General features: G+C 38.0%; 2 protein-coding genes and 1 long non-coding RNA gene across 6 annotated transcripts; 1 reads left to right on the top strand and 2 right to left on the bottom strand.

Annotated features, from left to right (window-relative positions):
- Positions 1-19,195: 19,195 nt before the first annotated feature.
- GPR65 (G protein-coupled receptor 65) lies at positions 19,196-27,261 on the bottom strand. 3 transcript variants are annotated; one of them, XM_027673087.1, is made up of 3 exons: positions 27,157-27,239; positions 25,455-25,538; positions 19,196-22,975 (listed from the first exon to the last, which is right to left on the bottom strand). In XM_027673087.1, exon 3 carries the CDS (start codon positions 22,547-22,549, stop codon positions 21,476-21,478), a length of 1,074 nt encoding a protein of 357 aa, XP_027528888.1. In that variant the 5' UTR covers positions 22,550-22,975; positions 25,455-25,538; positions 27,157-27,239; the 3' UTR covers positions 19,196-21,475. The 3 variants fall into 3 exon arrangements, with proteins under 3 accessions (XP_027528888.1, XP_027528900.1, XP_027528892.1); XM_027673099.1 differs by having other exon boundaries at positions 25,455-25,533; positions 27,157-27,215; XM_027673091.1 differs by lacking the exon at positions 25,455-25,538 and having other exon boundaries at positions 27,157-27,261.
- A 1,694-nt stretch (positions 27,262-28,955) lies between these two features.
- LOC113962339 lies at positions 28,956-30,593 on the bottom strand. Its single transcript, XR_003532521.1, has 2 exons — positions 30,370-30,593; positions 28,956-30,174 (listed from the first exon to the last, which is right to left on the bottom strand). It is a non-coding gene; the product is annotated as an uncharacterized LOC113962339 (long non-coding RNA).
- Positions 30,594-30,646: 53 nt separating this feature from the next.
- On the top strand, positions 30,647-64,320 carry GALC (galactosylceramidase). Of its 2 annotated transcripts, none has more exons than XM_027673070.1 (17): positions 30,647-30,865; positions 31,766-31,834; positions 33,700-33,763; positions 35,365-35,478; positions 36,874-37,013; positions 39,202-39,240; positions 46,312-46,442; positions 48,645-48,800; positions 50,870-50,994; positions 52,183-52,310; positions 52,762-52,851; positions 54,035-54,124; positions 54,468-54,612; positions 55,146-55,326; positions 58,035-58,198; positions 59,806-59,882; positions 61,670-64,320. In XM_027673070.1, exons 1-17 carry the CDS (start codon positions 30,698-30,700, stop codon positions 61,811-61,813), a joined length of 2,025 nt encoding a protein of 674 aa, XP_027528871.1. In that variant the 5' UTR covers positions 30,647-30,697; the 3' UTR covers positions 61,814-64,320. The 2 variants fall into 2 exon arrangements, with proteins under 2 accessions (XP_027528871.1, XP_027528877.1); XM_027673076.1 differs by lacking the exon at positions 46,312-46,442 and adding an exon at positions 42,501-42,628.
- Positions 64,321-72,089: the final 7,769 nt, after the last annotated feature.

Below are 72,089 nucleotides of genomic sequence, written 5' to 3'. Positions count from 1 at the left end.
ACATCTGTGTTCCTGAATGAAGAGTCACTGTGACATGTTCATAGAGACTAAAGTGTCATCCAAGTGAATTAATTATAACAATCTGTTTTTCAATTCAACCTGGCAATTATTTCCTCTTCAGAATAGTCAGCTTTGATTTTGTTTACAGATTTTGTACAAACTTTGCAATGGACCCATAACCATATTACCAATTCATTGCTTCTTCGAGGATATAGGGAGACAGCTGTGCAACTGAAGAGGTTACAGCAGCATTGAGCCTGGGGAGGGGTGGGGTGGTCTCCATTCTCTGCCATTGCCTGAGAGCATCAAGGCAACTCCATCTATCTGAGGCATGGATAAAATTTCTGAATATGGGTGATGGAATGAGGGATCCTAAATTACTTTGCTTCTGTCTTTCCATTTCTGAAATCTTAATCTGTCTGCCCACAGTGCATAAGATTTAATGTGTGGTGTTTAATTGTTTTTCATAAAGCATTTTGATCCATTCATGTTGGAGTCTACAGGGCAAAAAAAGCTGAACTTGGCTCATGTCTGTCAATGTGGATGTATGGAAATAGTAATGATTTTTTATTAGACTGAAGTTCCTTTTTATACTTGTAACAATGTCTTGTAGTGTTTGTCGCTGTGAGAGTTGTCTTCAAATTGCAGCTGAATTTTGCACATGGGTGCCTTTATCCTCAGCTCCGTTAGAATTGTACACTACTGACCTCCACATCACAACTTTAAAACAACTCTCTCCTTTTAGACATTTTAAGGGTAATATCAACTATATTTTTTCCTTCTATAAACCTAAATTTAGTGAGATATAACAGTCATTAACACACTTGTCCATTAGTGGGATATCTCCAAATAAATCCTACGAAAAGCCAGTACTAAACCTTGACCTACTCAAGACAAATTTAGATCACTAAAAACAGGATCTGGATTTACATCTCATTACAACAAGTCTGAAACTGGCACTTATATTTTCTTAATGTCCAATATAGTTTAAGTAATGGTGATCTTAAATCAAATGTTGGATAGATGTGTGCACACAGGTATCTGTGTACGAAACTACATAATTTCTATCAAAAGATATTTAATTGCATTTTTCAAGAGGAATGGAGAAGTGCAGGTTGAGGGAGGAATTTTTTTAATTGAAATATTAGGTGTCTTACAGTTGATCAATAAATGAATTCATCATGATAGTGCTGCTTCCAGAGAAAGTTAGAAAGTTGTTACCTAGAAGCAAAACGAAGATCGATTATCTCCTGCACAAGTGCAATGCACCTAACGAATGGCAACTGCATGCGATGGAAATAGTGGCAAAGATAGTTTTTTCCCCTGTAGTATATCAGTCATAGTAATCAGCCACTTCATTATGTATCCTAAGAGAGGAATTAAGAGCAGAAAGTGCTTTGAATACAAGGAGAGATGTTGGTTTGCCACCATATGTCCCTTTTGTATATGATGTTGAAGTATCTTTACAAAAAGTAGATCTTTCTCTGTGCCATGTGCCACCAAGAGCAATCTCGAAGCAAAGCAGGCCTCTTACTGGCTAGTTCCTACCACAGGGTAGACTTTCTCTGATGGCTCAGATGAAAGCTGTGTCTTGGGTTTGCTTAATCAGCAAACACTGCTAATTGCCAGCAATAGCAAACCATGGGGAGATTCAGAGCCCTCCCTTCAGCACTGCAAGAGAAGAAATTATTTTTACAGGCGAAGGAACAGCATGAAATGCTGCAGAAGTAGCGCCTTCAATGATTTATGAATCTAATTATTATTGTTATTAATGATGATACCATGCTTAGAGTCATTAGTACAAATCTTAAATAAATGCAGGGCAAGGACTTTTTCTATAGCCTGGAATTACACAGTCTAAGGGATATTCATAACGAGAAAGCTGCATTATAATAATATGCATTATGATTGTTATATCAGCTAATTCTGCTGAATTTGTCTCATTTCAGGATTTGTTTATAAGTCTTAATTAGCCACTGTGGAATTGAAAGCAAATAAGAGATTACCAAAAACAAAATAAAAGGTTTAGATAAAATCTGTTAAATTATGAAAATGAATTCTGTCACTTAGCAAGAACAGTAATTTATTGTCTTTAGGTCTTACCACAGCCATAGTACAAAAGCACATTTTAGTTCTGATTTTCAATATTCAGAACAAGTTGGCTTTGTATTTATGTGGAAGCAAGGACCTAGGAATGCAGATTCTTATGGAGACACCATCAATTGATATAAGTCAAGAAAACTATACATTTGGCAATGTCCAATAGGATGTATCCTATGAAGTTAGATGAGCAAGTGCCTTCAAAAATAATTTGCTTATGTAAAATGAAGCCTGGTTTTGCCACTTTCAGCACAAAAGTGCCATATACACCATGAATAAAGTATACAGTAACTATTTTCTTTGAAAGTTTTGGGTGTTGATGAGAAAAATCCGATTACCAATGAAGAGATCAGCAAAGTAATGTTCATCCTCAACAGAACTGGAAACCATTTACTATATTCAGGTGACCTATCTGGATACCACCACACAGCCTACTCCTCATATCCAGTGGAAACAATGAGTCAGAGAAAACCTGAAAGCCCAATAGGAACCAGTCCCTGCTATTGTTGCTGGACAAATGGGAACTCAGAGAATAAGTGAGAGGCCTAGAGATCCCCCATGATCTTTGATTCTGAAATGCCTCAGCTGTCCTGTAGATTAGCCTATAATGTGTTACAAAAAGACCCTGTAGCCCTAAAATAAAGTTTCTTCTGCTATCTCCCATTACAAATACTCATAGTTAGAAATCACTCTGTGCACATACTGAGCCTTGTGTTCTTTTTTTTCCCCTGTCCTTGGCATTGAGTTACTGAATTTCAGTAGTAGTGGCTGTAGCTGTGATATTAAGGGAGCATCAGGAATGAAACTTCTCCAACATCTTCCCTTCATGTTGCATAGAGCAGATAAAACACACTCCCGTGCTAGCTGTGCAGAAGAGGCAGCTTTAGCTCCAACAGCCACCCTAGAAAATCTCTGCTTGCATTCAGGATAAGTGGCAAGAATTCACTGACTCATGGTCTAGTCTGCATCTTTGTATGCAGAATATTTACTGGAAAAAACGGATTATAGATTTTCTGAAACCATCTTGCCTCATTTTATAGACTCCAAGTGACAGTGCTGCTGCCTCGGGAACTTACTGATGTTTAAATGGCATTGTCACATGGAAACCTGAACTTTTCCGTATGTGACTGTCAAACTGCACCTTCTAAGGCACTCTGACCTGCATTGCCTTCCTGGGTAGCCAGCCAGTCACACACACCTCTTCACTGTCTAAACACATAAGAAAGTGATCAAATTGCTCCTCAGCTTTCTTCTTGGGTAATCAAACATCTTGAATCCTTGTGACATGCAATATCGTTTTGTAGCCTCTGGATAATTTTTTTGTGAAATTTAGACTGTGCAGCAGAAAGGAATTCACATCTTTTAAAACTGGACACACAGTTAAGATTTTATCATACAAAACAAGCAGCAGAGACATGCTTCTGAGTGGGCTCATCTGTGCTTCACTACTAATCAGTTTAAATTTCTTTATTCACTGATGTATTGCCAAAATGTCATAGCTGTTGAACATCTCATTTATATAGCCTTAGTGTTGTTCATGAGACTTGTTCTTTCTGGGAATTACTCTGCCATATATAGTGGTGCTAACAAAGATTTGGATTATTCCTCACGTATCGATTTCATTCCAAACAAAGAGGAAATACATTATTTCATAGGTATGCCTTCTCTGGCGTTACTAATGCAGACTCAGACTTTAGCCTTTTTTACCTGAAAGGTCAGTAATTTAGTAATGCCAGCTAGTTGGCTCTTTTCTTGTTAGCTCATTAATATAACAAAGGGTAGCTATATCCAGAATGGTTATTATGGAATATATGTTATACCATCTGTTACAGTAGGATATCGAGAGCCTAGAGAGGATGATTCATAATTCTGAGGCAATGTCCTATGGAAAATATAGAGCATGATAGCAGATGGAAAAAGATGGATCCAAGCAGATGGATCTGGGTGTGGTTCATGTCGCACATGCTGGCTTACACCGTGACAGAGCACTAAGGCTAATTTCTCGCCAGCAGGAACAGCCTGCAATGTGCACTTGTAGGCATCATCAGCAAATATCAAAATAATTCAGCTGAGAAGGCAGGCGTGCTCACAGTGCTACTTATCCCAGCGCGACCACTGGCAGTGCAGCTGCACAGGAATAGCCAAGCGGAATATTTTACTTTCTGAATGGTATGCCAGAGTGACAAGCCACATAACACATTCAGGTATGACTGTGGATAGTTTCTAGGTTTATTCTGGACTGACTGATAGAGCTTCCCAGATGCCCACAATTACTAGTCAGTGACAGTGAGGTGACAAGCACATTGACAGTAGAATGTGCTGGACCATATAATCTACTGAAACAGTGATTAGTACAGGAATGCCAGAGTTTGAATGGAGAAGGCAGTTCTTGGGAATGTTAGAGATTGTAGTTTGATTGCAATACAGTGTTTTTAAAGAATATATTAATACTTGTGATACTCCAAAAAACCTCAGCCTAACCAAAAGAAACATTCAGCAATGACACTGCTTTGAAAAAGCGAATCACATGGACTAAATACTATTTTCTATTTAAAATTTGAACTTTCCATTTCTAATACCACACGTGCTACTCATTTTATGAAATAGAATGTAGCCTAGATCTCACCAAACTCACTAGGACTCTTTCCTCATAGTCTGATAGGAGCTAGATTATGCCTTTTGTACACTGATATTGATTTTGGGAAGGAAGTTGCTCCATAAAAAAAAATTTACAAGCTAAAACAGAGAAACAAGCAATATACCTTATCACAGCTGTCATTAATCACTTTTCTAACTTGGTTTCTGTTCAATTCACAAATTCTGTTCAATTCACTAAGTATGTATTTGAGAAGGGAATATTCCCGATGTACCCTCTGCAGGTGGTTTCAGGCAAAATTCTGTTCTGGATAACAGTGTAAGTTTTCATTAAGCCCACTTAATTGAATCTTTCAAATGAGAACTACATGTTTTTGCTTTCCTTTGATCTGCAGTGGTAACTATTAGGATTCATCAAGTATATTTTAATCAATAGTGAGGTTTGGCAGTACAAGTATATGAATGGTCATTTTGACAGCCTCTGAAGCCCTGTGAGGTTATTTCTTCACCACAATATCTAACTGTAAAGAGACAGCTTCAGGGAAGAGAGAAACATATTTGAAATATGCCAAAAAGATACCTGTACCCAAAGGATGTCCGCAGAAGGCTGTGTTGGGACCCAAGGGTAAACTGTGATTTAAGAGGCATGTTTGGCATGGGGTTGTGCATGCTCGACATCTCTCTCAATAATGTGCACAGAAATAGCTCAAATTGCTCTCCTCAGTGCAGGTAGCAAGTGACAGCTTCTGCCAAGTCTCAAGTGTCTGTCGGGATCTCAGCAGCCTCTGTTCCCATTAGCACCATGTTGTCTCAGATGCTGCTCTTCAAAGCTTCTGGATAAGCTATAATTAATGACTTAACAAGATTTTGAGGAGCTCTGAGAATCTCAGCTACTGGACTTCAGTCGGAGTCTCAGATGCTCAGAACCACTCAGAATTTGCTTGTAATGAAAAACAGCATTGTAAAATAGGCTTTTTAATAACTTTGCACACTGACAAAAGTAGTATGAGATTAAAGAGACACTCTAAAAGCAGAAGGCAGATGCACATTGGTTGTATAGTCTCATTTTGTACCTTCTGCCCTCTCCTTCAGGAGGATTTTTATAGCTACATTTCCCATTCTGTACCTTCTTCCTTTATGCCTATATTATAATTCCCATTGCCCTGAGCTGAAGAAATCAGCTGTCTAACAGCCTTGTCTATTTTAGGAAATCTAATGATTTACCTGTAAACAGAAAGGCACATGTCTGCAAGGTTCATCATAGTAAGCCTTGTGCTGCTAATAAAATATTGATTTCCTCTCATCCAATAATTTATGACTTGATGAAGCACCCTGGTATTTTTTTCACAGGATAAAGGCATCACCAAGGGAGTTAGGGTCTTTTTAGAATAAGAATGTGCTGTGTTTTTTTTTTTTTTAAGATAGTATATTCATATGAAGCTTTGAACAATGTTATTACAGATAGATGAATCCCTGCAAGGCAAGCACTGTTGCCATACCCAAGGGAAACACAATTTTATTTTTACACTTAGCTGAATTAATTTATTGAATTGGTGCACGCTATAGTTAAAGGTCACTATGTACACATAATTTCTAATAACTGCAGCTTTTATGTGAATTCTCCAGTGCCATAGATAGAAAAATGAAAGGTATGTTGAAGACAATGGAGTTCTCCCATTCTGTACTGAGATGATGACTTCTTTAATATCCTCTTTATAAGAATCTTTGTGGTTTAGCACCTCATATGAAACTTAATACTTTTATACAAATGGCTGACAGCAAGGAAGAAATACAATTATCTCAGGACAAAGAAGTTATTTTTAGAGTTCTGTATTGTCTGCTTGGCATCAGTTTTCTAATACTTGATATGAGCATGACATATATAACACGTATATAAGTGGACTACTTGCTGCACTGTATTCAGTTGTGATCTTATTTATATCTTCGCTTTGGGAAGTTTATATCCAGATGTGGTGACTGACCAGCTCAGCCATAGCCTTTTTTCACTATCTGGTACTGGTACAGTCGCTGGTAATGCAAATGCTATTGTCAGCAGCAGTTTGCTAATAATGAATATAGAAGAAAAATGGGTATTTGGAAAATAATGGCCATTAAAATCTATACTTCTATATTCATTAGAAAATAGAGACTGTGCTGGTGCCCTGTGTTTAAGATAGCATAATGCTGGTTAGGTAGGGGTGACCATGTGACACAAGATCCATCTTGTCATGGTTTATCATAATTCAGGAAAGGGAATTTTCTTGGCTGCAATGATTCTCTGCAAAGCCATTTTCCAGCAGTCTTAGTGCATGGGCATAGTGACTCGGGCCCAGCAGACATAAACATACACTCTATACAGGATCAGGCCTCTCTGTTCCTTCAGTATCTGTTTCATATGATTATGTTTCCAAAGGACCAGAAATTTCAGATACCTCCTTTGTTGATAAAACTTCCCGGCATGTATTTTCTTGTTCTGTCTTGAATACCATAGAATGAAAATTATTGGGATGTGTTTTTCCTTTGGTAAATTACACAGCCCTTTATGCTTGAAAAAAGATGGTGTTAGTGGGAAATTATGATAATAAAAGTAATAATAATACTTGTGTTGGTGGGAGTTATTAAGAGCATTACTAAAATATATTCTGAGATTCAAAACTAAGCCAGGTTCCAACACTTCAAAGATTCTTGCAGTTACAGAGTCTGAAGCTGAAATCATGTTTTCTTGAAAAGGATTTATATTCTCAGCATCTGAATATACCACTGGTCCTCCTGACACATTATTGATTACTTCTATTTTTGCTGCTGATAAGCACTGTTGGCATTGTTGACAACTACAGACCAGAGTCAATACTGATTGAGGTGAGAGCATGCATCCTCCCTGCATTCAGCTCTGCACCCAATTACTATTCCTAGATTGCAAAAGGGAAGGATGAAAGACATTTTTCAAGGTTCTTGAAAGGGAAGTATAAATAGAAGTACTCAAAAAGCCTCCATTTCCTTGTTTTAATTCTTGATTTCTTTACTTTGTTTGACAACGGGAAAATGAGTTTAGTCTGTGGGTAGGAATGACAAAAAAATAAAACAAAACAGTGTGTGTATTTCCAAAGCAATGACACACTTCGCAGAAAGCACAAAACTCCACAAGGAACAGATGCATTAAAACAGTCTTTGGACACACAAATGTGTGAGGTTCTGAACTAGGGATTATTACTGGATTATTTTCTCCTCTTTCTCTTGTTTATTGTACAGGCTAAGGGAAATACTGAGTTCCAAGTTTTTTATCCTCAGAAAACTTTGGTAACTTTAATTAAAGAAAGCTTTAGATAAGACCAGTAACAGACTACATGCATACAAACCATTTCTGGAAAACTCTTTCCGTTTCTGATGATGCTTTGACAAAAACTGTAGGCTACACAGTCATTACTAGCAGTAGGATTTAGAGCTAGAGCCAACACTTCTTTCATCTTCACTACCTGCATTCTCTTCTGTCATCAAAGGACAACTTTGGCCATGGCTCGATATCTGAAATCACAGTGTGGAAGCGGAACAGGTTAGTGGTTGATGTCACTGATGCGTCAACAGATGAAGCACTTTCAGAAATGGCAGCTACTAACCCTTTCCAAAGCTTCCTCTGAATGTCCTCACTACTCACCCTGGGAAGGTTTTCAGCTGTGTGTCCAGTGCTGTCCACATGTCCATCCCACAGCAGCCTATCTGTCCTTGTACCTGTTCTTCCTTGGCAAGCTGTACTCAGAGGATAAGAAAGCAATGACATGCTGGCTCCTGAGGGAGCTGGAAAGGCTTTTTGTGTATTTGTCTTGTATCAAGCTATGGTCAATAGCTCAGAGAATTTTTAAATGTGTATAGCTCATATAATTATTTCAGCACCTCATTGCAATGCTTACATATCTATAAAAACATATCAAAGCAAATAAGTACATTTAATATTTTCTCATTGCTACTCACATCTGAGAACATGGAGAAAATTTCTCAACAATGAAAGCTGATTACAGATTATCCAACCTGATAGAAATTTCTTCACACAGGACTTTTGAAATAAGACTAATAAAAAGAGAGAAGGGAACAATTCTGCAGTAGAAGTGGAGTCATATGGATATGTGGATATTTACTTTTATTTTTAAGATTCTAGATGTAGATTTCATACTTATATGTTAGAAAAGCATTATTGATTCCTTAATTAGGTTTTTAATGAATTAATGATTTTTTTACCAGGGACTTTAGCTCATGCATAACTAACTTACACTGATATCCCCACAGCATGATTCATGGCTGAACTTCTAAAACATTTCATTTGGTACCCTATTTTTTATTAAGTGTCTTTTACCTTAACTCTCACTGCAATGAGGGCATTCCTAAAAATAGCTTGTGAACTATGTATCAGTCTTTGCTGAGTCAACAGGACTAGTGGAAGACTCTCAGGCCCCCCAAAAAACTCCAGTAGATGGTGTAGGACAAAGAAATTTATTGATTTTTATTTTAACTAACACAAACCCATCTCATTCTCTGGCAATTTCCGTGCCTTTCATTGCAAGAGGAAAAAGCATCCTGTTTTAAATAGGTAGTTGTTATTCCTGCCCAACACAGCACCCTACAGTTATTCTGTGTTTATTCACATATAATTATTAATATGATGTAAGAGCTCAGCAAGATTCTTCTCATTATCCTTCATAAATGAGAGCAAAATGAACTAGCAGTGAGCTACCAAGAGCTAAAGCAGTGTGTGGGAGAACAGTATGGTGCTAAAAAGTTAAGGATTTGTCCTGCTGGCCCTCTGAGGATGCATATGCCAATTTTCCAGTGAGTGTGCACCAAGCAGAGTGCTGAGTGACAACCTAGCATTTGCAAGTTGGAAGCTTTCCTGAAATAAAAGTCTGACGTGAGCTGATGGAAAGAGCCAGAGCTCCTCACAGCAGCAACAGGAGGCTTCACTGTCCAAAGGCTAGCTTCCTAACAGATGTAAAGCTGCCTCACTCCTGAAAATATCTTCTCCTTATGCCCAAGTTTCTTCATTTTAATTGAAATATAAAAGCAGATTGAGAGCTTTAGGTGAGTTTCCTGACAGACAACAAAAATGAATTGAATAATTTTTCTTCTAGTTAAACAGAGAAGCAAAAAATTGACTTTAATGTTTTGTCTCAAATAAGAATGCTTCATTTTGGTTTTGAGTTTGAAAATAGTAATCTCCAAAATATTGGGCAAATTATAAAGAGAACACTCTTCCAAATAATCTGTCATGATTGTTTTAGAAAAATGCCAAAAGAAAGCAGTACTGTTTTTACAAATATTGTCTTCAAAATTATTTGTCCTAAACTAACATGAATTCATAAATGTGTTCCAGTTAACTAATTTTTAAATAAATATTGTTTTTATTTTGCCTATCTCCAAAAAAGGAAACATGTAAGAAACACCAACAGTTATATCGCTCAAAAACAAAAAAAAGAAAGCCTCAAAAATAGGAATTTATGTATGTATAGACAACCCATCTCAAGGAACTTTAAACAGTTATAAATGTTTTTTTTTTGTCCATATGCGCATTTATGCTAGAAGATATTCTCCACAATACTTGTCTTTTATCTGAAGGTTGGGGGCTTCAAGCAACTGGTGAATTCAGACTGGCCCATCATTTGAAATATTTTATTATCCCAGAGACATCCAGGTATGAGGTTTAGGTACATGCAGGGAAATAGAGGAAAGACCTGTGTGCAAAGGACATGCCTCTGCAGCCCATCATGGCCTCATGGCCTCCACATCATAAAAATATGTAGTCCTCTGAATGTCCACCTGGAGCAAGAGTTGGTCGTGGATCTTGGCATTATGATTTTGATTTGAAGGCTGACAAAAGGGTATCTTTTCTTGGTATGCAGGTTCTGGGCACGCACAGTGTGGTGGGATGTCTACAGTGGCACTGCTGATAACGGCTAGTGTGCTTACAAAGGCAAGAACCAAGCTGCCTAGAAGTGCAAAATGCTCCTGCCACATTTTGGGGAAAGGCAGATGGACCAAAATCCTTGTAAGCAAACTGCTACTAACTGGAATTGCTGGAATACAGAGTTGAACCCACTGACTTTCTGAAGATAAGTAGAGGTGAATGTGGCTCCGGGACCTGGGAACATCTCAAACATGAAAGGATCACAGGTTTCTCAGAAACCACTCAATCAAATCAGTATTATGACTACACTTGTACTTTTCTGAGAAAAGCTAATTTATCTGGCTGTAGTAATTTCTTGAAATTCAATGTGAATTTAGACCATGGTCATACTATTCTAAGGTAAAAATAAAGATGTGATGTTTATTGCAATAAACAACTTTTAATTTTAAACCTATATATTCTAAGTTACTTCAGTTGCATATTAAGTTCTTCAGAGAAGTAACTAACAGGAAGAAAAATAAACCAACAGGAAAAACAAAAAAGGGGGAAAAGCACAGAAGGTTGCAGTAAAAAGGAATCTAGGTTATATGACATCAGTTTATTTTGTCATCACATGTATATGAGACTTCATGATGGTTGGCCCTGAAGTTTATTCAAGCTCTGAGAAAATTTTCCCAAATCCTGCTTTTGGCTGCCATTATAGTAAATGTGTCCTTTTGACCCAGCCAAAATACTGGTACCTAGTGAGCACTTTTTTTCCTCTTCCCCACACAACATGATACTTCCATGTACTCTGCTGTGGCTCAGCGTTCCTTATTTTGGCAATAAAGATGTGAGGAGATGAACAGAGACTTTTTAAAAAATATTCTTCAGGACATATAAGGGAGCAAGGTGAAACAATATAGCGGAATGAACTTTGGAAAAAGAAAAAAGAAGGGAATGAATGTCAAGGACTAGTGAAATGGAGGCAGAAGGAAAAGGAGGAAGAGAAGCCTGAGGCTTCCTGTTGGATGGACCTGTGCAATATAACACTGAATTTTTTTTCCTTTGCTAAAGTTAATATTTAAATACATATGATTGAACCAGCAAAATGAGACTTGATGGTGTACTACAGGACATTATTTCTACTTCAGTGTCAAAAAAAGAAGTATATATAGTTCAATGCAGGGTTTATTAGCTTTAATTCCTTGTTTTATTTGCAGACATTTGGAATTATCTCAGAGTATCACGTTATTGAACTGTCATTTTTTCGTATGGATAATGAAAGGAAAATTATTAAATGCTGAGAATTTAATTAATTTCATACTGCTTCCTGGAACACATAAATCACTTTGACATGGAGACCAAAATTGTCCAAAAAGCTAGCTAAGTAATGAATATTTTGACTTCTAGTGATGTTGAAGAACAAGACTACAGTGCAACAACTGAAATGTCTGATCATTGAGAAAACATGCAGATGAAAATGATTATAATTCACAGAAGTGAATATCTGCAATGAAATAAAAAAGTAAAGCACACATCTCTTTGGGGGAGTTATTCAGCAGTACAAAGCATATTCTGCTGTATTTGGGGACTAATAGTAAGAGATCTGTAGCCTTGCAAGCTCATTAGCTATAAATGTCAGAGGAGAGGAGCTGACTGATTGCAGGAGGAGTTTGAGTTCTTGATGAAATGTGCCATACCTCTGCAGGTGTAATATATCAAATGTAGTATTTTGGCAAGCACAGGGTAACATTACAGCAGCTCTGAGTGAGAACTGGTGATACCCTGGAATAGGTGCCCATCCCAAGAACAGAGTTCGGCTAATACGCGAGAAGAAAACTGTGAATGGGGTGAGTTTGGGGATGAGTAGCTCATCAGGCTTTTTTAGCAGTATAGATACCTGTTGCTTGTATATGAATATACATATTTATACTGGAATAAATACTGCGAAGAAAGGAGACACAATTAGACAAAAAAGTTGTTACAAAGAGAAGTAAGATAGACCAGCGGTTAATAAATCTAGGCTGGTAGAAACTTTCAAGGCTCAATGTTGGGCCTTTTGTTTTTTGCTCTTGGGTGTGATGATTCACAGCCTGACAGCTTGCTGGAGCTCAAGGAATAGGTTGAAAGGATCATGACGGCTCACCCTGGCCACATGAGAACCTGGGGCACAGTGGCCAGCTCCATTCCCAAACTCCCTTTTCTTCTGTATAAGAAACACATCTTTAAACTAGGGGTCTTTTTATGCTTTTCTATAAAGCCTGGCTAAACAGATCAAAATCGCCACCTAGTGAGGATAGTCTCTCAGCTCACTCATTTCACACAAGTCTGTAAATACAACTGAATACTCGTAATATTCCACTGAATTTGAGTGTAAATGCTATAAACATTTTGCAGGAAAAAAATCAAGCATTTAAGGAAAAATGTGACAGGAACACAGGCATTTTTCATAAAATAATATGTATCCAAATACAGGGATTCCTACCACCTCACTGCGATCATTAAGGTGCTTACTTTAATGTCTTCAGAGTGTATTTACAGGTATCTTGAGTGAAGAGCCCGATTTACTGTCTGCATTGGGTGTGTTATGCCTCCTGCATGGATAGTGTTTCAAAAGGTCTCCAAGTTCTTGATCCTGGTTTCTCTGAATTAACTGCTAAAAATAAACAAACTGCATAATTGGCTAAAACCCAAAGAAGTATCCAGAAGTGGTTTCACTCGAACTATGTCTGTAATGAATTGAAGTGAATGCACAACAAAGAAAAGATAAACCAACACGTACCATTTTAGCAAGTTTTTGAAAAGGCTTCCAGCTGAATCCATTTTGCAGGATCCTTTGGCTTGATCAGAGTGACTGAACAGGCATTTGGAATCTGCAGACTTCTTCATAGCTATCAAATCATTCTTCAAGTTTCCACTTTCTATTATTTCTACCCTAACACCATATGTAAATTGCTTTCTGTTACAGTGAAGAAACAAACTGACTATTAAGGTTTAAAAAATGCATAGTAAATCACTGTTAAGACTTTATTTTAAAAATAATTAAAGTTAAATATATTATATTTTAGATTCTTTTTTTTCCTGTCCTACATTTAGTCTTTTAAAATTTACATTGTAAAGACTCTGTGCAGTTATGAACCTAAACCATAAAAAAAAGTAAGGGAAAATACACAAGAACCTCCAGATACAAGAGCTGTGACTTTCAAATAACCACATAAAAGAATTCTGAAGAAATCGCGAGTAAAAATAATAGTGAGACAGGAAGTATCAGTTGTTTTTTTTCTCAAATAAAGTTATTTTCGTTGACTTGCCTTGGTAGACATAGAGTTGTGGGGCTTACTGCTGATGAATATTTCTAGATCTTTTTGAAACTGTGCATGCCAGGCTTATTTAAAATCAAATTTTGAATCCACTAGTGATATCATTGGGATCCAGAAAAACTTCAGGATTCATTTTTTTCCTTTCCAAACAAGGCTAATTTTAAACTGCTAAGTGCTCCTGCCTACATTTATTTCCTGCTTTCCACATAAATAAATCATCCCCTAAGTGTGAATACTAGATTTAATGATGAAATGTGCTATTCAGACAGAGCATGGGGGATTATCATGGCTGCAAATTTCAATGCAAGGTTGAATGTGGAGTCACTGGCAATGCATTCACAATACACTGTAATATCTTATCCCTTCTGCTATGAGGTCCCAAAGATATGTGAACAGGACTGAGACACTGCATTTTGAACAAACAGCCATCAGATGTGGAAGGAAGACTGCCACTGATCACATCAAAACAGGTGTCCAAGAAATTACGTCTTCTATTTCACACATTTCCGGCACTAGCTCTGTAACAAATATGAATGCAGCATTGTTTCCCTGTGCACCACCTCAGTATGAAGCTTTTTCTTAGGTTGGTGGTGCTCCACAGAACCTGTACTATGTTCATGTACGATCACTGAGCTGCCAGACAGTGACATGTGCTCGTTTTCTGTATGCCAGGAAGGAGAGCTCACTTCTGCCTGCATGGGGTTACCAAGAATACATCAGCAGTCATAGTCATAGTTCGACCTTTTCTGGATTTCTTTTTTTCTGCTGCAATGCATTCCAAGGACAAGCAGAAACTTTGTCTTACTGTGGCTTATCTATTGGGTTGCACTGCATGAGGATAAGCAAAGAAGACGGTGAAGCCATGTGTTTATTCTCTCATTCTGAGAATACAATGAATCTCAGGAATTGCTTCACAGATAGTTGGCACAGTTATAGTTCCTTTTGCCCTCTAAAAATTAGGGCTTTTTACCTTCCTTCCTGTTTAAGAGTCCTTGGGTCTCCTAAGGTTAAAAGCCCACTGTGGTAGACACAGGAGTTATCACACGTGAGAGCTGGTGCCTCAAATTAGGATACTATTAGGAACAGTGGGGAAAGGAGTTACAGGGAACAAGTTACAGGGAAGGAGAGGAAAACAGTGGGGATGAGCTATGTCCTGAAGCCACTGGCTGCCCACTCTCATACCCAGTAACCATCTGTTGTGAGTCTGGATGGACTGTGGAAAGCTGAAATGGGAAAGACTGTAGGAGCTATGGAACCAGGAGGGTGACCAGTTGTGAATGCTGTACCACTTTGGCTGAGTTTTCTATCTGGCATCTAGAAGCAGTTGTTCAAGGAAATACAAGGGGAGGATGTATTTTCATTGGAGCTGCCTTTTACAAGCTTTCCCTCTTTCTCTGCACCCACTGGAGTGGAGCCGCTAATCTCTGCAACTTCCCCAGAAAAGACAATGCCATCCATCATGCCTCCTCAGTCTCAGCAGTTCATTTTATTCAGGGATGTGAGCCTAAGGAATTCTGCCCACACTGCATTGACAGGATCAACTGCATTTTGCTCACAGTGTTTACTCACACATATAATTTAGTATGTGAAACAGAAGACAATGTATAGATCTCTCTTTTAGAATGTAGCGTTCTGGATTTAGAACCTGTTGTGACATCTGCTAAAATACCAGCTATGAGATGAAGGAAACTGAGGTAATGATTTTTCCAATGGCTGAATATATCCCTAAGATATGACTGGAATTGAGAAGCAAATAAACTCTGTGCTAAAATGCTAGAAAGTTGAAGCAAAGTTGTTCCTGGGTGTAGTTTTTCGTGTGGGGTTAGAAAAATAGCCATTATGTTGTCCCTCTGTTGTTAAAAGGGAAGAAGACTTTAAACCAGGAGAAATTAAAGGTAAGGCCAAGATTCTACAAGAAATCAAAATATATCAGCTGAGATGGAATATAGCACAAATTTGGGGATATTAGGACCAGCTCTCGGGAAAAGCTTGTGAAAGTTGTTGTTTATGTTAAACAAACTTTACTATGTCATCTGAAAGGCAATGAGCCACAACTAGATGATCTGAAGAATCATCATAGAATCACTGAATGGCTTGGGTTGGAAGGGCCCTTAGAGATCATGCATTTCCAACCTCCCTGCCACGGGCAGGGACACCTTCCATTAGGCTCAGAGCTCCATCCAAACTGGCCTTGAACACTTTCAGGGATGGGGCATCCACTGCTTCTTTGGGCAACCTGTTCCAGTGCCTCACCATCCTCACAATAAAGAATTTCTTCCCTATATCTAATCTAAACCTACTCTCTTTCCGTTTGAAGTCTTTGCCCCTTGTCCTGTCACCACATGCCCTTGTAGGAAGTCCCTCTCCATCTTTCCTGTAGGCTCCCTTCAGGTACTGGAGGCTGCAATTATGTCGCTCTGAAGCCTTCTCTTTTTCAGGCTGAACAAAACCAACTCTCTCAGCCTTTCCTCATAGGAGAGGTTCTCCATCCCTCTAATCAACTTGGTGTCCTTCCTCTGCACTGACTCCAACAGGTCCATGTCCTTCCTGTACTGGGGACCCCAGAGCTGGATGCAGTACTCCAGGTGGGGTCTCACCAGAGCAGAGGGGCAGAATTCCCGCCCTCGACCTGCTGGCCACACTGCTTTTGATGCAGCCCAGGACACAACTGGCTTTCTGGGCTGTGAGCACACATGACCAGCTCATGTCCAGCCTCTCATCCACCAGCACCTCATAAAGGTTACACATGATTGGACACTAGTACAGTATCTGGGTGTGCTTTCACCCAGTCTGTCAGCACCTCCATTGTTCATCGTGCAACAGATCTTCATTTTACCAGGAAAACAAAACAATGGCAAAGAAAAGAATCTTTTGTCCCTGTATTGAATTTTTAACCAAGCAGTTGCCATAGCAATATAATTTCTCAAAATACTAAATTTAAAGTAACAGCTCCTGAGAGCTACCTCTGCTCCTGTGAGACAATTTTTTGTTTCAATTTCTCTCACACTTCATTTAAAGAAACTGTAAGTCTCTACTCCCACCACCAAAATATTCAAAGTTAATTTGGAAAACAGGACAAAAAAGGGATTGACCTATTTTCCTACTGTTTTTGCACCTCCCACTGTTTTAGCATTCCCATTCTACATTAGTGATATGATGTGTACACTTTGATGTTCAGTGAGAGATGCTATGGGATACACATTCTACTGTACAGAAGCTGGATAGAGGCTGTAGGTGATACACTGCTGACAATGCTTCTGGGTTGGCACAGATGAGAATCTGACTGTCTTGTGCCGTGTCTTCTTAATTCACTTGGATCAGGCTTTTTACATATCATTTGATACAGTTTTTTCCTTAGTGTTTTCTGTTTGGTTTTTTTGTTTGGTTTGTTGTTTTTTTTCCCCAAAATCACAGTCCAGAGTGGAATTTATGTGAATTATTTTTGTTACTTTTAATTACAGCTGAACAGTCAAAACTTCCCTGAGTTAGCTTAGCAATTTGACAGTAACACAGCCAAAAAGAAAAACCTTTATGATAGGCACAATGTGTTTCACTCTCTTTCCCCTTATCAGAGGATCACTTATCAGACACTATCTTGGGTCAGCAGCACTGGGGACCCTGTAGGTACAAAGGAGTTGGTGGCCTTGGGCAGGGGCAAGCTGACATCTTGCAGGGCTTGGGGACCACCAGGAGCTGCTGTCTCATGCAGAAGGAAAACCCTGGCAACTGTCAGCACTGGTCTATGGGTGCACAGGCTGTCTCAGCTCCCACTGAGCTCAAAGCCCTTCTTTGCTTTCCTTCCCTGCAGCCTTGCTCTGTGCAAGCAGATTTTCTGCTGCTGAGGTTGTGCTGGTCCCAAGCCCCCTTATACTCCCACCCATGTTCTCCCTCTGAGCTGTGTGGAGGTGCGAGCAAATAAATAGTTTGGTCCCTTACCACCTTAGAGAACTCGACTGATAGTGACACTGATGAAATTGGTAATTAATATGGAAAGTGGCACATGGCTAAACTATGGCTCAAGAGTGACACTGCTGAAGACTGTCACTAGACTTATCAGAGTGCTTTCAGTAGCGTCATTCTCTGTGAATGGAAACAGGAAGTGGAATATATTAATCTTATAACCCAAATTCACACTTCCTTTCACTTTTTTCAGTTATTGTGAAGTTAGGTGTGTTAGAGGCTCAAAAAAAAACCAAAAAAGGAAAAGGGTAGGCAGGTGTCTGTTAGCCTACAACCGTGTGAGTCAGGACTGACTGCAATGACATTAACAAAGCGAAGCTGATGTTTAGCTGTGTCAGAAAAGAATAATGATCTGGGGTGATGCAAGTTGTGGCTGATGGTTGGACTAGATGATCTTAAAGGTCTTTTCCAACCTTAATGATTTTAAGATTCTAAAAAAACCAGATTAAATGAAGTCTGAAATTCCACCAGCTAGGTCACCACAGTTCACTGAAAATCCCCCAACTTACAAAGCTGAGCTATATATTTGCTGGACATTTGGCAGATAGATTCTACTTTAAGTGAATTATTGATAGAAAAATTCACCTCTGCTGTTATCAAGCAGAGGGCTGTGATTTGAACACACAAATTGAGCATTTTGGAGCAATCGAAGGAATTAGGTTACTTACATTTTATTATCAAAAAGGGACTTACATGAGTTTTTTGTGAAGCCAGTCTATGGGCCACTGTCATTATTTTCCTTTATCCTGAAGTGAATCTTCAGCAATGCAGGGAGGTACCATAGGAGATGATGCTATGAAAAATATCCACACATACCAATGTAGGCTGGTCCAAGCTATGGCTTTCATGAGCTTTGGTGGAATATTAAAAAAATATAAAATCTCAGGATCAAATTTTGTGGAAATTAAGTTTTTTGCATAGGGTCAGGACCCTAAGTTTACCAATAGAGTCTGTGGTCTCTTCTCCTACCACCTTGGGGATTGACTGCCTGTGCACAGGCCAGTGCTGACATGGTGCTGCCGTGCCCAGCCTTGTACCTTGCTGATCCCAACCTTGCCTTCCTGACTTGGCTTCCCAGCTTGACCTCAGATCTGCCTCATCACTACAGATTTGTCTGGTGATCAAGGCCAGTTGGCCAACACTGGTTACCGTCACGAGATCTGCTCCGTGTGCCTCGCTGGGGTGCCATGGGACTGCGTGGCTTGTCAGTGACGATGCTGCCCAGTCTGCCTGGTTGTACCCTCAGCTCCTGGCCCACTGCCCCACGCAGAGCAGCCAGCTCTCCCTACTCCCTGACACACAAGTTAAATTCCACTCAGTTTTGTTCCTTATCTTTAGTTTTCATTATTCTTTATTCTGTAAATTAATTCTTAAATTCTTTAAAGCACAAATAGGATTAACTTTCCAAATTTTCCAGCATGTGACAGATCTAAAAGTGAACCACTGAGTTCTTCTTTTCATGAAGTTACAGTGAGGTTTGGTTCTGCTTTTATTCCAGTGCTACAGTGAAATTTCACATTCTGTTGCAAAATGCATAGGTCAGCATAGGGACAAATCTTTGGTGAAGTAACTTGCACTGCTGCTTGCATAATTTTTCCTTCATAATATATAAGAAGGAACTACAAGAGAAGAAGAAAAAACACATCAAAACAAAATCCAGCAAATGGAAACAAAAAAGAGAAGGGAACATATTTTTCTAGAGAGGAAGGCAACAGCCAGAACATACACAGATACACAGGACAATTGTGGTTGGAAGAGACCTCAGGAATTCTTTAGTCCAACCTTCTGCTCAAGAGAAGGTCAGCTACAAGGCCAAACCAGGTTGCTCAAAGCTTTGTTCAGTTGGGTCCTAGAAACTTCTCAGGATGGAGCACACAGAACACCTTGGTGCAACCTGCTCCACTGTTTGTCAGCCCTCATAGTTCAAAAGTTCTTCCTTAACTCAACTCTTACCCTTCTTGCTTCAGGTTATGCACATGATTTCTTGTCCCTCCTTCTATGAGCTCTTGTAAAGAGCTTGGCTCCATCTTCTCAATACCCTCTTTGCAGGATTGCAAGGCTGCCATTAGATCTCCCAATGTCTTCTTTTCTCTTCTCCAGGCTGAACAAGCTCAGCTTTCACAGCCTCTAAGTTCCCATTTCAGAACGTGAAATTAATTGAAAGTATAAATAGACACAAACAGCAACTCACGAAAACTACGGAAGTGCTCTTTGTAATGGAGAAAATTTTAATTTACACACAGAGCGATGTTCTCATAAGAAATTTCTTACTGCTTGTGACCACTGTATGCACACCCTCCATAAATGTCAGATCTAGAAGTGTGCTGAAAAGTGATGATCAAAATCTTTCCACCACACAGATTTGCTAGAGGAGAATTTTTTTTTTTGATGGAAAGAAAAATTCTTTTCCTATGAAACGGAAAAACTACCACTACCAAATATTCTTCCTGGCAATTGAACAAAAGTAAAAGGTAGTGAGAGGAGAAAAAAAAAAGAAACTCCCCATTGTGTTTAACTCTTTGAGAAGCTCGAGTGCCTGCTGCTACCAGGGAACAAGGCAGCTGTTTCTGGGGCCTGTGCAGGAACAGGTCCCTGAATTTACAGCTGCTCTTTTGATTTGGACTAAAACAACTCTTTCAAAACGTGGGTTCTTTTGCTTCCATTCTTATTGTTTGTTGGTACATTCATGTTTTTTGCTGGTTTGTCAGTTTTACTGGTTGGTTTGTTCAATTTTTTTAAAATCAGCAAACTGAGAGTCCTGGAACCTCTAGCTGAGGCTTCCAGGTGCAGTTAAGTAAAAGGATATAAACCTTGCTCTATTGACTCTGAAAATGTAACCATAGTCCAGATTTCAGTCATAATAAGCAAGTCTAAAGGCTGGCCATTTCTGTTGTGCAAACGTGAAACCTCACTTTTCAACTTTTCCTCCCTTCATATATCAGGAAAAGTTTCATTTGAGTTAAAACACTAGTGGCTAGAATTGGTTCTTTATAAGGACTTGAAGTAATGAATCTTCAACTATCTGAAACCCAATATTGATATTGCAATGAAACTGCATAAAATATGGTTATACATTAGAACATATATATTTCAAAGGAAACAAAAGCTGAAAAGCTTAAAAGCAGGTAAGTACCCCTGCACATGAGGTAAAAATTTTAAGAAATGGCTGATCTCAGATGTATGCTGAAGAAAAATTTGAGTCTTCACTGAAACACAGGAACCATCACAGCAGCCTAAATTACACCATGAATTTAGAGAGAAATTTACAACACTCCCCGTCTGCTCCTTTGTCAGTCAGGACAACGAGGACTTCAGCCTTCCTCCAGCTGAGTACACAAATGCCCATCTTGTGGGCTAGCTAGCAAGCTGCAACAGGAGGCAGTTCTGTGGGGAATCCTCAGTAGTTCTGTCATGTCATGGTCATCCTTCCTGATAGTGCATGTGTTTGTTGTCCTCGATTTATGTACCATATCTGATTTAAAGATACATGTTCATGCTCCATTGATTTCATTGACCCTATAGTAAGTTCTTATTGGCTCCAGGTACTGTTTATTTTCAGATTGGCATCTCTGACTTTTGGGATATTTCCTAGGTACAGACTGGAGAAGAATTTTTCTTTCTTTTCCCTTTAGGTCATCCAATTTTGCTTTGAATGTGCTTGCTCAGGCATTTTTGACATCTCCATTTCACAGGAAGTTCTGTAGGTGATCAGGGCACTGCTTTTTGTAGCAGAACTGCACAGAGCATGGTCTTTCACTTGGTCTTCCTCACGCTTTCGTAGGCACAAGCAACACCTCAGCACATTCAGAATGTGAGTTTGTGCAGTTTCACTCATAAAGCAGTAAAGAATGGGGTCCGCAATACAATTCAAACTTGTTAAGGCCTGTGTGATTCTGTAAACCTTATACATCAGCAGCAAAAGGTGTGGGTCAGTGGTGGAAGGTTCTCTGATGCTGCGAATAAGCAATATAATGTGATATGGAGTGAAGCAAACAATGAAACTAATTGTGATATTCAGAATAAGTTTCCTCACTTTTTTCTTTTCTTCATCTAGTGTGGCTTGGTTACACTTCACTACTTGGTAGATTTTATGGTAGCAAAACACAATGATTATCAAAGGGACCAAGTACCCTGAGCATATCCGAAATAAATTTATCCGTGCCTGCCACCCTTCCAGGGGGTAGGTATCATAACATAATGTATGATTAGTGAAATTGCAAGGATCATTGAATACTTCTTTGTACACCAATATGACTGAATTCAAGATGCTTTCCAGAAGCCAAACAGTTACGCTGACAATCAGTGAAAATCTTCTTGTGCGCAAGTGCTGGAGCTTCAACGGGTGAACTAATGCCAGGTACCTGTCAACAGAGATGCAAGCAAGGAACGCAGTGCTGGTGTAGAAATTCATATACATAAGGAAGGCAGAAACCTGACAAAGTGAGGCAGAGAGTCTCCAGTCATCTCCATTCCAGGCATAATTAATCCACAGAGGTAGAATCAAAGAGTACAAAAGATCAGCCAGGGATAGGCTAAAGATGTAGACTGCTGACTCATTCTTTTTCCTCACCTGAATGCAAGATGAATAGAGGGATATGCAGTTGATGGGGACACTGATCATCATCACAATGCCGTACACAAATGGAAACAAATATTTATCCAGAGTGTGATCATCATGGCACTCAGCAGTGCTGTTGTTCATTGTAAGACCCGAGTAGTATCTTTGGGCTAATTCCAGCCTGGATGTAATAAAGACCCCTCTGTAGTCTGACGGATGATCATCTGTTACTTCTTCAGGACCTTGTTGACAAGATTCCCACCTTCTGTTACTAAAGAAGAAAAATGTCAGCTATAACGTTTTTGTTTGTTTATTATGGGCTTCTTGGTGTGTGTCTTTTTTTTTTTTAGAAGAAAGAAACTGTGTTTGTAGGAGATCAAAGGTTTTAAACACTCCTGGAGTTAGGACTGCGTAGGATGAGGAACCCAAAATCTAAGGTGTTGAGGTCAGTTAGATGCAAACTTCTGCAGCAGAAGCAGGATGAATAGTTAAGACACTTCTGGGGGTGGGGCGGTGTCCCGCAATCCCAGGTCTGTCTTGTGGGACAGTTGAAGGAGATCAGAAAGTGGCCTAGAAATAATAGAAAGGCACTTTCTGTTATTCTGGTAAGCATGATTTTGGGAACATAAATAACCAAATAACCTCCTCCCCTCTAAGTCAATGGAGGGACAAGGATAGAAAAACAGGGATTCAGTTACTGTTGGGATCTGCTCAGAAGAGGAAAATGCGTGACTGGTATGTCTTCCTATTGCGAATCACTCTCTCATTGCACCTTCACATATCCCTGTTTTCTCTCTCCTCCTTTTTATGCAATCCTGCAAGAACTTGCCATCAACTGTGCTATTCCAACAAAATTTACTGCATGTCCCAGAAACCCTCATGGGAAACCTGGCAGGCTGTTGGGTTCTTGCATGCACAGGAGAATCTGCTGTGTGTCCCTTTGACTTATGTCAGGTGGAGACTGAGTACAATTGTTCATTTACATGTCTTTCCTCTAAAAATTGCAGTTGCCATGCATGAGCTACAAAACCACTAGCAATTAAGCTTATCTTAGGCATTACCAGAGCTGTGGGTATCAACAGCGTCAACATGAATATACCAGTAAAATGGCAGCCCTGACTAAAGCAGTGGGATAGGAGGAGCTGTGCATGTGAGATGTAGAAGCCAGTTGAAGAGCTGACCTTTAAGTAAGAAATGGTGTACAACCATAGCTGTGAGACAGCTGGTACTCACTGGTTGTATCACAGCTCTGACACTCAGTAGTTCTCTTCTAAAGACCTAATTGTTATGTTCAGGAAATATGAGAATGGAGAATATTTGTTGTGGTCCAGTTCTACTGCCAAATATACAAACTGCTTCAGAGACTGCCTGTGATAACTCATCTGTGCTTTGAGCCTGGACTACCAGCAGGGGAGGTGAATAGGCTGAAGAAGGAGTAGTGTGATGAAACCTTCCCATGTGGTAAGAAAAATTCAGCCTTGTATGGGTTTGATGTGTGTGTTTGGGGAACTTTGTGGGTTTATCAGAGAAACCCAAGCAGGTTTATTGCCTCTGCTGAGAGGTTATTATATGGATCTCTTGTCTATAAAAAAACCCCTTTCACGCCAAAAAAAAAAAAGGACCAATGACAAAACTAGTCAGAAAGCAAGTATTTAATTTTACCAGCCACTGCTTTATTTGATCAAGTTGGCTAACCTTTTACAGTTAGAGCTAAATTAATTCCCAAGCTTGAAAGACAAAGAAAATTCTTAAGAATGACTTGCCAATTTGGTCCATTGAAGAACTTTACCTACATGGGAACTAACTAAAAAAAAATGCAGTGTCTGTATTTAAGACAAACATAGCATGTCTACATTTTAGTGTGGTTTAATAAAACCACATGGTAAATAGGGCATTGTAAGCTTACCACTATAGACAAGTATCACAAATTAAAAATCTAGCTCTAAAAATTGGATCGCAGGCTTTTGCTGACCCACTTCATACCAAAAACAAACAGAGCAGATGAGTAAAAGATAAAATAACTACCTCTTCTTCTAATCACATTTAAGCATCTCTTTTCCTATGACAGGTCTCTTCATGTCTAACAGGGAAACATGCCCTTTCAAAAGCATGTGTGTAATGTAGTGTATGAGGCAGTGTTTACTAGTCTCATGACTGAGAAACTGGAATTCCTTCTCCCTCCCCCATAAACTCTTTCTCTTTTGTTAGTTGTTGTATTACAGGCTCATCATCCTTACAAGCTCCTAACTTGTCTCTATGTTGCTCAAAACAGCTTCTCTCTTTCATATCTACTCACAGACCAACATACCAATTTCCTCATATCACCCACTTTTTTTGCTTCAGCTTTCTCATTTTAGCTCATTGTTTCTCAGAGTTTTGCTCTGTTGATCTCACTGATCATAGGGTAAAACACTTGTCCTTATATTGCACTTGTCTGAATAAACCACATGTTATTTGGGGCAAGACTTTGCTTTGCTCTTCTGCCATCTGCCTTAAGGAGCTAATATCTGAAGGTATAATTGATCAATGGCAGGCTGGGCCACTGAAGATGAAATGCAAAAAAAATGAGTTGAGACCACATGAAATTTGCCATCTTGGAAAGTTTTTTCTGTCCTCCACATTCACATGTCACTGTACCCCATCTTTTTCTTTTATTTTAAAACAGTATGTTCATTAGCTTCTGTGAATGCAGCCCTGGAGACTGTTTAACATTCAGGTAATCCATGTCCCAACTGTGATGACACATTGATGGTACTTATATGAAGACATGCTTTCAATCAGGATAATATGAGAAGTGTGTCATTCTGGCATGTATTGATGACCTATACTTAAGTGTGTCAAAGAGCCAGCAAATGAAGCATACCACAATGCACGCTGCAGTTTCTTGCACAGAAATATAAAGCAGAAAGCACTGTTTTTCCCTGATTACATGAAATTTCAGTCAAATTGCTTGGGGTCTTATTTCAGTGGATGTAGTCCATATCATACTCTGTTGCTCAGTTGTTTTTCTGATAATTAGGACTTTGTAATGCAAGATGATTTTGCTTACCTGAACGCATTCCCAGGTTTTCTGTCAGCTACTGAGCGTACCTGCTGGTTTTGCCAAGGAGGATGGCATTGGCTTACAGCTATTCTAAAAAACCAATATTTGATAATTTACCCCACTGATTTTTATTTAAAGCAAACAAAACAAACTACAGAGGAATTTCTGTTCAATGATGTAGGTTAATGGTTTGACTTTCATGGTCCAAACCCATTGTGACTAATTCTGACTTATTTTATAGACTTGTTTTGGTATGAATTGCATTTCAAATGAAAAAAAAAATATTCTTAACAGTAATTTTTTCTTTTAGACACATTATTCAATTGTTATCATAATTCCTGCCTCTGTCATTTTGCTACAAAAAACCTGCTGTACAAGAATTCTGAAGAGTCAATAAGAACTAAAATATAGAGAAATGGACAGGCAAATGTTATGCTTCAAGTAACGTATGCAAACAAGCCTGTAAAGGAACCTTGTGAAAGTTTCTAGAGAAAGGTAGTAATTATATATTGTATTTGTATCAATGCTTTCCTACAGTATCTTCTTCAGGCTCAAAGAGCTTTATGTAGTCTGTCCATTGATGACATTTTGAAAGTAATAAAGTAAAAGTTAAATTTTGATAAGCATAGATACATAAATACTCTAATCTGTAAACAACTTTCTAAGGGAAGAAAGGAACAGTGCTGTGTGAGCTAGTGCGGTAGATGCCGTACTGGTGATACCATACATCAACCATAAGATGGAAAGACAGACAACTTTCTGGATTTCTTTTTTCTCTTAAAGCAATTTCAGCAAAGTAGATTGCTTTGTGTTCTCAAAAATAACTATTGCCAAGTAGATTTCCTTGAGAAACTTCACAGTTCAGGAGAACTGAGATACACCTTTCAGTAACATGGACTTTTTTTGCTTAAAATGAACAGCATTTTTCCTCAAGCAACACTAAATTTCACCCATGGGTCTGCATAAGGTTCTGTAGAGACTCCAACAGGTCTTAAAGAGCTCAGCCTTTTTAAATTGGAAATACACTTTATGGACTGCTTTATTGAGCAGAAACATTCTGTTAATGTGAGCAAATAGAAAGAAATAGCCATGTCTTTCAGGATATAGGCCATGGAGGCAAGTATTATTTTGCTATATCATTATGTGCATCATGTTTTCCTCTATGCATGAAGAAAGATTTACAAAATATTTTCATGTACATGATACTCAGTATTCTAAGAAGCTACTTTTACCAGAGCTTATTTTTCTGCTAATTTTAAGCTTTGTTTATATATATATATATATATATCTCACTGAGTATTTTGTTAGTGCCATAAAATACCATAAAATACTAAAGAACAATAACAGAAGAGCTACTGGAATCCCCTGAGGCCTGAGGCACTTTTGCAGTGATAGGACAGCTCAGAATATTGAAAACTCCCTCTCATAAGCAGCAGGTATTTTGATCATGGCAATATCATTACAACAAACAAAAATCAAGCTGGCATGTCTTCCTTAAATCAATCTTTAGTTGTCATTTGCCCCTTAATCTCATGTTTCAGTTGTGCTGAGATTCAAATAATCCTTCCCCCAGAGAAATCTTTTCCAGCCCCTTTTGTGTCCCTTCTTTTTACTGTATGATGCCAACCTCACATTAAGGGAGAGGTAGCTTGAAGCCTGTTCCAGAATATAGGTTGTGTGTCTGACTTCTTGGATTTTGAACACTTACCTTGGCAGCCATGTGTCCCTGTGTAGCAGTGTCCCTGTTGTACCATTGGTAGTGTAACCCGTGTCTCCTTCTGAGAAAAAGTGTTAAAGTGTCTGCTTCTGCTTTATCAGATACAAGACAGGAAGCTGCTCTTAGAAAATGAGTCACACATTTCACACATTTCTTAATTTTTTGGCCTTCTTTTTTTTTTCCCCAATTCCTTGTTAATCTAAGCTTATCCATGGGGAAAAAAAGATTACATAATTAAAAATAAATATGCAAAAAGGATAGTACCAACCTTGCTACATCTATGAATACTTTTAGAGAGTTTAAAAAAGTTTAATTGAAAATATTGCCTAATTACATGAGCAGAATATATTTTACATCTGTTAGCTAGGAGACATTACGTTCTGCAGAGAAACCAATCCACAGAAATAAAATACCATGTTTTATTTGTGTTTACTTGTATATGTTTAAAATATAGCATCTTTTTTTGACTGAAGGACCTCACTTTCCTTTCCCTACAAATTTATCACAGAATCAAGTAAGAATGCACTTAAGAAGAGCTAAAAATACATCACAATGACTTCATGACTTTGTGGAAAAAGAATTAAGTATTTTCAGAATTTATGGGAAGTTTGAGAATAGTTCTAGTTAACAAAGGATAACAGAATTTTATACACTGTGACAGGTTGCATATTTATGTATTTTTATATAAACTGAATCTGAGGTTGGATACAGCTTTCACAGGAGTGATTCTTTTAGCAGGTAATTCTATTCAAATAGGTGGAAAGTTGTTACATAAGCACAGTTCTCTTTCCCCTCTGTGATCAGAATAATTTACTGTGTGTATTTTTTCTTAAATTCTGTTTGGAATGATACAATTCTTTAAGAAACTGGATACAATTTCACTTTAAATGTGGGGCAACACAAAAAACTGTCCTGTGATGATTCAGATGCTAAGGAGAAATGAAACAGATGAATAAATTTAAAACCTCTAAAATAGAGACATACAGACTTCCTTGAGAACAATACCAGACAGCTCCATAACATTTAACCACTGGATGGAGAGATTTGTTTCCTTCTTTTTCATCCACAATTTTTTTACTGATGTGCTTGTTACCTGAAGCCTAAATTACTAAATCATACCTTCATTTTCATTGAGAGAAAAGTCATTAGACAAAGTTTATCACTTTCCACCTGCCTTTTGGTAACATGGTACCTACTAAGAATGGTGTCCAGTGCGCTGGTTCTGCTGTTTTGTTGAGGATTCCTACACTTTGATAAAGAAATATCAGTTCTTATCATTATTAGAAATAGAGAAACATAGTTGAAACATTTCTACAGTTCTTTGCTGTAACAACTGATAGTGGAATTGAAAGGTCAAAGGAAGATAGATAAAAAGAGGATACAATGCCTTTTATGTGTTCTGGAAGTAAAGCTATATGTAAAAACCAACTCTTGACTGTGTCCATATGCAACAATTTAATGTCTGATTTAAGCAGCACAGTTTTCCAGGGTTTTTTTGAGATCTGGACACACATGGTATATCAGATATCTGGCTATCTTGGAACCACAGGTGTTCTTAGTGTTGGTTGAGATTAATGTAGTATCAACTAAAAAAAACTGAAATAGAAAAGCATTAAAAGTGGAAAACTACCTTATCTAGAAAAGAAGCAATGAATAAGTCCTCAATAATTTTCCTGGATATATTTGGACTTACAAAGGGTCTAGATCATATGTCCTTGGGCCATGAACAAATATGTAAAGAAGGTTCATAGCAAGGTCAAGATTCTTAATGCAGAATAAAGTTCACAGAGTCACACCAAAACATCCTTTTATTTCCATCAAAACAGATTCTGAGAATGTTTTTCTGTATCACCTGAAAAGGGGAGGCACTCACCACATCATAGGATGCAAACATGAGTTTTGAAAACTGACACTTTTAAGCTCCTATGAGTGATTAAGAGACTGAATTTCATAGCTGAAGCTTTCTGTGTGGAATAAATTGATGCATTTATTTAAGAAACTATCAAAATTAACCAACTAATAATTTATGATGCTTTTGCAAACCTTCCAGGTGTGCAAAGCTGTACAGTCTGCTGGAATGAATGTTAAGTAGGACCATGAGCACAATTCTACCTCTGCCACTGACTCACTGTAGCCCTGAGGAGTCACTGTCCTTCTACATGTAATAATGATATCGTATAGCTCATTTGGGTGTGAGCAGGTTCATTAGTTAATGCTTGATATTGCTGCAAAGCACAAAATGTTTTGTGAGTGCTTGGTATTGTTATTTAAAAAGAAATAAACAGGAAACGTCAGCCAGGTAATGTCATCACTGAGACATTAGATCCCCAAATGACAAGAGCCGCAGAGGCTCGAGTAACAGCATTCTTTATGGCTAGAAACATGCAAAACCTGGGCTTTTCCACAGCTCTTACACGATGTCCACAGGACATCAGCAACGGCATCTTGTGGTGCTTCCTTCCTCCTTTGGACACATGAAGCATCTCCTCTCAGCACACTGAGAGCTCCCCATTATGAATTTTATAGGACAATCAAGCTGATTGTCGACCTCCTGAATACTTTTCTTCTGAGCCGAATGCTTGTACGCTGGAGTCTGAAGGACCACTCTGCCTATCCCCACGGAAACTTTGGGCGTGTGGCACCACCTCAGCTGCTCACGCTTTGTTGCGGATGCCCCACAGCGCACCCCTGAAGGCGTAGAACAGAAAGGCTCCTTCAGCCCCTTATATGTTAAACTCCACGTTCAGAATCCCTCTCTGGGGTCGTGTTGACGCAGCTGAGGCCAACCGGGATTCCCTGGGAAGGGCAGGGGGGCCGCGCCCCTGCGGGACTGGCGCGGGCCCAGGGCCGCTCCCTGCCGCTTCCCCCGCGGCGATCAAAGGTCCTTCTCACAGCGCGCTGGAATGTGCTCCTTCAAAGCGCCGACTTGTGCCGACTCTTCAAAGGATTTGGTGGCAGCCTGAGAGCGGGGCAAAACCAGGAAACTGGCTCCGAGGCGCTGGCGAGGGCCTGGGAATGAGAATGGCACTGGAAAAGGCCATTCCTCACCCAGGACAAGTACCTAGCCTTGTCAGAAGCCCCGAAAACGAGGGTCAGAGGCTCCATAAAACAGGGTCAGCTGGGCTCTGCCCCCACCCACGCCTGGTCACTCTGGACTGAACGCAATTCCCGGTGTGCTCCCACATAAACCCCTCCTCGCTTCACAGCCATGGGCTTTCCCACGCCCAAGATGGCTCCACGATAGCTTCACTCGCCGCTCAAGGCCAGTTCCAGCATGGCGGTGCGCGCCTCACCAGCCTTGCCCTTTGTCAAAATGGCGACTGTTGACTTCAGCTGGGGAGGAGTTGCTCGTAAAGGTTGAAGCGTGTTCCCCTCCCTCCGCTTTTCCCTGGAGCAAGATGGCGGCGCGGGAGCTGACGCCCCGCCCCCCGGTGGTGCCAGGCGGTGTGGTCACGTGACGCGCGTTGCCGGGCAGTGCCGAGGCGCTGCAGGAACGGGGCGGGAGCGGAGCTGGGTCGGGATTGGGACTGGGATGGGGTGCGTGGTTCTGCTGTGGGGTGCGATCCTGCTCGGCTGTAGCTGCGGCCCGGGACCCCCCAGGGTCGGTGCCGCTCCGCTGCTGACGGCCATCTACGTGCTGGACGATGCGGACGGGCTGGGCAGGCAATTCGACGGGATCGGGGCTGTGAGCGGCGGCGGGGTGAGCGGCGCCCCCGGGGCTGCGGTGCTGGCAGCGCTACTGCCCTCCTCGGGGCGACAGGGGACGGGGGCTGGACATTCCGTCCCATGGGAATGTGTGGTGGCTTCGGCGGGGCCTGGGCAGGGGAGGAGGGGGTTCCGGAGGGGAGCCGTGAGGGCTGGGGGATGTGAGGACGCACGCACGACATGATGGGGCTCGGAGGAGGAGGTTTGGGGGGCTGAGGGGAGCGGTGCGGGCAGTGGTCCTGTCTGCAAGGACAGCTGGAGTCGGGCTCCGCTTCGCCCCAGCCCTCCAGTTTTTTTAGGGTTGGCAGGGTCTTTTTGGGGTGCCGAGGGACAGCCATGTCCCGGCTGCCAGTAGAGGAGAGCTAAGCCAGGATGGGCTTTTCTGTAGAGGGTCTTCGTAGCTCCTCGTCTCTGCGTCTTAAAATGCTGGAAGAGCCAACGGCCGGTCGTCGTCTCTCCTGTGGTCCAGTCAGCAGAGCCGTGAAGTCCCTGGAGTTTTTACTCACTCATGGACCTGCCGGGATGCTTTCCTTGCCCTCCTGCCTCTGTGCCTCCTGTTGCCTTTGGTATACGGTGAACCGAAGCAGGGAGAGTTGAGTGGGAGAAATGATACCGGGAGAGACGTGCGTTTTCGTGCCATAAGCCTGCGTAGTCTCTGTTTCTCTGTTCTCTGGACTCTCTTTGCAGTGAATTGCAGGCAATTGCAATCTGCAAAACCAGAAATGCACAGTTGAAGGGTTAGAAACGCGTTTGTATAGGGGCTTAGATGAGTTTCTGGTGCTATAATTATTTTTGTAGGTTTGTTAGCCGTGTGAAAGTCCTAGACTGAAAAACTGGGACATACCTAAGCATTTGAGTTGGGTTTTCATATTTTCATGTTTTCTTTCCGTTTTAGGCCACATCTAGACTCCTGGTGAACTACCAAGAACCTTACCGCTCCCAGATTTTAGATTACCTGTTCAAGGTAAAGTTGGTTTCACTGCTACAGTAATATTTAATTTTATGCAGAATTTGTGATTGTGTAATGTTGGAACTCCAACTACAGTATATTTAATGCTACCTGAAATTAGACAATATCCTATCTTATAAAGAATCTACTGTTGTTTTTGACAACCAGGATTTTGTTCAAGAGTCTTTTTGTTCAAATGACTGTGAAAATTCCTTTCATGTTTTCAAAATATGTTTTAAAAATACATTTTCAAAAATGTATTAAACATACATTGATCATTCATGGGAAATCATCCATGAGAAATCATTTTTATGGCTAAAATGAGGAATTTAGGTGTTCGTAGTGATGACAGTAAGTGGGTCTTTGAGGCAGTTTTTATTTTTTGGAGTACAGATAGATTAATCTAACATGAAAATGACTGTACAGGCTGCATGATTTTAGTAGCTTATCTAGTCTCAAGTATAACTGCAGTTTCTCTAGAAGGTGTATAAATGTCATTGGTTTGTAAGCTGCCTTAGTTAGCAAATGTAACCTGTGCAATTGCCCAACTTATTATGAGGCAAGATTATTGCACTGGACATTAATAGGTTGTTTTGCTTTTGGCTCTGTAAGTTACTCTGCTGAAGAGGATGTCATGTCACTTTCAAGTAATGCAATCCAGATGGCTGGAGGGGAATAATTTACTGTGTAGTTTAAAGAATTAAAGTGTAGAGTAAGGCATAATGTGTGACTGAGCAATCAAACCCTATGTTTTTTGGAGACTGAAGCTGTGTGTTACTAATACAATTTTTCTGAAGGAATCAATAGGCACGTGGTAAAAGAAAATCTAGTTCAGAGATTATGATTTTCAAAGAATTTTTGACATGTTCTTTCTCCAAAGCCTCTTAAGGTGTTGTACTGTGGAGGGGGTATACCTTTCCTTTCCTTATTCCCCTTGCCTTTTAATGTCAGTCAACTTTTGTGATGGGAATGGGAGAACAAAAGTATTAGAAGTTTAAAATCAGAAATGTGGGGAAGAGAAATGGTAAATTGGAAAAACGTACTTTTTATTTCAAAGCAAATAAAAAAATCCAAAACTTGTAAGCCAAACAAACTACTGTCTATGCAACTTATTTTTTTAATCAAAATGCGTTGTTATGTCTTACAACATTCTTTTAGATATCAGAATTATATTTGGGTAATTCCATAGAGGAGGCCAGTAGTTATTAAAATAATGATTAATTGTAACTTCTGGCTTGAGCAACTCTTAAGCCACTGATGGCTGGAGGAGCATACTAGGAGTAGGGTCACCTATATGTGCTTGAATTTTATATTTGTCTCTACCAGTCAGATGCCAGGGGAGGGGGATAGTGGATTAGGTGGGTTTTCCATTGTGGTAGGTTTTTTCCCTCACTTACCTTTCTGCATCTGGTTAGCAGGTTATTTCTGACCTGTGTGTATGTTCTGTCACGTAAGCAGGATAACCCTTTACACCAAAGAATAAATTATTTACAGAGACATTGACTTCAATAATTTGATTTTAAAAGGAAACAATTTGACTTCTAATAACATTGAAATACTATTGTGTTCCTCATGTAGCCCATGTCCTACTTTAAGAGTGGTTCAGTATTTGCTTGAGCATAACCAATTTAAAATCTGCACAGTTGTGGAGGTGCGTTGTTAACAGTGCAAGAGTCAACGAAACCTGTTAAAGACCAATGTACTATTTACACTGCTTGATTTTCTTTTGAAGCAGAACTCTGTGTATCTCTCATTGCATTTATAATGGGTGTTTTAAAAAAAAAGTGTTACATTTTCAGCGTACTCAAAATTGTATCCTTACTTAACACATTCTTCTTAACAGCAGGATTCTGTTTGGTTTTGTCTCTCTTTTTTTCTAGCCTAATTTTGGTGCTTCTTTACATATTCTCAAAGTAGAGATTGGAGGTGATGGGCAGTCAACAGGTATGGATTTTGCGTGAGCAACGTTTAACTTCTTGTTTCAGTGTTGCTGTAAGTAACATGTTCTGCGCACATCACTTTAGCTGAGGCATGGAAATGCAGTCTGTAGTTGTACTGAAGTTGCAAAAAACCAATGTATCTGCTAACTAGTAAAGAGAGATTTATACTAACCTTATGGAGACAGTTCTCACTATCATATGGTTAATAGGTTGCCTTCTAGAGCAAATGAGTTCTTTCCCCCCCCCAGTAGCTTTCTGCATTGCTGCGCATTTCTCAAACACCAGTTTTGCAATACTTAGAAGCATGAAAATGCAAAGACAGCTGGTCAGAAGCAATGACATTTCTTTGGTTTAATGAGCTGCTACATTTCACTGGAGTGGCAATGGCTGACAGCCACTACTATTTTTTCTTTTTTTTTTCCTGAACAGAATTGCAAATGAAAATGTCTTGGTGTAATTTGCCTAGCCGACTACATTCACAAATAGGAGAAACTGTTTAGTAACTGCTTGTAATCAGAAGCTGAGACGCAGTGATGACAGTTCTTATCTTTCTTTTCTTTTCCTTTTTTTTATCTTTCCCCGATGTAAGTCTGGCCACATCAAAAACAGACTTAAACCAGATGCAGTTGATAAACAGAAAGTACAGCATCTTGTTTTGTGGCATTATATATATATTTATTTGTAATGCCTGTGTTTGTATAATTAGATACTGTTTTTTGTTCTTTGCTTTACTTTCTTTTGCAAAAATTAACATGATGAAAAGTACTATACTGGATTTAAAAGCTCAATATTTGTTAATGAGTTGCTGGTGAGAGGAGAAAGGAGTCGTCTTCTGGCAGAAGTCGAAATTTGGAATCTAATTATTCTGTGTTAGTAAGGTAAAAATATCAGTCCTATTTTCTGTAATGAAATGTCCTGTTTAAGCAGGCTTCATTAAAAAAAAGTCTCATTAAAAGAGGTCTCTGCATATATTTTAGCATAAATAATTGTTGCAGTTGTGTACACAAGTTATAACTTGACTTTTGTGTGTAATGGCTTCCCTTGCAACACTGATTCTTTTGCACCTTTCTAGTTGGTTTACCTTTGCCTGAGGAAAATCAGTATATAGTGTTCAATTCCAAAAACTCTTCCTGCAGTCACTGAACACCATGGAAATTATAAACTGCATCTTTTACTGTAAAAATAAAAACCCCTTATTTCCTGTGATTGAAACATCTCATTGTAGTTCTTCTTTTTTCTCCCTGGACTTACTTGCACAGAATAAACAAACTATAACCTTCTTTTGTTTGGTTTTTTTTGGTTTAGAAATAAGCTGCTTGTTTAATTTTTTTTAATCACATCTGATGTTAAAGCAGGCAGAGCTCCTTAAAAATCAAAAATATTAAATTTATGCTAAGTTAATATGCTAAGAACAGAGAGTGGCAAGTCTTGCATGTTCCCTCCCACTCTTCATTTTGCTCTGAAATACATACCAAAGAACTTGTGAACCATATCAGAGAAATGTACTTGCATACTATGGCAGTGAGCAATACAGCAAACTTTGCCATGTGTTACAGCTTATGACACAGAGGATAATTGTGAGCTACCTGTCTCTTTCCTTCCTAGATGGTACTGAACCCTCCCATATGCACTATGAAAATGATGAGAACTACTTCCGGGGCTATGAATGGTGGCTGATGAAAGAAGCTAAAAAGAGGAACCCCAACATTAAGCTGATTGGTAAATTGCTTCAAGCTTTAAGATTTAAATGCTTTTTTATTGCCTTGACTAAATTACCTATCTCTCACACTTAATTAACATATTAATTTTAATGGTCAGATATTTTGTTGTTGCAGCAGACAAAGTAGAATCTGTAATATATTAAGCTTGCCTTGATGCTTCACTTACCATGTTTTACTGTGTTACAGTAGAACAATATCCTTATGTTGCACTACTGTAACAAAAAGCATAGGGTAAAAAATGTCTAATAATTTGCTTGTATCAAGTAACATTAATGCTTAGAGTGTATCACAGCAATGAACATGAATGATTTATCATGAGAGATGAATTTCTGAATAATAGAGTAGAAAAATTGGGAGGGATAAAATAAAGCTACTGGAAGTATAAATCTGTAAATCTTATACACACTTCATTCAATTATTTCTTATTACAAACTGATCACCCCCTCCGCACTCTAGTGGTTCTGGTCTGCTGCTTTGTGTTATGTATGTAGTTGAGTTGTAAGAGGAGTTTCCTGTCTTCCTGTTTTGATCGTGAGTTGTGTATGTGCTGTGACAACACAGATGTGGAACCCTAGACTGTATTTTTGAAATACAAAATGTATTTCACACAAAACAAGGTAAGAAATGTGTCAGTTAAAAGGTGTCTAATCCCCCCAGTCTTCCAGGGGTCAGGCTTTACCATATCCAGCCACAGAGCATGACTTGGTGCAGGATTTGTCAGTCAGGTTCTGTTAAGCTTTCAATTAGTGTATGACTAATTGTGACTATTGATAACAACCCTCTTCCCTCAGATCAAGCTCTCAACAAAGGAAGGAGGGTTTACCTTTAAATTAGCCTGTGGTATCTTGTACAAGTCAGCTGAAAACTTAGCAGCGTCTGGTTAGGTTAATTTGTTGTTCTTCCTTACTACAAGATCTAGTAAACAGCTGAGACTTAGAAATTCTTTTTCATGATCCTAATCTTCCTTCCTCTATTATGATCTGATCATCACTTCTGAAATTCATTTTTAGGAGATTAACAACTTTTTATGTTCAGTATTGATTCTTTGTCTTTAACTTTGTAAATTTTTATCCTAAAATCTTTGGATTTTTAAACCTATTAGAGGTAATACCATACAATTGAAGGATTTTATGTAGTCAGTCTAGTTGTTCTTTAGTAATGAAGGCTTTCTAGCTCAAAAAACCCCAAACAGCTATTAAAGCATACTGTCCACTTAAATAAGTTATGTTTCATTCATTAAATAAGTTATGTTCCAATTCTTCACTGGAACTGAGTGAATTTGAAGTGCATGTCTGCTTCTTCATTTTAGGTAAATTACACCTTGCTATTGAAACTTACTGAGTAATGTAGACCAACCACTTACCTTATTCATTTGTTTTTCTTCTCTTTCTAGGATTACCTTGGACATTTCCAAGATGGATAGGGAAGGGTGAAAACTGGCCCTATGACTATCCAGATGTCACTGCTTACTATATTGTTTCTTGGATATTAGGAGCAAAACAGTATCACGATTTGGACATTGATTATATTGGGGTCAGTAATGCAAAATCTGTATATTTTATCTATCTTCATTCCTAAGATCTTGGTCTTGTCTCTCTATTTGTTGATTATTGGAGGAGGAGGATGGAAAGAGAATTTTTTTTTTTTTTTAGTTGCAGTTTTAGCTTGTTCTGTTGCCAGGGAAAGGCAGAAGTTACGTTAGTTTACAGTCTTTCTGCAGTGATGGCTGTTAAAGCAGGACCAGTGTCAAATGGCTCCTGCCTTCCCAATTCTAGAACAAAGTTACCAGAGAATCTGAGTGTTCTGAAATCTTTTCCTTTTGTCCCTTGCTTTTTCTGCTTGGGTTTCAGCAGTTACCAGCTAATGAAAAGCATTAGTTAAGACAGTTTGTGAAAGTCAGCTAACATGACTTCTTAGCATAAAATATGGTTGTTATTTTGCAGAAGAGCAATCCTCTACAGCTTCTTCCATTTTTACCTGCATTATTTATAGTAGTTAAAGATGCATATGTTACAGTACATTGTAACTGCTATATTGTGCTACGGTGCAATATATGGAAGTAGTAAATGAATGTGTGAGGAAAAAATGTCATAATTTGGAAATGAGAAGGAGAAGCAGACAATCTGGAAAAACATTTTTCAAGTTCATTATTTGACCAAGAAAGTGTGTGGCTAAGATTCCTCTAAAATCAGTCCTGTACTTATTGAACACTTATTTTGGAATTTGAAGTGTTTTTATGTGAGATAGTTGAACCGCAGAAAAGCTGAAAATCACTTCAGCAGTCCAGAACAAAGCTTCTAAAACCTTTCTACTATAGTGTGGGAAGGTGTACCTCATGTATTATGTCCTCTGGAGTGCATCCCCCTTGATGTTCCTCACTTATTTCAGCTGGGTCAGTCTTGCACTTTGGGTAACACAGTGATGCTTCAGCAATTTAGTTGGAGACAGGGAGAACAAACTACTGTTACTTTTTTCTCTGCCCTATGCTCTTGGACTAGAAGGTAAGTTCTGTGCTTCATATATTTGAGTAATGCTCGACTTCTGTTTTGTTACTTCATGGTTACTTCAGAATTCTTTCCTTCTAAGAAAATGGAGTTTCTACTCTATAGGAAGTGGGATGACATTGCATATTGTTCAATTTCTTTGTGGGTATAATCTGAAGTACATGAAGTCAGTGGGGTCTGTGAAGGCTTAGAAACTGTCAGAACAATTTTAATGCTGTTATGATTCGTCATTGTTAGCCTTTACCATTCTCTTTGTTTATAGCACTTGTTCTGTATTGCTGTTTTTACTTTATGATGAGATGAGCCTTTCAGTAAGTAACTTTTTTACTGGCTCATTTCAAAAGTCACATGTTAGCATTTATTGAAAGATCTGGAAATACCAAAATCAGTGGGGCTTATCCCACCTGCAGGAAGCTGTCTGGTTGTACCTGGTTGTGTAATCTAATCCTGTGGGGGGATACTTTCACCTTTACTGGTGAATGTGAGTCAGTGTTCATGTTATAGTTAAAAAAAAACAACAAAAGAAACAAGGTTTCTGCTTATACATTTTGTAGGCCCGGAGATTTGCTAGAAAGGATTCCTTTCCTTTCCAAAATTCAAAGGCAGGAACGTATTCCTGCTTTTGAATTTTGAGCTGTGTTTAGCTTAAACACTCTTTCCATAAAAGTTGGAAAATTTAGAAATTAGCTCATTTTGTGTCTGTTTACTTAAACTATGCTAGATATCTTTTGTGTTTGAGTTTGGATGTAGTCCTGTGCAAATTAGAAAGAGCTCTAATCTTCATTGAATTGTTCAATATATGACTTATTCTCACTCTCCTATGTCATTGTATTGCAACAGGACCCATTAATTAGGTCACACTTTGAAGCCACAATTTGTTTCTCGATGATTCCTGACAAACTGTAGACCAGTTGGTAACAGTGTCATGTGTAACACTGCTGCCATTGTAGAGCTCAAGCAGCTCTAGCACTCTTTTCAGCAAGAAGGCAATCAGGAGACCTTACAGAAAGATAAAACCCCAGCTATTATAAACTTCCATACAGAATTTTCCCCTGAAAAGCTGATAACAAAACCAACTAGAGCACTTTCCTCTAACACACTGATAACATGGAGTTGATTAATGGATTGTATAATCTCACATATATATAAATAAAATCTTCCATTATGCATTAACATATCCTGATTTTTCTAAATGGATTTTTACTTTTCCTTTATAGATATGGAATGAAAGGGCATTTAGTAGCAAATACATTAAGGTATGTATTTTTTTCTTATTTTTGTAAAGTGAAATGCTTGTCTTATCATATGCAAACAATTAGCTTTTCTGAAATTGCCTAGTAAAGAGACCCTAATTCTGCAACTGCTTCACTTACTGAACTCTGTTTCTTGTAGTTGCACGCATGGAATGCTAAAATGATCAGATCTCTGGGTTGTTTATTTTGTATGTCTGAAACTGTTATTTTGAACGTAAAGCATGTAAAGCATGTATGCTAAATGTTTAGGACTTTTACATTTCAATGGACACTTCAGTTAATGCATCTGAAATCATACAAATTTGTATCATCTTCATGCCGGCTTGGATATAGCTAGAAGTCCAAGGTCTAGAATTACTTAAAATTCTGTAGCAAAGTTCTGAGGTTATAGTACCTTAAATATTGCTATAAACCTCCAGATTCTTATTTTATGGAAAACATAGTAAATGGTCTGTGTTTTTAGCTGTGCAAAATTCAGTACCTTTTGTTCTAAAACGTTGGAGGAACACAATATTTCACATAACCAGCCTTGAGTCTCTATTTCTCACTGCTGAATGCCCCTGCTACCCCCTGTCATGCTTTGAAAACTCTCTTCTGTTAGTTACATTATCTTGCAGTGAAATCTTAAGTACAAGCTTCTGGTGTCTTCCTTTCCTTGGTGTTGCTTCGAGGCTAAGAAGCAATAGAGTTAGCTTTTCTTAAAAGCAAGTAAGACTTGTAGAATGGCTTGACTTGAAAAGGACCTTGAAGATCATCTGGTTCCAACGCCCCTGCCATGGGGAGGGACACCTTCCACTAGATCATGTTGCTCAAAACCCCATCCAACCTGGCCTTGAACACTTCCAGGGATGGGGCATCCACCACTTCTCTGGGAAACCTGTTCCGGTGCCTCACCCCACTTACAGTAAAGAATTTCTTCTTTATACCTAATCTAAACCTACCCTCTTTCAGTTTGAAGCCATCCCCCCTTGTTCTATCACTACATGCTCTTGTAGAAAAGTCCCTCTCCGCCTTTCCTGTAGGCTGCCTTCAAGTACTGGAGGCTGCAGTTAGGTTGCCCTGAAGTCTTCTCTTTTCCAGGCTGAACAATCCCAACTCTGTGTCATGTCACCTGGAGGCTTTTTCCTCTGTCTTGGCTTCCTAGTGTGGGGAGAAGGAATGTGGAGAACAAGCTGTGCAGCATTCTGTTAGCTTTTGGAATGCTGTTGAATTGAGCTTTTGACTTCTTGAGCTTAATATTTAGTTTAACATTTATTCTTAAAATCACTCAAATATTTACTGAAAAATTTTGGCCTTTTCTTCACTGTATGTTAACTGATAAAAGTTGGGTTTTTTTTAACACCTGTTTTACCATTCATTCTGTTACAGTGTCACATGGCACCTATTCTCTAATCAGCATGATAATTCTATTTACAATTTGCCATTTTGAAAAAGGTCAATTTACTGAAGTGTGCTGCTGCTGCACATCAAACATTTTCTGTAATGTCTGTTAACTAAGAGTTTATCTGTATTTATCTTAATTGTAAGGAGTTATTGTAGTTAGTTCATCCACTAAGGCATTAGTTATGTTTCTCATTAAGTAGAAAAAAAAAAAGAAAAAAGAAATGAGGATTCTAATGCTTATAAATTCTTGTTCAAGAAGATCCTGTTCCTCCACTTATATTTTCAGATACTGCCATTTTAATGCTAAAATTTAAGGAGTATCTGTAGGTAAACATGAGTACTTGGTGTGGGAAAACCGTTCTGCATATGTCATTGTGGAATGTGTTTTGAGTGTCTGCAGTTCTATGTCCTTGGTACTTATCTTTCAGCTTGGAAGTTCTGCAACTGTTCCAGTAATTTTGTTCTTCTGAATTATCTCTGTGGTTCGGCAATATTTCCCGGTGTCTAGCTATCTAGAAAGCTTTAAATTGTGAGGCCCTTCTAGCATTATGAATTTTTCTTCTGGTAAACTTTGTGTTTCAAAGGCTTCAAACAGCTGAACAGAACTTCATTGCTACTTCTCTTCTTCTTAATAAGTTTTATGTCCTTTAGATCTAGGCTTTTATTGTAATCAACACTTGGACTTTGATTTCTGTCCTTATTTGACTATATGAAAAATGGAGATACTCCTTATTCTTCACATTGCTAGAGGGCTATTATGAGAAATTATTTAAGGATTCATGCTTACCGATCTTTGAATGGTTGCAAAAATCTTTCTTATGCATGCACACAGCACACAGTGCATAATTTCTTTATATCTAAGACTGTAAAAAGCATTTTATACTGTGGAATAATGTGGTTTTTTTCAGATGCAACTGTATGTGCAAGTTGCTGAAAATACTTTTTGTAATTTTTTTTCCTTCTTAATTGAGTCTTCAGATAAAACATGGTATATTTTGCATGAATGTGTTTTATCTAAGGAGTTCTACAGACAAATGTGAGAGGTTTATCATCTTTAATAATGAAATAGTAAGGAGAAGCTGTGAAGACAGAATAGGAATTCTTTTCTGCTCACATGTTTGAATTCCAAGTTGGTTGCCCATCAGTTTTGTTGTAAATATGCAATTCCAGTTTTATTCATTATGTTCCCAAAAGTTAGTGAGACAAGAGCCAAGTAGTGCGTAAACTGAAATATTGAACACTTACCATATCAAGGATTTTTTCCTTTAATAAAATGGGCTGTGAGAAGAGTGTTTAGGTGCTCTTCACTTGAACAGGACAGGTATTAGGCAAAGATTTCTGTTCCTATAGAGAACTCCATGGTTACAAGGTCTTTTCTATTTTAAAACTTCAGTCCCCATTTTCTCAATATACTTTTTTGGGGATCAGGTTAACTTTCACTTCTTTCACTTGTGGAGGTATGTCCACTGCCACATCCAGCCAGTCGTTATTTTTAGATCAACTTAATATGACTGACTTTATGATAAATGCATTACTTACTGTAATGAATTGCATGCATGCATGGAGTCAGTATGTTGAGAGTGTCCAAGTGGAGTATATGTATGCACATGGGGTGTCAAAAGTAATCCAAGTGATGAGAAGCCCCTTTTTGTGTAATGACTGTCTGAATATCATAGATAACCCTTCAGCTTTAAAAATACTTACCATTAACTTCGTCTTAGTTGCCATTTCAGAAGTGAGAACTTTTCTTATCCATCTTGGTCTGAAGATAAATGCTTCCACTGATGACTCCTACAGTTCTTAAATTGTTTTCAGTCTTAAATTTTCATGTTGCCTTACTGATGAAGGCTGTACTTTAAGTGGTGTTGTCTGTTACTAAGGTGCTTCGACATTCTTTGGACAGACTGGGTCTAAGGAACATTGGCATCATCGCTGCGGATGGAAATTGGAACGTTTCAAAGGAGATGATAGTTGATCCCTATCTTAATGATGCTATTGAGGTAGTCGGGTAAGTGTGGGAGAAGGGAGGCATTTTAAACATTGCTTATTGCTTCCTCTCTTTAAGTAAGTTTTCATCTCCATTTTCAAGAGTCATATATTCTTACTTCATACTTCCTAGCCATTCCCATTTTTTTCATCATCATGTACAGTGGTGATGGATTATTCTTTCTTGTCTTCTTCTCTTTCAGTTTAGTGCATGTGTAAGCTGACCTTCCCACTCTTCCATTATTTCTTTCGAGTATCCATTTAGGATCTATGTTTTAGGCTTCTTAGCACTAGTGGATGACAGGAAACTTCTAACTAATCCGCATGTGCATCTTCAAAGCCAGAAAAACTTCAGGGCTGAATTCTTGGTCTGCAATTGGTTTTAATTTCAGGTGAACTTGAACTTTCACAGTGGAACTTATCACCCTGGGACTTGCTGTGCTTGTGGTATTCCCTGGTACACACTTGTGATTTTTCTGGTCATATCTTAAATCTAGAATTTTCTGTTTTGTTGCTTATATCTGATAACAGATAATATTAAAAGTGCACACAGAGACAGTAAAATAGAAGTAAAAACAAACATCCAAACTTTGTAAACTAATACAACCTATCTCAATTTTTGCAGCTAGGAATGCCCACTGTTGCAGTTTCAGCAAATACCAACTTGATTGTTTGCCTTCACTCTTGTTCCATAATACAGTTTCTTACTACCTTGCTTCTGTCAACTGGCCTGATACTTTTTTGCTGCTCCCGCTTTCTTTGTAATCTCTGGTTTCTCAAAACTATAAATAATTTTTTAAAAATTACAACACGTTCCAAGTGGAAATGAGCTATATGTGTGTAAATTGCTCACTTGTGTTACATTTGTTGGCTTATCTCTGTTGTTAACCTTACTGTGATAAAAACATTTTTGTGGTCACTAGTGTACCAGTTATCCTCTGTATGTAAGGAAGTGTGATATGCTCATCTTTGTTTAAATTAATGCATGGTACAAGGCTTATAGTCAGTTAAGCAGGGATTTTATAAAGAAACTGCTTTCATATGTGTTGAGCTTGTAATCACAGATCACCTGGCTGCCGGAGAAATACAAATCATAGTGTCAGCACTGAGTAACTCCTTTGTTTTAAAAATTTAGAACTTTCCCAGGTTAGGTAAGACTTGAACCTCAGCAAGTTATAGTGCATTAGGAAATGTTTTAGTAATGATTTCCATGCCAATACAACTTGCAGAATGAATGCACCGAGTGTGTATGGTTCTTATTTCTTTAAGAGCTTGACAGAATCAAGGCTAGGAGTACCTGTTTTTGCTTGTGCCTTTAGAACCACAGATGTGTTTTAGTTGTTCTTTAAGATGAAAGTTCTTTTTGTAAGAGGTTTTTCTTGAATGTCATAGAGATTTTTCCCCAACTCCCCCTGCCACTGCTGATCACAGAAAAGGAACAGTTAGGTTTTCCTGTGCAGAGGTGTTATCTGTCAAGAAATTAAGGGTAGTACAAAACGAGAACACCATGTTTCTCAGCTAGTGCTGACTTTAAAATACCAGCTATCAGAGTTCTTGCTGACCTAGTGAAAGATAATAGTATTTAGGCATCTGTCCTTCAAATGCTAAGGTTCATGAAGTTGCTAGAAGTCAACTGTGTCTGTATGTCTCTTAGATAACCATGTCTAGTTGTTTGCAAAATCTGCTATTCAGTCTGTTTTCCTAAATAGCCTTAAATTCTTTCCTCAGAAATCCTTTTCTGTATATTCTTCTGTAATCTCTTTCCAGGTATAACCTCTCGGTGACTTTTTCTTATTTCTTTTTAGTGTGGAATGGAGACCTGGGTTTGAATTTATATTGTCTTATTTAGAAATTATAAACCTAATTGAAGTGATTGCTTTGCCATCCATCCACAAAAAGTAACTACCCTTTCCCTCTCTTTGTGTTTCATTTAATTTTCAGTTTTCCTTTTCATTTTTTTTTTTACATCAGGTAATTTTTACCTTGATACCATTGTTCCCCGTGGAGCTTTATCCCTGCCTAAAATACCATTTGTAGTCTGAAGGATGTCTAAGGTAGATTTTAAGGTAAATGGGATGTGGGGAGAATCAGAAGGGTGGAAGTGAGAATTCAGGAGTGAGGGTAGACAGCTTAACAGAAAAAGCAAAAGCTGTGTCTGCAAGCAAAGCAAAATGTAAGCTTCCAGAGTTTTATTAAAGACATCAAATGGGATTGTTCCTAATATAAGCCAGTAATCTGCTCCCTGACTGCACTTTTCTATCTACCCTGGTTGGAAGGTTTTGCTGAAGTCAAGGTATGTGACATCTACTGATTTCACTTTGCCCACATAGGTGATCATCTTGTTGTAGGAAGCAAACATCTTTGTCAGACATGATTTGCCCTTGGTAAATCCATGCTGCTGTTCCCAGTTGTCCTCCTACCCTTTAGTGCTTTGACATGGGTTCCAGGAAGACTTGCTCTGTGACCTTCCTGGAGACTGTGGCTAGATTGATGGCACTGTAGTTTTTTCAGATCCTTCTTCTTGAAGATGGACATTAAAACTGTTTGTCTCTAGTCATCAGGAACCTTTCCTAATTGCTTAATAGGTTAGCCTTTTTTATGTATAAGTCTGAAAACCAAATACTGCCTTATTCTAAAGCAAGATGTAATGAAAAGTACAACAGATAAGTATACTGTTAGTAATGTTATTAATAGTAACACTGTGTTCAGCTGAAGTTATTAAAACTTTGGGGGAGGAAATCTTGATATTTCAGGCTGCTGTCAGACTGCACATAACCTAGTTCGTATTCTGATCTGTGGAAGAAAAATCTTGCAGCACTGCTTTCTGCAAATAGTGTGCCCTGTAAGAGAAGATTGTATCTGGTAGAAATATACAGAATTATTTGAAGATAGTTGGGCATTTGATGTTACATGAATTTACAAGTACAGCAAACGCTGTTTAGGGGACCTCTGCATCATTAGTACATCATTAGACTTGGTGTTACATGACATTTTAGATTTGTTTCATTGACTTTCAAGGTCTTAAAATGTCTCTAGGGAAGTGTGAAGTAGTTGCAATTTTAAAGCTTGACATACAACACAGTTGAGTAATAAGGTGTGTATGTGTCTGGAGTTTTTCTTGTTTCTTTTGTTGTTTGTGTTTAGGAAGAGCTCAGCTCACTGTTAAACTGAAATAACTGATTAGCAGGAAAAATAGGGGGAATCAACTCCTGTTCTTAACTGAATGCTTACTGTGTTTTTGCAAGGTTTATACATTATAATTCAGTTGTCCTTGCCCTGTATGTGGTCCTTGTAGCTTAACAATCAACATTGTAACATCTAAGTGCCTGGTCTGCCAATAGAGTATATTGCATAAAATGTGATATAATTTGTATTTGTCTGTAGTTTTGTGTCTGTAAGAAAAGAACAACCAAATGTTTTTAATTTTTCCCGTTTTCATGTACTTTGGAGTTTGGTAGGATAGAGGAAGAAGGTGTCCTTCTTTGAAGGCACTTTGTGCTTGACAGTCTAGTACATTTTGTTTCTTGTAACAGTTGTTGTCCAGGTTGCAAAAACAAGAATTGAACCATAATATTTTTTTTTTAGCTGTGTTCAAATAGTGCTGAAGAAGATGCTGCCTTTCCCAATATAAGGTGTTAACAATTTGAAAAACATTTTTTTTATTTGTCCCTTCTCTCTGTTCTTTGCTTTCCTTTTTTTTCCAAGCTGTTGAGGTACACATTGGATAAGCGTGGTCTGGAGCAGGTGAGGATCATAGCCAGCGATAGACTGTGGGAGCCCATTTCCTTTGTCTTGCTGATTGACTCTGAGCTACATGGAGTGGTCGATGTGATTGGGTAGGGGGTTCTCTCTTTTTCTTTCTTGGTGGTTTGTTTATAGTCTGTCTTCATCTTGTTTATAACAAACACAGTCAAACCTTTACTTCTCTGTACTCTTACCTGCAAGGAAAGGATTGATTGTATAATCTTTCTTACTAACCCACATCAAATCGCACGGCTGTTGTCCTGGCAACAGCCTCAACTCTTTTGTTGAATCGGGAGTCCTCTATTATATTGAAGATTCCTGTTGGCTGTGAATGTACTTTTGATGAACTGAAGGTTTTTTGGACAACCCTGTTTATTCTGGGGGGTTTTTTGGTGACTGTAGTTGGTATGCAAAAAGTGCTTTAGCTTTACAGCTTTGTATACAGCCATGTATTACTGACTTCACTGGTTTGTTACTCAAATGGTTGTGACCCAGAAATGGATTTGGGCTGTGATTCTTCTTTGAGTTACAATAATGTCTTGATTCTTAGTTTCCATTTTGTTTTGATGAGAAAGTTGTTTTTGGAAAGCATGCAACCAGCTGACTTGTTTTACTAGTTCTGGATTTTGTCATATGATGCTAATATCGTGCTAGTAGACTAAATTTGAGACTGATTACTGACTTGATGGCTGAATGGAAATGTGTGTAAGACTTACTCATTAACTTTTCAATTTACAGTAGCTATACATTTTAATTACTAGGTGCCATAAACTTGCCTGACCCAATCAAGTGCTTCAAATGTGGCAGTTCCTTGCTTCAGCTTGGGTCTTTTTCATCCTTCTTTATATATCTGACCCATAGGAGGTGTAGAAATGAAGGCTTTTTCTCCAAATACAGATAGGCAGTCAGTGTCATTTACCTCTGCAATCAGTCCTTCCCCCCATTCTGAACATGTACAGTATCCTGGCAGTTTTTTGCAGGTGGAATCTTGGATCACATGTGGATTACTTACTGTTTAAGTAAGCTGTAGTTGCTTGACTCTTTACAAGTGTAAGTTTTACATCTCTACTCTGATTCAGTCTTAACAGGGAGATTAAATAATCTCTTACGTATTTCAGCTTTTATTTGGCAGGGCTGTTAACACATAATATTAAACACCTTTTCAGTATATGGAGTGCAAAAACTCTGCCTTGTTTTTGCAAGCTATGCACTTTATGCCACTACAAAAACCTTTGCTTGGTACTGAGGTAATACTTATGTTTCCAAGCCAAAGGGGAAATATACAGTAATCTGTAGAGCAGAGAAGAATGGAGCTAAAATCTCTCCTATCGGTTACATTCCCATTAGTGAAGCTATGTATGAAGGACTACACTGGCCCATTGTCCAGTAGAGGGAAAAGAGTGGGAAAAAAGACCTAACAATCAGCCTAAAAAAAGTGGTGTTTCTTGTGTCCCTGCCATGAATGTATCAATTTGTCAAGTTTCAGGCTAATAGAACAGGAAGTATTTATGCTTTCCTTTCCAGTGCTGATAATTTCATTTTAGTGTATGTACTTAGTGTCTCCAATGAATATGCTAAGTGTTTTTTGCAAGTGATTTAAAAAGGTTTTACTTCAGTCAGACAAATCTTGCACAGTGAATAAGTGTTGTGATTGAATATAATCAATAGTCTCCATTAGGAGAAAGCATCTCTCCTCATATTAAGGAAGATCTTGAAAAGAAAATTAGCTTTCATTATATGTTTCAACTACTTTCAATTTACACCTCTGTAACTTCTATAGTCCAACTAGCATGCTTTTTTGAAACCTGAGTTTATTAAAAAAGGTAGCTAAGTTCATGTTTAGGTCCGAAGACATTCATACAGTTAAGTTCTTAGAATAATGCCTAGTACTGTATCTTATTGTTGATTTTACAATTATTTATGGTTTTGTTTAAGATCCTATGAGTTATCATGTCTTTTCTCTGTTTAGCGGACTAGTTAGGAAAATCTTCAAGCTCAGTTTCAGGATAGAGCTTTGCTTTAACAAGCTGTGGAAATTGTGCAGCATCTTTAAATCTAAGTCATATATGCTGTCATATATCAGAAGAAATAATCTACTGATGCAAATACAATAAACTCTGGAATGTTATGGCTCCACCTTGGTCCATTTTCTTCTATTCCACTTGTAGTATTCCAAAGATATTTTGTTTCTCATTTTCAGTTTGAAGGAGATGAATCATTGCTGCTATATGTACTTCCAAACATTGACTTTTCTCTTTGTACTAAGTACTCTTTCTTTTTAAAATGTTATGTAGGGCTCACTATCCTGGGACAAAAACAGTGCAAAATGCCATATTAACTGAGAAGAAACTATGGTCTTCAGAAGATTACAGTACTTTCAACGATGAAGTAGGTGCAGGCTGCTGGGCTCGGATCCTGAACCAAAACTACGTGAATGGAAACATGACCTCGTAAGTGTTGTGCACTGTTGCTCACTTACACAACTTGGTGTGTAAGAATTATTTAAAGTACTATATAAGAAATCTATCTGCTATGGTAAGAAAGCAGGTAAACTGAAACTCACCCCGCTGTCAGCCTGAATTCAAATATAGTAACGTATGAAGTCTGCTGTCCTTAATTCTTTCTGGGGTAAAAATTCCACAGGTTTTAGTGTATTCTTGAGTTACTGTTCCACAGCATCCAATGGTTTATGCAGCTAATTTCAGATGCCTTTGAGACTGATAATAATTATTAAAAAGAGAATGTTTTTCAGAAGAACTATCCACATGAAAAACTTTGGAGAAAAATATCCATAATGCTAATTTGTCTGTATTTTTCTTAAGGTCTTTATCAAGTTATTTGTCTTCAGTTAAAAGTAATATGTATGGATGTAATTATCTAGTTTTGCCATTCAATTTCTTCCTCAGAGTCTATTCTAAAACACACTGTAGTCATTAATTTACTGTTCTGCACATTTTCTTTCCAAACTGAAAACTGGAAGAAAGCTGTTCTCTTTACTGCGATATTACATAACTCCCAGTTTTAGAAGAGAATAGTAAATATAGTTTGATGTTTTTAGTGCCAAACCTACTAATTTGAAAGAAAAAGTCTGATTAAGGAAAATATAGGCATCAAGATGTAAGCAATATTGTTCAAAGCTTTTAGTTTTTATGTAACTTCATTTTGGAACAATAAAGAGAGTTGTTTTTATCTGAAATGGTTGAAGTGGGGCCCAGTACAAATCACTTAGATACTTGTAAAGGAAAGTTTCTTGAGTCACCTGGTTTTTACAAATTTTTTGTCTTTTCTGCAAGCTGAAGCTTTCTAACAGATTAGTTTCCTATGTGAATTCCTGGTAATTCTGATTGCCTCTTAACTTTTATATGCTTTAATATCTTAATTTGGGATCGGTCTTTTCCCAATGTTTTTACAAACCCTTTCTAGTTATATATGTCCCTTTTTTTTGCAGCCTGACTACCAGACATATGTATTGTATTTATAAATTATTTTAGAATAGTTCTAAGTTCGTATCCAACAGTGAAATTATATTGGCTTTTATATTGAAAACAGAATCTTCTTGATGAAAGGCAGCTTATCTTTCTCTGAGCTTGTTTCCTTTGAACTTGAGTTTCCTACATCTCTTTGTAAGTTTGAAATCAGCAGAACGAGTTTGATGTGAGCATGTTGAGTTTACAAATCAAGAGTTATTTTTTTCATGAGCATGTTTTTGTAGAGTTCCAGGGTCTCTTCATATGCTTGTGTAGTGTGATTAATCTATGGCAATGACTTCAGGATGAGGCCTTTGCAGTCACCCATATGCCTCAGCAGAACAGCTTACCAGCTTTTCCTTTCTACATAACTGCTCTATTAAGCTGTATTTCCATACTTATGGCCCAGAGGTCTAAAGTTTACAATCCTTGCAAAACATTTTCAATGAAGACCAAATCAAAGTACCTGAAGTGCTGAACCTCAGTATCCTGACAGTAACCTGTTGAAATAGCAACAGCTCATGGAGAATGGCTGGTTAAAGTTGTTTTCTGTTTTTTATTTATATGGATAAAGAAAGGATAATTTTTTTTAGTGGTACTTAACTGCTCCCCCAAAAAACTCTACCCAAAAAAACTTAACACCATGCACAACAATAAACAATTAATCAAAAAAACTCCAAGCAAATAACACCCCAACAAAAAGCCATAAATTTTCCTAACAAAATTTCTTGCCTTCAAAACAGGAAAAAAATGCAAACAAATGGAGTCTTTAACCATCAATACATATTTCGTTTAATATGCAATTTTTTATGATGATATAGCCAGGGAATGCATCACAAGTTTTGGAAGAAGCTCTCAACACTAGAAGCTGATTTGCTTTATTCTTCTCTCCTGTGGGTTTTTTTTCCCTTTAGCTGGAAAGATATTCTCCCTACCCCCATCCTCCAAATTATTTTCATTGTATGCTGGAGGAAAAAAGAGGAATGGATTCTTGTACTAAGTTAATATAATACTATCCATATGAATGGAGCCAACACCTGTTTTTCTTCCAGGACAATCGCATGGAACTTAGTGGCTAGTTATTATGAAGAGTTGCCCTTTGGTCGATGTGGGCTAATGACAGCACAAGAGCCATGGAGTGGCCACTATAAAGTTGAAGCTCCTATCTGGATTACAGGTAAAAACTTTACAGTTAAAATTTCGGTGATCTGACACCGAGCATCACTGCATTTTCCGAGACTTTAGTTTATTTAGTGTTTTTATGTGTATTTTTTTTTTGGTACCAAATTAAGGCAGATTGGTGAAAAGTTTTGTGAATACTTTAAAAAAGGAGAAAAAAAATGCTCTTTTCAATAGAAAGCAGAAAGATCTAATATCTTAATAGTTGACCTTTAGATGTAGCAGAAATGAATAAGCTACTGCCTTTATAGCCATTACTATTACAATATTTTGATCCGAAGTGCCTATAAGGGTTAGTGTGCTTTCATGTTTTCTTCCCCTCTTCTATTTTTAATCTTTGAGGAGTATCAATTTCATTTGATACTTCTCAATTTGAGAAAATGGAACAAAGAACCTTTGTATTCTTACCCTGCTTGAGATTCTTGCCTTGTGTAAATCAGCATTTCCTTAAGCTTGGGGAAAGCGAAGTATGTTCACGTAGTGTCTGTCTACGGACACACGGATTCACTGGCTACTTTGTAGTCCTTCTGTGTGTAATGTTTTACTGTCTTTGGCACAGTTCACTAGAGCAAGTAGGATTTGCAGTGCCATGACCAAGGTACAAAACAAATACTTTAATTTTTGTTCTTATGCTGGTTACCTATATATGTAGAAGCATTAAACCAAAAATGTCCATACTGTCCCATGAACAGTTCAGCTGAACAGTTGTTCCTTTGTCCATGTTGCTCAGGATTTTCAGGATCTGGGTCATATTTTCTCTTTTATGCTGAAAACCATATTTATCTCTCATGGAAATGCCCATCTATGCCTTCTCCAGCTCAAATGTTTACTTTATTTAAAGAAAAAAAAAGATTTGTGAAAATCTAAACTGTGATGAATTTTCAAATTGCATGTATGTGAGTACCTTATATAGTGGTGTAATAGCTTGTTCTTCCTGCCTAAATAACCTTTATCATTTTAACTGTTTTGTCTGCCAGAGAGTTGATGTTTTAAATTGTGCCTTAATATAATTCTTTAATCTTTCTTCTTGTATAGGTAGAATTTATTTTGGAAGTTCTATTACTTTCTTCCCCAAATCAGGTTTTTGTTGTGTAAGCATGTATGAGAGAAATTTAATTAAAACTGAAAATGGTACTATTTTTTATTAAGTCTTACTGTATTCTGATTTTTATTCTTATTGTCTCAGCACACACAACACAATTTACTCAGCCAGGCTGGTCGTACTTGCAAGTGGATGGACACTTAGAAGGAGGTGGCAGTTTTGTAGCTCTGACAGATGGTCTAGGGAACCTTACCATCATCATTGAAACTATGGTATGTGCATCAGCAATTCCAGTGAACTAGGAAAGATAATGTTTTGCTATGAAGGACCTGTCTTGATTTTTGTAGTTCAGTATCTGTGAATGTTTTTTGATACTGGTAGCTTTGTTAGTGAGTCCACTAGAGGTCTTTTTTTCTACGTGAAGTTTTGAATAGCTAATTGGGTCTTCCTGAAGACCAATATATATGTCTTCTTTATCTTTTTATCACAAATTAGCTTTAATTTGATTACACACTCTGAGAGGAACTTTAATCATGTGCTTTTTTAAAATCAGTATTCAAAGTAAAATTATTAGACTAGTGTAATTGTAGTTATTATGTTAACAGTGAAATAAATGAGTGCTTTTTTAATTTCAATTCTATGCTGCGTGTTTTTCATATGGGTTGCCTTGTGATGCATTCCAGTAATGAATGTTCCTTCTGTTCAATTTATTTTTTTCTTCAGACTCATAATCACTCTCAATGTATCAGGCCTCCACTGCCTAATTTCAGTGTCACACCTCAGAGAGCAACTTTCTACCTCAAAGGGTCATTTGTAAGTAGGTCTTGAATACACTTGAACAGTCTTGTAAAATGAATTACTATTCATAATCAAATACATGAAAGACAGTACCACAGGTTAGGAAGAAATTAACAGCCTCCAATACCAGAGACTGTACACACCTGGCAAAGCTTTAAGCATTCTAATTCTGCCTTTACCAGGAGATGCAATGTCATGACTGAAGCTGTAGAATTGTTACCTCCCAGTCTTATCATCTGTATATTGAAGAAGAAATTCCCCAGAAGAGACATGCAGTTGGATTTTTCTTTAGCATTTATTCCAAGGCTGGGTGCTCTGACTATGCTGATAGAGTTTATCTGGCCAGCATGGCCATCAGCTCCTTTCCAGGGGAATAACTGTAGTTGATTTTATACTGTAGGTTATGTTGTTGCATCCTGTGAAAAGATATTCTGAGAATCTCCCAGTTGTTGGTTTGTTTATTCTCTTTTTTAATCTTGCTAAACTAAATTCACTCTGAAATGTGAACAATACTTTCACAATAAGCTGGAGTGAATCTTTGTTAATTGATTTGGATGATTCCTTCTCAGATGTTGACAGTGTTTACTTATTCAGAATTTGATTTTTGATGACATTGGTTTCCTTTAGGAGGAAACAGCTTGGACAATACTTTTGGCAATAAAATGATTTACTTAGGAAAAGCAAGCTCTAGGTTGCTTGCTTATATCCCTAATTTTAGGGATTAGGTATGATTAAAATTTGTAGCTTATTGATATGTCATAGTATTGCAGAATTTTGGAGATCTGTAATACTTTGCTCAAAAATGGATATCAAAGGACCAGCAACTAAACTAAAGGTCTCATTAAAGTGAAATTAGCAGGAGATTATTTCAGTCTAGTTACTCCTAGGCACAGAGCTTGTATCAAAGGGGTACCATTGTTCGTAAAAGAGAAGCTAAAGATTATGTTGTGTGATTGCAATGCTTTCTGTCTTTAAAAACAAGATTGCTGCATGTTAGGACATTATTGATGTATAATTGATAAAAATATAAGGCATATGTAATGACTAGCTGAGCAGAGTCGTGGCCTCTAATGTGATCAACAGCTTTAAAATAACAAAAATTAGACACCCACAGAGGACTGATACTTCTCAAGGTGAATATTCAAGGTTGTTTATTTTGCTGCTGTTGTTTTAAATTGTATATTGTGTTTCATTGTAGTTTATGGTGGAAACCCTTCAAGTGTGGCATTCTAGACTTGGTTTTGAATCTGGAAACTCCAGTCTTTTTCAGCGACTCCGCCCTGTAAAGGTGAGTTGATCAGTTATAATTACGGTCTCTCTTCAATTTCAAGTGCATTTTCCCCCTTTGCTGAAACTCCTTGACTTTTATGCTTAAGGTGCATATTTAGGGCACATTTCATTAAGGCCTTTTGATTGCAATTTTACCAGTTATATACAAGCTTTCTTGGAGGTAATAAAGAATTTAGGGGAAAGGAATTTTCAAAATAGCCTGGAGATATTAAATTCTGAGGCAAGAAGACAGGACGTATGCCTTAAAGCAGGACTTTAGAGGATCTTCTTTAATTCAAGAACTTGAGTACTTGGTCATTTAGTTGTTTAATTTTTGCAGCTTGAGCTTTCTTCAATTCTAGGTGTGGAGGGGAAGATTTTCTTTAGATCTAGATGTGGATGAAGTCTACACTTTAACCACACTCAAGACAGGACATAAGTGCATTTACCCAGAGCCACCTCCGCCTCATCCCTTTCCTTCAAATTACAAAGATGATTTTAATATACGTAAGTCAGAATTCTGTTATCCAAAATTTTATTCACACACAGATAAAACCATAATGTAGAAAGGCAGTAAGTTATGCTATTTGAATCCTCTACATGAAGTAGTCTGAGGTCTGTTTTGTTGTTTTGGTGGGGGGTTTTTTTGTGTGTTTTTTTCTTTTTTTTTTAATTTTATTTTTTATTTATGTCTGTTTCTCCAACAACTTACACCTGTACACTTCACTTGAAATCAGGTGTATTTTACTCTGTGTCTTAACTGGATGTTCACTAGCAGTTTGGAAATTCTTGCTGCAAATGGTATAGCTCATAATTATAGTGAACTTTTTTTTGGAAGGGAGGTAAGGAAGAAGGCAATTTACTTTGCTTGTGTGTTTGCGAAAACTGGTGTCTACTTAAAAACTTCAATTTTGGAGACTGTGCTTTCATATAGCAGGTTAAAATTCTGAAGAAAATTTTCAGGGGAAATTTCTGAAAACAAGAGTATTTAGAAGAAAAATAATGTTTTGGAGTTGATATGTATTTTATTTTCTGAACAGGTAATCCACCTTTCAGTGAAGCCCCAAATTTTGCAGATCAGACAGGTGTCTTTGAATACTTTGTAAATGCTTCTGACCCAGGAGATCATGTGTTCACACTCCGCCAGGTGGTGGTTCAGCGGCCCATCACTTGGGTTTCTGATGCAGACCAGACCATCAGTATCATAGGAAATTTTCAGTGGTATGTAAATACTATTTTCTAGTGACGTTTGGGGAAATGTCCTCCTACCAGTGTGAGTTAGGATCAATTAATCTGTCTCAAGCCTCATTTCTCTTGGACAGAGGGCTTGTGCTTTTGCATTCAGATTCTCTGTACATATGTAGGAATGATGTCATAGGGACCTCCAAAAGTCATTGAGCGCTGCTCAGGGCCAAAGATCAACTGTGTCTGTCTAAATGACTCTTAAAGGATGGGGAGTCCACCACATCTCTTGGTTACTTGGCCCACTGCTACACTGTCTCGGATTTTTTTTTTTTTAACTTCTGTCCTGCTGGGCATATTTTTTCAAGCTATTTTGTCAGGATAATGGATCTGAGTTGACATACTAGAAAGACCAAGTCAAAATCCTAATTCAAAATATGCCCTGAGTTTCAATATTTTTAAATGGGAGAAAAAAAATTGATTACTTTTATATTACATAATTTTGAGTTATCTGGATTAATTGTTAACAGTTTGATCAATCTCATAATTCCCAGACTATTTCATTGATAATTCAGTTGTATTTGTTGCAGACTGCCATCTTCTGAGCAGTTCCTAGAGTTGTGTGGATTTGATTCAACTACTACCTCAGCCAGTTTTATTTCTGGGTAAATGTAACTGAGGTTTATTGCTTTGATAAGAGTATGGTTACAATTGCAATTCTTTCTAGGAGCTGTAATGGTAATTTGGAATCAAGCAGCATATTTTAGAATGATGTTTATTTAGAATTAATAAGCATTTGGGAGAGAGCCTGTTAATTACTTGTGCTTTTATAGTAATGATAAACTTCATGCTTAAAACTTTTTCTAAGAATTCTAGCTTAAATTCTTTTGACATGTTCTTTAAAGTAGTCATTCTGTCACATTTTTTTCACTTTGATTAGATCATTGATGTCCCAAATGCTTTTTAAGGACTTGCTTCGCACTTCTAATTTCAGGCCTGGAGAAGTGATTGAATCACTTTGATCAGAAGCCTGGAAGAATACCATAATCTTGTAACTGGAGCTTGTTCTTCAGTTATCTGATGTTTTCTTTTACAACCCTCTGTTAAGAAAAAATCTCATATTACCCCTATAATCAACTTTCCCTCATCGAGTAAATCATATTCAGTGATTCCTATAACAGCGATGCAGGCTGTATTCTTAAATTACTCTACTGACATGCCTAAGAACTTCCTATTATTTCATTTTTGATCCAGTTCTTTCTGAATCTTCATCTTATTTTCAGAACCATGCTTGCGTCCTGAATATTCAGCTGATTCTTCAAGTTTTACTGATCTGTAATGTTTTGTAATGCTGGTCTTCAATTTCAGGCCCTCAGATTTGTGTGCTTCATCCTCAGTTTAAAGCTAATCTTGTCTCTGGCAGATGTTTTCAACAATTAGTGTGTGCCATTAAAATTCGGAATCAATCTTGCACTAAATTTCTCTGTGGAATCATATTTGACTTCAGTCATTAGTGGCAATTTATTATGATTCAATTTCAGGATTATTTAGTTGGTTTTAGTTTGCATTTTAAACTTGTGCATATGAAAGCTTTTTTCCCTTCTTCTGATTTGTTAGTGTTTTGCTCTGATTGTTTTATTGAACCTAGCTATATTCTGAAACATTACTATTTAATTAATTATTCATTGCTTCCAGTCTCTTAATAATGGCTTAAGGAGGATGTGGGAGTTCTCTTGTTTAATACATAGGGAATGAAGAAAGTAATCTTGTTTGTGTAATGAATATATATCCAAGAATCTAATACCTCTAATAGTATTACTATTGTGTTAGAAGTGAGGAGAAAAGATATCTAAAATAGATATTCTTTGATTCAGTTATCAGCTGAGCTGGTGTCACAGAGTCTTTTCACATTCTGTAAATAATCATGGATAATTATAAACCTCCTAAATATGTGACCTTGCGGCTGTATCCATATTGCAAATGTTTTCGTATATGGGATATAGATTTTTAATTTTAATATACATTAATAGAGGTAAAGAATGCTTTTAATTTTTATGGTTGGGAGGCTTGTAGTGCAGCTTTGGAGAGGAAGAAGTTGTGTAAATTTACTAGGTGCTATTTGATGGTTCTGGTATCACTTTGCTTTATTCTCCTTCACAGCTGTCATTAAGTGTATAACATAGTGTCTTACTGTTGAGCTGGAGTATCACCTCAGGAAAATCAAATAATTTCAACCTATTTGAACATTTTGTTTAAAAACATTTGTTTTGGTTTTGGGGCAAGCAGTCTGGATTATTTAAGACTTGTCCTGTATTAAAAATCTTAGAGAAATGGCAAATTTTAGCAGATCTGGTGCTATGACCTTGAATCTTGGATTTGATTTAGTTATCTAGAAGCAACTTTTCATTTTGCAGACCTGACAGCTTTTCTGTGGACATGCAAAACTACTGTTTGGTAGACTTTTTTTGTGTGGGTTGGTTTTTTAAAATTTTATTTTAATAATTAATTGAAACTTGCTGACAATACACTTTGTTTCGTTGTTGGTTTCTGAGAATTGCCATGCCTGTGAAAATCTATGAACTGACATGTGGGAATGAGTCTAAACAAGTTCTGTGCTTCTCCCGCATTAAGATTGCTAAATCTTTCCTTAAGAAGGTTGCTCTACTGAATAAGGAATATTCTTCTACCTATTGCCTGCTTAAAAAAATTGATTCCATCCTTCTAAAAGCACTGAACTTCTCTTACAGGGTAAACATGACAGTCACCTGTGACATCTACATAGAAAAGCAACATGATGGGGGTGTATTTATTGCAGGAAGAGTTGACAATGGTGGGATATATGTTCGACGTACCAAGGGAGTTTTCTTCTGGGTTTTTGCAGATGGCACCTACAGAGTGACTCGTGATATAGGTAAGCAGCTCTTTGCTAAAGAGGATGCTGGCATATGAACATGTCTTTTTGACAACCTTGGTAAAAATGACTAACATTCAGATTTTGTAGTTCACTTGTCATCACTATGAATTTAAGCTATTGTGCTCTAATAATGACCCCTTTTTGTAGGTGGAGAAAGCATCTTAAGGCTACTGGCGGGCTACTTAGGCTTAGCTTTCTGGTCTTTTTCTTTTTCCACTGACAAAACCTATTTGCACTAGAAAATATAATCTATTTTGCTTTTCATACATACTCTGATACAGTATTAATTACAGAAAGATTTGGTCTGTATTCTTAAACTACACATTGAAAAAAATCCTGAGCGACATGCAGGGACTTGTCTTGAAGAGCAGTGCAAGTCACTGTACATACATCTGGCTTAGGTGATGATGAGTGGCCTACTTTTTCCTCAAATTATGCATCCTACTGTTAGTCTAGCTCAGTGGAGTGAGAGCATATTCTACTTGTGATGCTAACATTCCATTGGTAGAGCATTTGACAGGCACATGAAAGAGTGTGTCATAAAACTTCATCAGTAGCTAAAAGTTCTTTTCTTTCAAATAGTGGCAGCCTATGTTGTTTAAATGCATTTCCTATCACTTCATGAGTTAAAATTTGCAGTAATTTCTGATGAGTCAAATGCAGCTTCTAGATCTACAAAAATACAATACAAATACAATAATATCTGATAAGATATATCGTTGTGTGTTTGTGTGTGTGTTCCTTTCCTTTTTTACCATGGACAAGTAGCATAAAGAAGGTTTCACATATCTTCCCTTAGCATACTGGTGCTCCTTGCAATGTCTAACTCCATAAAAACTTAAATTTCAGCTGTATGTAAAAATATACTTGTGTTTAGGATCGACTCCAGTATTTATTTTTAATAAGACATCGCAACATTACCCAATTAGTTTCTCAGGCTGTCAAAACTAATTTTTCCTAGATGAAATGATTAACCACCTCATTATTTCAGACTGAGACACTTGTTACACAATATGATAATTTTTTTCTGTACAGCGATTTTTGGTCATCTTTATAGATTTGTAGAAGGGATCCTGAATGTTAAATTACCTTGCAGCTAAAACTGTCTGCTGAATAATTGAAGACTTGTAGCACTTAATTTTTTTTTTCAGGTCTTCATCCAGGCGTCAGGTACACCCAATTTTTGCTTAGCTTATATTTTGAGTAGAACTAAGCAACATGATGATGTGGCAACTCCAACCCTGTGATTTAAAATAGTTCCAAACAATACACAAAGAAGGAGGTCTATAGAGCAAGCAGAGTGAAAGCTACTGTCACACTTCATGAACTCCTACTCTCAATAGAGCGAATCCTCATCTCATGCCAAATTGCCAAGAGCATTAGAGATTTTAGTGGGAAAACAGTCCTGGCAAAACAGGAGAATGCACTGATAATGTAGAGCCCAGTTTGCATGTTAAACCTTCCATGCTGCAATTGAAATTGTTAAGATGTCAGTCCTGAGCACTTCTGAAAAAGAGATATTATTTTGTTTTTGCTGGCTTGGTATTTATCAGTATCAGCAAAAGGCTGAAGTAACAGTTTGTTAACTTAAGCATGTTTTGCAGCTGGAGAAGAAATATTAATGAAAGGACTTTCTGGTGTCCGAGATAATGCATGGCACACACTTACTCTCAACATTCAGGTAAGGACACAGGCAAAAAGCCAGAAAAACAGTTATGAAACTTCAGTCCTAAATGGTTTAGACAAAACAATGCTATACTATTGGTGGTCTACTTGTATTAGTTTACCCTATCTAAAACATAAATAATATCTGTTATTTTAAACCAATATTAAAATGCCATACCAAGTTCTGCTGCCTGTATTTTTAAAGAGATCTTGAGAAACTGTAGAGGGTATAGAAAATAACTGGAAAGATAAATTGGAAGATGGAGGTAGGAGGGTCAGAGAGGCAAATCTCTTGTTTAAGCTAACAAAAAGATCTGATTCTTTTTTTCTGAAGACAGTCAGTAAACTACTAAACTGGCCTGTTTTACAAATTTGTCTCCCACCAGTTCCCTTTGCAGGCTAAGGCCTTGTATGTGCAGCTAGTAAAGGACTAGAGAACTCAGATGAGCTGCCAACCTTCTCTACTGTAATAAAAATGCATAGGCATAATGTTGCTGTATAAATGGGCTACAGTTAATGAGAAGCCTGCCCACATTTTTTTCTTTCCCCCCCACTCCACCCCTTTTGATCATAGTCACTTGGTGAGGAAAGTACTCGCAAACTCTGCTTTAAATATACCTGTGCACTCACCTGGGTGTGACATTGGTGCAATTAACTAAAAGGCCTTAATTCCTTTTTCCAAATGCCTAATCCCATTGTCTAATATAACGTTAGTAACTGCAGTGTGGTCTGGAATGTGGGGAAGCTTGAATCCTAGCTGGGGAGATCTGCTACTGAAGATAACTCTTCTAAAATGATGCACTGAATCCCTCATGCTAAAATGTCATTGAGTATTAGGAGCTATTTTTTTTTCTCTTGTGCTATCACATTTGGAGACAAAGGGACACTTGTACCTGAGTCATTCACTGGAATGGATGTAGTTTACTTTTGGCTGTGGTACACCTACATTTATGACAGTGATTGCCATCTGTAAAACAGGCCAAGACATTTGTTAACCTGAAGGTTTACTGAACATAAATAACTTAAAACACAAGACAGTATGGTAGCTTTAAAATTACGATGCTTCAAACTTCTGTCTGTGCTGTTCAAGTGTTTTGTGCCAAATATATTTTTGATGTAATAACAGAAGTGCAGAGCCCTCTTTAAGGAATTCTTACACTAACTCCTTCTTGTAAGGCATTCTTTGCTTTTACCTGTGTCTATAATTGTCTTTCAGATTAAGAAATACAATTAAACTGAAGTACTTTTTTCTAAAAACTGTTTAGTGGAACACTGGCAAGATAAATTGTAATTTTTCCTGAAACTGTTTTTAATTTCAATAGCTTGAAGTAGCTTGAGTGATATTTGAAAGTTCTGCTGTCTCCTCTTCCTCTCAGCTTAATGACTAAATTACATCTATCTTTACTTTTGACTTCTGCCTAATTCTGCAGAATTAGTGCCAGGTATATCATAAGTAGGGCCAGATATATCTTAAGATGGTAGGGCTGTTTGAGGGAGCCTTATACAAGTGGAAGAGGAAAACCAGTTTACCTTTCAGATTATACACAGTTAGTAAAGCTGTGAGTTGGGGAAGACGAGCCTTTTATATATTCTCTGTGAAGGCATTAGATCTGTTTCACAGAGCTGATAGACACTGGAGGATTCTATGCAATATTTAGAAGCACCTCTGCATGAAAAATGTGTGAAACGTAGTTGAAAGTTGACTTGACATCTCTCTGCTTTGTCTCGTCTCCCATGTGAGTAGGCTCAGTGTCAACACAGATGCTGGATTTTACAAAGCTAACATTTTCCTTTTTTTGACAGGGCAATTCCGCCTCAGGACTGTTAAATGGTTATCCACTCTGGGAGAATGTCACTGTTTCGAAACCAAGCAATGGCTGGGCTGCTCTTGGAACTCGCTCATTTGAGTTTGCACAGTTTGACAACTTTCACGTTGAAGCCAGCTGAGGTGCCTTTCACATGTGGAGAACCCAGTTCTCATATTACTTTGAATAAGAGCCAGTTGAAACTTGGAGGAGAGCTTAATGCTCTGCTGTGATTGATCTATTGGCAAAGAATCTGTATTCTGTCCTTATTATTTGTTAAAGGTTTACTTGAGTAGATGTCAGCATGACTGTAACTTTATATCCCAGTTGCTATGGGATTTTTGCCCTTCGATTTTTTGGGGTAAATTTTAGTTCAAGGTAATGATGAAAACAAATTCATGGATTTAAATATCTTTTAATAACAACAACTTACCAGCTCACTTTTAAGATAACTTTAGGAGTTAACTGAAGACAGGTGCATCTTAACCTGCATTATTTAACACTTCCATGATTATGTCCATTCCTTTCACTGTGAAAAAAAGAATTAAGTGCCAGTAAGCCTTATGAGCCAGTGGCCCCATACTTTTGTAGGTCTATCATTCTCAAGTTTCCTTTGGATAAAGTACCTAGATTTTCAGTAGTAAAAAAAAGATGTTTTGTCTGTTTCTTTGCTACAGTCTGTGACTGTACTCCAAGTGCATTTGATTACTTCTTCTTGATTACTTCTTCCAACTTGCATGCCAGCCCTAAAATAGATCCTATTTTCAGTGGAATGTAAATGCGCCTTATGGATGATCAGGCAGTGCAGGATGTGCCTTACTTCTAATCTACCTCCTCTTTCCAATGAAAGGGTTGAAATAGATGAAAAGATACCATAACTTACAGTTTGTTGATGATAACCTTGTGGTTTTTTTGCATGGTGCAAAGAATAAAAGCTTTGCATCATGGATGCAGGCAAGCAGAATACTTATTTTTGTGTCAGGTCACGTGTGTAAACTGGCCTTTGTTTTCTAGAAACTTAGGCAACCATCTCTCACTTTTGATGGATCTAAAGCTTAGAACAGAAAACAATTAAAGCATAACAATGTTATTTAGCTTACTATATTACTGTGGCACAGAGGAGATATGGATACTATCACTTCCTGGTATAAAAGAAAATAAAAAAAAAATTAGTCTTTGCCCTTAAGAGCCTGCAATCTGTTCATAAGGTAAGTGACAGCAGGTGGACACAGACAGAATTGTATAGTGAGCCAGCCAGTGGTACTGACACAGTAGTGTCTGTTTTTCAGCTTTTCCTACATATCATGGAGTGAAATTCAGAGGGAACTTCAGATCCTTGAGAAAGGAGGGATTCTGTTTTGCTGTTGCTTCATTTTATTTTTTCCCCCAAGTTACTGTGTTATAAAGAAAGCAAATCATTGAGAATATAAAGAGGTACTGAATGGGATTTCCCTCACACACATTCCAATTTCAATTGGCTTCATATTTTTTCTTGTTTGCCGTTGGTCAGAAGATGATGTCTGTTGCCATAATGAAACATGACTCCTGTGTCCACCTACTTTTCACATTCACATCGTATTTAACTGACAAGTGAGTAGTCTGCAGACTTGATAGGGCAGTAGTAGCTGTATGAGGCCATTTGTACCAGGCAACATCTTGAGAAAAAGATTAGCAGTATACTTGGATTTATAGAGATTATTCTTCTGATCATTTTACTTTGAAGGCTGATTCCAGTAAGTGTTAACTTCAGTCTTTGAAGTTGTCATCTCATGTAGAATTAATGTAATACAAATCATTCCTTAAAATTTTTTATGAAATTTTACATTCCAAATTAGGTTTTGGAGAAGAGAATGTTCTATCTCTAATAACTGAAAATGCTTTGTCTTTTAGCTGTTATACTGATACTGCTCAATTTTGTACATGCTAGTAACCTTGAAAAATGGTTCAGACCACTAAACTTTAAAATTCTTAGAAAGCTTCCAAATATGAAGTAACTGTTTACTTAACTGAGTGAAAAATGAAAGCCTGTTTTCCACATCAGTTTCATTTGATGGTTGAAGTATGGATGCAGATCTGTTCATTACTTGCTTGATTTCATAAGGGATGTCGCTGGTTACTCCAAATGTGAAGGAATTTAATTTTGGGTCCTCATATTCAAGTAATATGAGTATAATATCTCAGAATAAATTTATTTTAGCTGTGATGGGTTTTCCTAGTAGGATACTTTTGAAGACTTTCTGGTAGCTTCTGTGGCTGCAAGTAGTGTTTGTGCAAGAGAGAGATCAGCAATGATGCAGTTATTCCAAAGAAGCTGTCCATTTTTTTTACCTTTCAACGCACTAGTGTATTAAACTGTACTGTTATATTGTGTACTAAACACAATGTATTTTGTCACTGGACAAGTTGATTTTTTTTTTCCTAATCTTAGTTTACAATGTTTAAGGATTTAAGTGCTATGAACAGAGTATGTGATTTAATGGTGATATAATGTTATTCATCTTTATATGTCTGTAATTCCTCACCCTTCAGAAGATTGTAATATGTTTGGCAATAACAAGCTGTCAGGTTTTTCACTGAGAGGTGGATTTATGTTGTTGATTATAAACACTAATCATTCCAAATGGAAAAATAAAACACTTAAACCCCCTTTATTTGTGTAGAATGCTTCTGTAAATGGGTCTTTGTTTTTTTCAGGAAGAAAGCTGACAGTTTTTCCGTTGTGGATTCTGATAAATATGCTTGGCATTAACTTAATTGTATTAGAAGAGTTTTTCTGACACTCTGAATAGCCAACCAGTCCTCATTAAAAATTATCTTAAAATCCATATGCATTAGGACTTGTGCTGTTGGTAAAATGATTTTCTTATAGTGCTCAATATACATTTTGCATCTTTCTGGGTGGGTTTTTTTTGTGTTTAGTGAAGGGAATTAAATTGTATTTGAAGACCAGTGTAGCAGAACTGCTGAGTACTAAGGTCTTATGAGATTTGGCTGAAAGTCAGTTTCTACGTATGGGAACAGACAGTGTTGTACAGATGTACTTTGAAAGTTTAAAGGAGACTTCTTTACTTTCAGTATCCTTTTGGATCTAGCTTCAAATGCACTTTTTTTTCCAGCTAAACTTAAGCGTTCAACTTTACAAAGAGGGGAGAAATTCCATAGAGCTAGTTATGTTTTCCAGGCCATCATGCCAGTAGATATGAATTACCCTGGATACTGCCTTCCAGTAGCCAGGTATGTGCTACCGCTATGCAAACACTGCATCAAGATCGGTTCTGTCCCTTCTCTACCACCCCACATTTGAGGTTAGACACAAGCAGTTCTTGGGATTTTCAAACCCTGCAAAACACTGTGACTCCTTTGCAGGAAACTCTATTAGTTTAGGCTTCTGGTGATGGTTCTTTTTGCAACCACCTCCTTGTATCACTGTATCAAAAATAAATTTCTATTTCCAGATTTGATTTGGACTGGTAGTGGCCTGCTCTTTCCTTATTGAATCAGTTTTATTGCATCGTAGCAGCAAGTTGGTTGTTTTCACTTAATAAATTTTCATTCGCTTGCTGGAGGGTTGTGCATATTTTGAAAATAACCACAATAATTGTTACTGTCCTTGATGATTTCAGCGGTATGGCCAAAGAGAGACAGTACTTGGACTTTATTATTCTCACTCTGTTAGTTTGGTTTTTTTGGAGGTGTTTTTTGTTTGGTTGGTTTTTTAAACCCCTTGTAAGTACTACAGTCATATGAATCTAGCATATGCTGGAAGTGTCAGGCAGGGAGATTGTAAAACAACACCCTAATTTTGAAGACTTGTTAGGCTTGTAGTGGAATCATCAGGTAGCCTTTTTAGTTTTGTGAATAATATATTTTGATACTTGATGAGACAGTGCCAAATGATGTCAGTGTTTGCTGAAACAGAAAATGCAAATGATTATCCATGTGCTTAACAAATATTTCTTGGGTAAGGGAATTGCTTTTTTGTGTGTAGCTGGAACCTTAGAAATCATCCTGATCATATAGCTAATGCATGAAAAGTTAGCATGAGCAAGTTCCTCCTGCCACGAGTTATGTTCCTTCCATTTATTCTCAAGTGTCACTGAAATCATAAAGGTGGTGTTTCTAGAACTTGTGTTCTAAAAAAAACCCCAAAACACCAACTAGTAATTGAGCAGAGGAAATATGTGTTTGCAGCAGTGTTGCCAAGCTTTCACTGTGTGCCAGGATACTTCCACACGGTTATTTGCCCCTGAAGGAATTTTATTTGGATAAGGTTAGAAACAGACACAGAACTCAAACATAAGTTTTTTCAGGGGCTCCTAGTAACTTTGCAACTAGTGCATTAAACTTGACTTTTACTTTTGTACACCCCAGGCTAAACTTAGACATGTCTCTGGAAAGCAGGGATGAAAGTATCCTAAAAGTATGTTGGAGTTGGAGTGTTGACTGTTTTCTTTTAATCCCTTTTCTGTTTGTGTCAAGTGACTAAGTTTAAACTTCACTTAGGGCAGGAAAACAGTGATTTTTTTGTTTTTTTCTGTGCTCATAGATTCAAAGTACTAGAGGTGGCTCAGTACAGATTTAACTCAAGGTTGTGTAAGAGGAGACTGAACTTAGTGCATAACATTAGCCATGATCTGGGGATCCTTCATAGTCTAAGACAGAGGATATAACACCAAAATCACTATTAAAAAAGCCTAAAACACAGTCACTAACAAAAAAAACCTCCAAACAAACTGCACACATGTTCCCAGATAGTACAGGGAAAAGCAAAGAACAGTCCTGGTTTAGCTTGTTCCTTTGTTCAGTTCCTGCTGGAAAACACAGCCGTCTTCCTTACTGTTTTCCATTAACATTTTAGTTAAATGCCTACAGAGAATTCAGGATATCATTGTTGCTAAAAAGCAAATGTATTTTAGCAATTATAGACACTGCTGTTTCCCAAGAGCTCTAGGATTAGAAAAGGTTAGAAAACATGAACACAGGTTATGCAGCTGAAAGGCATGTCTGTGATGTGTGTGAATCAGTCCTGCTCCTGATTGCAGAAGATTTCTCCCCTTTGAGCATGGCAGCAGAGCTATACGAAAAGGGAAAATGTTTCTCTGTTACTGCCACCCCCCTTCCAAGGTTTTGGAAAGCTTCAGGTACATCAACCAATCTGAGATCACACAGGAGCAACTCTATAGCCTCTTAGCTTGATTATACAACATTAACAGAGTCATTTGAAAGAGCAGATGGCAATGACAAACAGCAAATCCTGTTAAGGATGTCCATATTCCCTTCTAATGTGATTGCTTTTGTAGTGGCAGCAATAAATGATAGTGTTCACTGGCAAGAGGTCAGCCAGGTTTGTGCTAATGTCTTGGTGCAGAGATCTGTAAAGCTTCACTGGGATGCAAGATGTCTCTGGCACAAGCTGACTATTTCCTGTTCAGTCTAAGATTGCTGTTTAATGATTGAACTTCATTTTTTTTCTTGCTGCTCAGCTGATGCTTTATCCTAAATAAATAGTTTTGCCAGCATTATAGAAAAAATGCAGCTGGGCAAGCCTGTACCAGAAGGAGAAGGCAAGAGTACCCTGTTGATTGTTCAGCCCATCTCCTTGCTAAATAAGAATTTTTTTCTGTTGCACATTTTTAGGACCTGCCTTAGTTGATTGTTGAGATGAAAGGGTGAGAGATCTTCCAATTCTCTTTTATAGGTGGCTGTTCTGCTATTGATTTTAAAACAAACAGCATCATTGCTTTTGTTTATGATCTATGTAAGGGGTACAGGGAGATTGACCAGCTTTTCTTCCCAAATCATGATAAAATCAAGGTTGATACTGCAGAATGTATTTCATATTTATTGAGTTCTGGTATTTGCTTGTGGGATGAATTGAGTCTTTCATGAAACACCCGTGATTCACCTTTGAGAGGCAAAATGCTTTGGTTAGATGAATACAGATACATTCACTATGAGCACCCACTTCCCAGGCCTATGGGAGTTTCTGTTATGGTGTTACTGAATCCATGTGGGAGACTCATTTCAAATGCCATGCTGAGGAAGATGTAAATAATATTTTCTAAATGTTAGTTCTGGTAGGTCTCCGCAACAAAAATTCCAGCCTCCCCATATGTAAATATATTCTTTACGTACCTTGGTTTCATTCTCCTTTCCTGTTTGCACTTTTAAAATGGTAAATACTAGAGATATCAAATTCTCAAATACTTAACCAAGTGAAAATGCAACAATCTTTAGTTTTTGTATGGTTTGATCTTTTTAGCTCTGTATTGCAGCTAATTTTTTTTCTTGTGCTGTATCTGAATATCGTCACTTCACTTGATTTTTATAATAAATAGAATTAATGTAAACCAGGCTCTGCAAGGATGCATAAGCAGGGCCCTGTAGGCATCTCAACTTTCTTCTGGTGTTTTAGCCCCCAAGCCACAAGTCACCTTAACTGTATTTTTTCTTTCCTGCCTTCATCTCCCACACACTCCCCAGTGCCATAGAGGGGGGCCACCTGGGTGACATCCTCAGTTGGTAGTATTGAGGATTAAAGGTGAGTGTTTTTCTTGTGTGTGACACAGTGAATTGGGAATGATAGATGCCAATCTTCTGTACCTTCTTTGTAGAACTCAACTTCCTGGAATTAAGGCATGTTTTTGGTCTGTTTTATTATACAACCATGCATTGGAATGTTAATAATTTGAAGGATTTTTTTTCTTTTCCTTTGAACCGTGTTTCTTTTTTTTATTTTTCCCCAAGAACCCTGATGCAGAAGGGGTGCTGGGTTGCTTTTATTACATCAAAACCTGATTACAGCAATTCTGTGTTTAGCAACCTCCCTGATGAGCATATACTGCATCCTAGATGCCTTTGAAGACTTCTGCTGGGGGTACTTATCTGTACTAGTCATTTCAGAAGGCAGTTTCTCTGGAAAAGTTGCTAGTTTCCGCTAAAGTAATATGCTGATTCTAAGTGTGGTGGTTATTATTTTCTGCCCTGTGATGTTTTAGCTTTACATTTTCCAACTGAAATTTCTTTTTCTTCCTGTTTCTACTAATTCAAAAGACTGTGGACCTCATCTCACTTGTTTAATCTGCAAGGAACTTAGCACCCTGTTGGTGTTACCAGTGCCCTCTACTGCAGTTGAGAGAAGTGTGTGTTGCATGCTGCATGTTTCTGGTGATCTAGAGAGTCTCTGTTTAGGTTTATCTCTGACAGTGCTCTGAAATCAGAATATAATGAATTTACAAATGAACCTGTACTGAATTTTCAAAATGTACAGCAGTTCTGTTTTTAAATGATTATGGAGCGCTGTGTGCAGTCCTGGATAGTATAGCATTTAAATTCACTACACTTACCAGATCTACAAATGGGTGGTGGATGCATCCTAACATGGTGTCCTGGACTCACTCCGTGCCTCAGTTTTTTCACTAGAAAACAGATGCAACACAGGGATATCGTAGCACTAAGCAATCTTCCTTAGTAGACCTGAAACAGAGCTGCTGCTTTAACTTCCCTCCTACAAAGACTAAAAGTGTTAGCAGGGACAACACTGATTAAAAGCTCAGTGTCACATTCTGTTGGAAGTGTGAATGGGAAAATGACAGTGGCCTGAGAGCAAGCCACTGCAGATGTGCATCTGTTCGGTGGTTGTCAGCTCTGCCTTAGCGATGGTGGGGGACTGGGAGGTGTGACTTCATTTCCTTTTAAATCTGCCACTGAATGTGCTTCCAGTTTTATTCTTCATCTCTGCATGGAACACTGATGATGCTCTGCCTCTAATGATAGTCACATTTTGAGTGTAGGTCTTTTCACACAGTTTGGGAAAGGACACTCTTGATTCTGTGTACATTGGTGTCTTGTGGTTTCCCAGTCCAACAGTCTCATGGTAGAGAAAAAACAGGAAAAAGTGATGGAGTTGGTGAGCTGAAACAGAAGCACATCACCAACAACTGCTGCTATCCGCAAAGAAATCTTCTGGAAAAGGTAAGGCAACATACTGTGCTTCACAGTGCCATTCTGGTGGAACTGGTAGAATAGAGATGAGTAGGATAGGTTGGAAATGGCCTTGTTTGGTATAACAACACATAGTGGAATGAAGGAAGGCTTACACAGTGTCTCCTTCAAAATGTATCAGTCCGTGCGTATTTAGCTTGATGTAACAAGGGAGGAGGATTTGTGTCAATGCATCTGTAAAAGCTTGAGTCCATAACAGGCCCTTAGAAATGCTCATCTCCGGGCTCTCTCCTTTCTTTTCACTGAAAAAAAATGACGTCAGTTGTACCTAGCAAAAAACCAGAATGCTACGAGAGGAAAACAAGGCCAAGTCTACTTGTTTTATCTGCAGTTACCTTTCCTCAGTGTTGTTTTCCTGAAGCTAATGAACACTGCCCACATTATTGCTTAACTATAGCTACTTCTTTTCCTCTGGAGACCTAATTCCCTGTGAAAAGTCTCTCAGTCCTAACCAAAACCAGATAAACAGCAATGCTATTCCAGTTCACTGAGTGTGACTGACACGGTATTTAAAATCACCGCTCAGTCCAGACAGTCAGGAGGGGCAGCTCATACTTCAGGCTGCAAAAGGACCCACCTCATTACAGCAAGTCTGATCTGTACGCAGAAAAAAAAAATCTGTAGTAGTATCTCAAAGATTGGTTTCCAAATGAAAAATTGAGGTTTGACATGAACCTTAGGACTTTTTATCTTTTGTGACAAGTTCGTAAAGCAAGAGGCCCTTGCAGTCTGTGCTGGAGGCACTAGATGGCAGTGGAAGTATGGCTAAGAAAATAGCTGTCCTGCTTCTCTGAGCCATAAAAAACAAGGAATGAAGGAGGCTTTACTTGAGAAGAAAGATAAGGTTGAGACTATGGATAGCCTTCTGTACACAAAACCCAAGGCCTCCCTTACAAGGAATACTAATTCTTCTTTTAATAATTTTACATCTCCTTTAAGCAGATTAACTTATAAAAACCCAAATGCTTTGTAACGCATCTGTTACCTACAGTGGCTTGTCTGGATCAAAGCTATTAAAACAAGAAAAAGCCCCAAATGTCCAATTGCTGCCAGTGACATAGCTTTTGTGTGTGTGTCTCATTAATCTTTAACTTGTGTGTTCAAGCTAAGAAATGATCTGCAGCTATTATTTTTAGAGCACAATGAATTTGCTCTTCACTGATAATTATGTTGCTACAGCCTATATCCTAAAAGCCTTTGACATGCCACAGCCCCAGTATTGGAAGGTCTCCCTAGGAGCATGCAGCTGTATGTGCTCTACAGAGACTCGGTATGGGAGGCCTGTGCACAGGTGGGATCACAAGACGAAACCCCAGACTCGATGTGACAGCAAATGAGAACAGTGTATAGGAGCTTTTTACAGTGTACAGCTGCAAGATTGTTATTTCTCATCACTTTGAGGATTTCTGAGGTGTGGGGCTCATCTTTTCTGCTTAAGTTTTAAAGTATGAAATTGATAGCTTGGGCAGCTGTAAGGGACAGAGACACTGTGTGAGAAAGAAGCAGCATATTTGCACTGACAGAGGAATTGTCATCCAGCTTACCCTTGAACAAGGCAGTTCTTTGCTCAAAGGGCTCTGGAGACAAGGAAAGGCAGCAGCCCTGTAAACATGTGTGAAGGGAGGTCACAAAGAGCATGTCAGAAACAGGAACTGGCTGACTTTGGGGTGATTGAGGAACTTATGAAAACGAAGAGGTCAACAGCGTGAAAGCAAAAAGGGAGGATGGGTTTGGCCATTATCAAGTGTTGCAGAACAGCATAATCAGAAATATGGGAGAGGTAAATGAGCAGTGTTTACTGGGAAAGCAATTCACTCCCTCATGCCAGGTTTTCAAAAGCTTTATGCACTTTAGGTTAATAGCCAGCTATTTGCTTTCACCCTGGATTAAGCCCCAGGCTTCCTGAGGTGCTGTCCTTCTCTGTCCCTTACAGACTCCCACTGTCAGGCAGCTCAACACTGGGCATAAGTATGGGCTGTCTCAGATCAACCTCTCTGGCAGCACCTTGCTCAAGGAAATCCTTACTTATGGATTGCCTGGTTTTCTTTCTGTACCTTTGGCATTGCCCCAGAAAGGGCCTACCTGGATATGTGTAGGGACCGGGAAGCAGAAGGACTTTGTGTAATTTAAAACAAATATACAAGATCCTGTCATGAAAATGTATCATTATGCCTTGCCTTCTGGAAAGCAAAGCGAGAAATGTTTCTGATTTTGATGGAGTTTATAACAATACCTAGAGGATGTTTGAAATTTAAGTGGGGACTGTCCTTTAGTCTTGCTTTTATGTAAGGCATCCATGAGGTTTTCTTCTCTAAAGGATGGATACATCGTTTGTGTGGCGGGGAGAATGTACAAGGCAAGAAACGTGATGCTTATTTGTCTTAGGTGGCTCTGATGAAGAGTATTTCATGTGA

Source organism: Neopelma chrysocephalum, unplaced genomic scaffold (genome assembly GCF_003984885.1).
Source record: "Neopelma chrysocephalum unplaced genomic scaffold, ASM398488v2 Primary Assembly neopelma1_24, whole genome shotgun sequence".
NCBI lineage: Eukaryota > Metazoa > Chordata > Aves > Passeriformes > Pipridae > Neopelma > Neopelma chrysocephalum.
Note: the sequence above shows the minus strand (reverse complement) of the source record. Positions and strands in the feature narration are given on the sequence as shown.

Coding starts and splice junctions, on each gene's coding strand:
- GPR65 (XM_027673091.1), bottom strand. CDS start 22,549: ATGAACAACAGCACTGCTGAGTGCCATGATGATCACACTCTGGATAAA.
- GALC (XM_027673070.1), top strand. CDS start 30,698: ATGGGGTGCGTGGTTCTGCTGTGGGGTGCGATCCTGCTCGGCTGTAGC. Junction 31,835..33,699: donor TTTTAGATTACCTGTTCAAG/GTAAAGTTGGTT, acceptor CTTTTTTTCTAG/CCTAATTTTGGTGCTTCTTT. Junction 37,014..39,201: donor TGGACATTGATTATATTGGG/GTCAGTAATGCA, acceptor TTTCCTTTATAG/ATATGGAATGAAAGGGCATT.